A 61059-nucleotide genomic window follows, 5' to 3' on the forward strand; every position below is an offset into this window, starting at 1 on the left:
CACATTATAACATCATATTATTCTAATAAATCAAACTTTTTGTGGGGAAAGTGCGCACACATTCTTTTTGTATGTGATCTCGCCTCTAGACTATTACAGGACATCTTTTGCCTCTCTTATCCCTTTGGTATCTTTAAATCATCACAGACCAGGCAGTTTTCCAAGCACTTAGTTTGTCTCTTGCCGCTGTTTGGAACAGTGTGTATGACAAATGACCTGGTGTAGTTTTATCTCAAACAGTTACTTCTGTCTGGCCGGTGACAAAGGTATCTAGTGAGGGTAGACACACACACAGATAAACAAATTGCTGGTTGTCCTTCAGTTTTTGCTCATTTGCATTTTGGTTTTATTTGAAACAAAAAGATATAAAGGTATCCCCTAAATGAAGGTATCCCTTTAAGGATTAAACAAGGATCACAGTGTCTCTAATCCTCTGTTTCGTTTACTACTAATTTGGAGGAGGATTACAGGGGAGTGATAGAGGATTTTAAGGAAGGAAAGGGATGAGAGAAGTAAGGAAGAACGGATAAATTCAGAGAGGAGAGGAGGGAGATAAAGTGGGGGTGAAATGGTGAGAGGCAAAAGAGGAAGAAATTCTTTGGATGTGAATCTGCAGGAAACAAAAGCGTGGAGAGAAATTGGACTCAAATGGTCACAAATGTGCGTCACATGATCTACAAATGAAATATAAGATTTACCCCCCCCCCCCCCCCCCAAAAAAAATCAGGTTACATGGTTACAGTTTTAAAACTCTTTTCACAGTCTGCAGCTCCACACAGAACCACAAGTGCATGTTGTTTACACATGCTGGTGGGAAAACTGGGACATCTGGGCTTTCGGTGAATTCATGTGTAATTTCAAAGTGGGTGTCGTGCTTAAGTCTGTTCCTCAGTCAAATTGTGTTTGCTCTAGAATAAGAGCTGCAGGCGACAGGCTGCACACCTCCAGCTTCTCAGTGAGGTAACCAGCTCTGGTCACTGTGTCCTGCTGTTCGCAGACTGAAGCCATGTGCAGCAGAAAATCAGATTGGTTGCTCACAGAATGATGGAAGACCAATTATTGCCTGACTTCTCTACTAAAACAATCATAGTTTGTTTTGCTTACCCCAGAATTCTGTGACTTGTAGTATTAAACCACGTCTGCTGTTACCACCAGCAACAACAACACGTTTTGTCAAATCAAGCAGGACTGAAATCATCAAGATTGCCACTTAAACCAAGTATTTATACTAATAGGCTACTGTATAGAGTCTATACATAGTTAATGTATATATTCTAATCAGTGTCAGGGTCCTGGTATTGTTCATGCTGACTGACTGTCAAACTCACGAGCGGCTTATTGGGACACTTGAATAGGACAGAGTCGCCTTCAGTGTAATGGTAACACTTCCACTTTTGCTGCTATGACAAGTGAGAATGCCTGCTGTGAACACACAACACAACAGTGGCACAACAGAAATCCAGGCATCATTAACGTTATTAGTTAAATCTCTGTTTTGCTGCCTTAAACTGATTTTAAGCATCCTACATCGGACCTAAGTTTTGAAATACGATTTGCCTCGGTTCATCCAAAATAACAGAGATAACCTTGTGCTGGGCTGCTGCTGGGACTACTGTCTACTACTGTAGTACAGCTGCTACCATATTACAGATAATATAGATAGTAAATTACTTTCTGTGTGTCATTTGTCCTCTGTTGTTTTCATTTGTTTTGCCCCACCTCCACACTCCCATCTACTAGGAAATATCATCATCTTTTTTTTTTATTGCCTCCTGTCTTTATTGCCTAAACTTGCTCCTGAACCTCTGTTTTTATCATGATGGTGAATAATATCAGTGTTCTGCAGAAACCTTATTTATTTTTACTAAGAGCAATCACTGGTCTTGCATTAGATTTTTATTGAGAAATATTTTGCTTATGGCTGCTTAATGCACAGTTCACATTTTGTCAGCGTTGTCCATCATTATCACATAGTTTGTTCGCTGAATTTCTTGTTATTGCTTTTCACTGAGGAGGCAGCAAAAGCAGGGAAGGAAGCAGAATAAGACTGTAGGCCTGAATTTTCAATAAAGAAAGATTACATTTTAATCTTTTTAAACTGATTTTAATTTGTGGGATATTTTTATAATTAGTAAATAAAAAAACTTAGATATTTATATTCTATATATATCTAATACATAGAGTTTTATATAAAGTTTTCCATCTACCATGTTCTAACAATGAGTACAGCAGAAATTCAATATCCTTAATTGTGCTGTGTACAAAATCACTGATTTCTGTGCTTATTGTCTCGAAACTTATGTTTGTGTTATGATGTAAAGATGGGTTATCTGAGCATTTCTACCTTTATTGTGTATGTCAGTTTCTCTTTATATTACTGTCACACACACACATATACTGTACACGCACACACTACCACACTTTTACCATAGCTTTTAAGTTCTTTGTAGGCAGCTCTGTCTATAATTCATAACTCACTGACTTCAGATCAAATATGCATTATTTTACCAGCAGAAGTGGAATGGCGTGTTTGCTTGTGTGTATGTGTGTATATCAGAGAAAGGGATGTGAAAGGAAAAGGCATCCAGCAGATATGACATATCCCAGGACTGTGCCCACTTCACCCAGAGATTAGCCAAATGTGCCAATAAGATAAAGTATGCAGGATTTTAACCCCAGTCTCAAACTCCCAACTACCACTGTCCGACTTCAAATGCCTTTGAAGTTAAATGCCTATCTCTATTTGTACGATTCATCTCGCTTCTTCCTGTGATGTCAAGAAACATTTTTGCATTCTGTAAGTGACTGTGTGTATGTGTTTGTCTTTATCTCTGTTGCCCATGTGCTTTATTTTAGTTTCTGTTCCTGCCTCTGGTTTGTTGTAGCTGTTGTTTGTTTAGTTATCATGATTACATCTCTTATTGTAAGCACTTGGAATGTCCTCGTTTTTTTGTTTTTATCTGTAATTCTGTAGCTGTGGTAACTAATGCTGCTGAAAGGCTATTGAGCAAACAGTGATATAGATATGTGCTGTGGGAGTGTGCATGTGAGGGAAAGCTAATTGCCGCTTTAGACCTAAGGACGTCTCTGTTAACATTTAGAGGCACTTATGCTTATTGTAATGTGTGTGTGTAGCAGTGGGTGAACAGTCATTGTCCCAAGTGAACAAATTATGACAGATGGAGACATTACTCTCTCTCTCTCTCTCTCTCTCTCTCTCTCTCTCTCTCTCTCTCTCTCTCTCTCTCTCTCTCTCTCTCTCCCTCCCTCTCTCCCTCTCTCACTGTTTGGCTGATGAGACAAATTCAATCCAGTCTCGTCCTCAGACTCTCACTGCCTTTTGCAGTCGGTGCAAAGGCAAACTTGGCTTCAGCTCTACAGCCACGCTAAATCAAATCACAAATTCATTATTTAAATTTCCACCCAGACTCACTATTGTCATACCCTAATCAAGTTATATTGAACTTCCCCCTAATCTTTGCAAGAAAAGAACTATTCCATAAATTTTGGTTAGAGCGTGCTCACCTCTCAAATTCAAATTCTGCTCAAGACGGGACTGAAAAAGGGATTGCTTTCCAGTTTCCACAATCAACGTTTAATCATTAAAATTCAAATCATATACAGGACGACGAAAGTATGGCAGAGAGTTATGACATAAATCACACAGTGCCTCAGTCTCAGCCCTGAGTCATTGTTGGTTATTTGCTTGCCGTCTTGGTTTTAAACACTTTACTCCAGCTGGGTCTAAGGAGCAGCACAGAAGCCCCCCTTGAAGCTTTCAAACCCCTCCTGTTTTAATGTATATAATGGCCCTTCTCAGATCTGGAGCACAAAATGATTAAACATGATTAATGATTGATCTGGACACCTTTGACAAAAATGCCACAGGCCACAAGAAACACAACAGATGTTTCCTTGCATGTGTTGTAGAAAAGAAACTAATTTACTGGCAAATGTTTCTGTAATTTCTTAAACACTTTGTTATTATCTTTTATCATCATGATCTGAAATATTTTACAGAAGATTTCAAATGTTCACTAAACCAAGCCTAATATCCTCCATGTCCACGTCGTGGATGATTTGAAAGCATTGCTCAGATTTTTCAGATTTTTGTGGCACACGCTTCAAAGATTACAGCCACATTCCTGTCCTAAAGCGGTCTGCTGCTTTGACATTTACATGTCAAAAGACACTGGAGTTGATGTCATGTTCCTTCACTTGGTCAACAACAACCTTTAGGTGCACTGTGGTCTTTGAATGATGCTGCAAAACCCAGATTATATAAGTAAAACCACATTACACCATCTCTACCAGCTTGTTGTGTTCACACAAGTCATGGTGGAGTCATGGATTCATGTTATTTATGCCAAATCCTCAACCCACCATCAGCATGTTAGAACAGAAACCAGGATTTACCAGTCAGTGCGGACCTTCAGTCATCTGATTGTGACGATCACGTGTTTTTTGTTGTCTCGTTATCTTATTCTTAGCTGTCAGGCTTGGGCTTCTTCTGTTGTCCATCTGCTTCAACATGAGAAGACTTGTTTGTTCTGAAACGCTCTGCTCCTCCTCTTCACTGTTTCTGCTGAGATGTTGTTTGCAGACTTGCTCCCCACCTGTTGGGTGGATTAATTCTTGCCATTCTCCTCTGACTTTCCACATTATGGAGGCATTTTCGCCCCCATAATGGCAGCTAACTGGATGGTTTGTAATGGCATTGTGGTCAGTGATAACTGAAATCACTGAAAACTGAAATCAGATGTCTCTGAGATGCTTGAACCAATGTATCACACCAACAATTCTGTAAACTTTATTCAGTGTACCATATATTGTACAGACAACCCAGAATTCAGAATGCAGCACAGAAGGGGCCACTGAACGGTTTGATGAGTGTACAAATGATAAGGATCATATACTGTGACCATCAAATTCACCAAATGAACACTAAATTGAACACCTGTGGGAGATTTTGGACCGACATGTTAGACAGCCCTCTCCCCCACCATCATCACCAATGAAAAATGGTGCTTCATCCCTCCAGCAGGGTTTCAAAGTACAGCCAGGAGGCCCAGAAGCTGTTTTAGCAGCATTTTTCTTCATTTGTAACACATCTGGACATACCGTACATTAAACCTCATTCAAAGTTGAATAATTAATTTTTAAGTTCATTCATATATACACATGTGGTGGTTAAAACAAAGTAAAATATAGTGGTGGCAAAAGATAAATAAATGTTTCTATGCTTGTCCATTTCACATACTTCTAAGCACCAGTCAGGTTTTAGCAGCATTTAGATCAGAAACTGATTCTAGTTTAATGCTAGAGTATTAAAATAATTATTTTGAGCCAATTATTTCTAAACACAGACATGTATTTACATTCACATCTGAATTTCACACTTCACAGACAGGAGCTGGTCCGACAAAAATAGACCCCGAGTGCAAAGATAGTGGAGCGGGGAAAATAGCTGGGCTCATGGACCTGGTGGACACAGACACGGTTGGTCGAATGTCTCCGGCAGCTGCAACGGACCCAGAATACAACACAGACGCTTTTTGTGGACATGCCTAATTTGTGGTTGTGGCCAGCCGTCTCCACCAATCCCTGAAGTAAGTATTTGACTCTTAATCTAAATGCCCCACTCTGTTGTCCTGCTCGTTGCTAGTCTTGTCTGTTTACTGTTTGTTACTGGGCAGATAGCGTACAGTTGCAGGAAATGCCACTGATGAGTAGGACTGAACCAAAACAGTAAAGTTACTTTATATCCAAAACAATGAGCTGCAAGACACTAAAAAGCTCTGTACACTTAACTGTGATGTTTGGTGATCATTTTCTGTGGGTTCATTACATCTTCCTTTCGCCTCAGACATAAAGATTTGATATATTGTATTTACAATTCCCTATGTGCAGCCAAGTTGTCCTCTCATTTTAATCATATGAAAGAGCACTTTGTAAAAGCTGTGTGTTTTTATCACCTATTGTGGGGGATAGGTAGAGAGAAAAGGGGAGAAATATCAGGTGAGTCATGGAGAGACATTTACACAAAGGAACATAGAGACAAAAGGATGAAAGACAGAAAGACAAAGAAAAAGGAAGGCAAGACAAATGCAGCCATCGATGGGAAGACGATGGAGAGTAGCAATTAAAGAGAGAGAGAAAGCTGGAGGAGAAGAGAAGCAGCAGGAGGCGGTGTGAGGTGGGGATGGGGGGAGGGAAGGTGGGGTTAGTGCCCCAAGGTCGTTCCCTTCAGCAGCACTAATTTAATTGGCTCGTTAAGAGTAATGTGGGATGCTTCCTCTTGATTGGTTGAGTAGGCAGATGATGCCTACAGAGACAGGGAATACAGGAGAGGGCGTTTAAACTTTTAACATACACACACACACACACTCAGGGAGTCATGCAGATGGACATGCACACACACACACACACGCAGGGAGTCATGCAGATGGACATGCACACACACACAGACGTGCAAATACAGATTCATATTCACATGTGAACTTGTGTGTGTGTGTGTCATTATAGTGTGTTTGTGTTTGTGCCATTATAGTAAGTCCATATACTCAATAGTCACACACAAATGCAGATTTATACAGTCACAAGTACACACAAATAGTTTATTTTTAACTCATTCACACTTCACACACACAGATTAGGTCATTCATGCATGCATTGTAGTTTATTAATGAGGACAGAGACCTAACGTCTTCCCGCAAGGACTATAACATCAGCTGTGAATGTACGTTGTGTGTATTTGCGCTGCACGCCACAGTGTACTGTACTTGTGTAAACTGTGTCGTAAAGAAATGCATACACAGAGGTGTGTGTGTTGTGAAAAAGCTTTTAGTTTGCTGACTCTTAATAGTCAGATAAGTCCCACTTGGAGACCACAAGCACTCACACAAAGCACAAAAAACATACACACACAGCTAGTTGTGTGACCTCTCTGTCAGTCTACCCACGCTCACTCTCTACCAATGGATGCATCCGTCCACAAACCTCCAGAATGTCTTAATTTCCCACGAGTCTCTCTTTCTCTGTGTGTGTCTCTCTGCTGCTTCTGTCCTCCACCTGCCTTTGCCTGCAAACACTTAAACATCTAATCCAATCAAAGGTATCGCTCTGTATCCCTCCTTATCCATTTAAAATTCGTACTCATGTATGCCTGTAATGTCTCAAACTGAACTGAGCTGATCAGGGTTTTCTCACATTAGGTTTGGAGACTCCACAGAAAGTGTGTGTTACGAACAGACCGTGTGGAGGAGATGCATCATGGGAAGTGTAGGGCCTAGCGTTTTTTGGAGTTTTAACCTTACTAGAAACAAGATATCTCAGCCTCTGCTGCACTGATTTTGATCATTCACTTCTAAATTCTGGAGCGCAATACTGTTTCTTCTTGTCCATCCAAGATATCCACATACAAATCATGTTATAGCTGCTGTAAATTAGAGCTTTAATGTGATTAGATGATATTGATGATATCTTTTGCCAGAACGGCGATGCAGCTGCAGATAAACAAAAGGCAGCACTAACATGAGACAGTGCTGCTCTGACCGATTTATCTATTTCCCTCATTTGTACCATTATAAACTCATAAAGGTTCTTTCATTAGCATCTCTCTCCACCGTGTGAGTGCGTGTGAGTGGCACTCACTGAAGAGCGTGTGAATATAGTTCATTTAGGAGCTTTGTTTCGTTTCTACTGCCATATCCTTACAAATAAGAGAGAGAGAGAGAGAACAGAGGAAAAGGAGGATACTAGTAGGAGAGACGGAGAGGATCAGAGATGTACAGTAGGGGAACAAGACAGAAACCAGAAAAAAAATATGGAACAACACACATGGGGGGGAGAGACAAGGGGGCATGCAGTGCAGGGAGAGAGAAAGTAATTGAAAGGCAGAGAGAAAGATAGGAGATGGGATGATGAGGTTGGCGGCTAAACATGGGGGGAAATGAGAAGAAAAAAAGTGGAAACCACAAGAGAGAAAAATAGACAGAGACTGTATTTAGAAAGGAATATCAAGCAGATGCAAAGCCCACTGGTGACTCACCTGGTGCTGGCACTCTGTGTGTGTGTGTGTGTGTGTGTGTGTGTGTGTTGTGTTTAATGAGCATCGCTGCAGAGGCCTTGGGTTTTCTACTAAGCACCATTAGAGAATTTTTAGACATCCCTATATCACTGTCAAATTAATTTGATACTTGGGCATAACTGCTGTAAAAATAAAGACAGATAAACAGTTGGATGCCTCTCTGTCACTGCAGTGGTATCACATGTTTAACTTGACTGACATGCTGATGTTGATTCTTTTCATGACATTTCCTCCAATCTGACATCTGCCATCTCTGAAAACCTTGGCTTGTATGCACAGGAAGAATAGTGTCTTGGTTCAAATTTGGCACCATGAAGAAATCCAACTGATTTCTGATGAAATGAATTTGAAGAAAATACAATGCAGGGGCCTTTGTGCTGCTACACACACACACACACACACACACATGCAGAGCACTCACAACACAGTACCTATCTTGCTCTTAGGTGAGTTTTACACTGTACTGACATTTCAATCATTATTCAGATTCAGAGGGTGATTTCAAAACTAAAAAACAGTAGAACTTGTACAATGAAAGAAAAAGAAAAATCTCAGAATGTTTGAACTCAGAATGCTGAGTTCAAACTGCAGCTTGAGAGACAAGGAGCTCAAATTCTGAGGAGATTAAGTTTTGTCATGATCAATATTCATGAGTATGATAATACAATATGCATCTCTGTTACGTATCTGTCTATACGTATCTGATCTGCCCATGATGCATAAAGTAGCTGCATGTGTGTATGGGCAGTCTTTGTGTCCAAAGTCATCTTGCAAAGAATTCTCCACCATAAATTCCCATATAGAAATGCACATATAAATTATGTCCCGACAATATGGCACATAAAGCAAACACAGTGTAATGAGTCCTTTCTAAGATTTGACACTGAAAACCTTGGGGATGAGGCTGAAAAGGTCAAAGCCAGTTTTAGAACTTGAAAGCTGTGATTCATATAACGGGCTTATTTGCATAATGCTGGTATCACTGATGTTGACTCTGGCATGTTGATCTCTGCTGCACTTCTGCTTCCTCCGTCATGTTACCATAGTGTCTGTGGAGGGAGTCTCCAGGCCTACAGTATATCTGAGTTTATTACTACAAGCTGCACTGCATCCTTACTTACAACTGCAGCTTTTCAGGACAGTTCCCCCAGAGACTGATGGCATTTCAAATCAGCAGTGGAGCAGGTATGGGAACAAGGGGCCTCCTCTTTACTTATATTTAGAACAGAATACATCGTTTAATATATTTATGTTGTATACAATGTCGTTTTTACTCCCTGCCAGCAGAGACTGGACAAATCCAGGTCAAGTGCATCAGATAAATTGTGCTGACATTACCTGATCTGACCGTTATCACTGTGGGACAGCACAGCAGCCAATTGGATAAACTCCAGGGTTACAGCTCTATTTTACTGTTTTGATTTTTTTAGCGTCATTTAATGGCTGGCTGTTAGGGTTCACGTTGTTTTTAAAAGCTCAGGGTTTTTTTTTATGTGTATGTGCGTGTGTGAGCGAGTGAGTTTACTCCTCAGGCAGGGGTCCAGAACACATCTCGGGCTGCTATGGCAACTAGGCTGGCACCCCCACTGCTGCCTCATGGCAAGTGCACAAACACACAGACAGGCACATGAACACACACTCGTACACTGGAACTATCGCCACAAGGCTTTTTTAGTGACACACACTGCAGGGAGACTGGGTTTTCTGCTTAATTACACAGGATTCAGTGCGAAGAGACAGGAGAAGACTGGGAGAGGGGTCAACATGACATAATGACAACATGGCAACGAGGTGATTTTAAAAGCCACGACAGACACCTGTAGTTAGCTGAACCTGTTGCCACATTTGGGAAGGAGGAGGCCTTAGACACTGGAGTTTCCCCTCTAGTCTGTAGCAGTGATTATGGAAACACAGAAAAGCACTTAGAATAAATTCCGCCTCAACATTCAACATCTTAGTTAAGTTACTTTTAAATCAGTAAGACTTACAGTACACTGTTTCAACATTTTGGAAAGTCATTGGATAGCCGGTTTGATGAAATACACATTTACTGTACTTTTCCTTATCAGAAAATGTTAGTAATAGATCATTCACCGCTCAGGAAACCAATATGTTACTGACTGGCTGACTCACTTCCATTATTAATCCAGTGCTGCACATCTCCAACCATGGTGCGTTGTTATTATCCGTGGCAGCTGTGCTAATGCAGTTCGCCCTCCTGGCAGCTATACTCCTCAGCTAATCTGCAATCCATTCAATTTACCCTCCAGATGTGTCGTACTAATTAGTCTGTTTATTAGCTGATTATGTCAGTAAACTGCCCACATCACCGCTGTTGTTACTGGCAAAGAGACGAGGGCGTAATTCACAGCACATACACACATACACGTGCACGCGTGCATATGTGCACACTGCTGTTTCTGTGTTTCGCCAACTACAATACAAACACATGGACAAAATGAAGAAAAATACACAAACACACTAAATGAAAACCTATTATCACCGGTAGAGAAAAAAAGAAGTGAATGGAAAAAATGAATCCTCCCTCTATCTCCTCTCCAGGGATAGCTCACCTGTGCCTCAGGTCTTCAAAGCCATTCTTTTCTATTGATGTGGATATAAATATGTGATTGGGTGGGATTTAGTGATGGACATTTTCATCTGTGGGTCTTTATGCATTTATGCATCCTCGCCTGCACATGTGAACCACAATGATGCTTCTTATGCCTGCCTTTGCTCTCAGTGTTAAAATAATGTCAACACACAACAATGATTTTGGAATATTTTCTTGTCTTTTTGAACTGTGGGCCCTGTCTGTCCAGACTGCAGGCTGACAGGTTTTTTGTAGTGTTGTGCAGTGTGAGTTTTTGTAACTGGCACTCTTTTCTTTGTCTGTGCAGCCTGGTAGTTTTCAGTGCTCAGTGTACTAACCAGTTCTTTTTCTGTTTATTACAAGCTGCTGTTGCTGCTGCAAGAATGTGAAAAGCATCCCTTTCTGTGCACTGTGCTTTGGAAAAACTTGAAACCAGGTTCACAGAACAACAGATGTAACAGCTTTCATGACCATAGTAAAGGGTAAATGGCAAATCTCTGATCTTTTGCTAGTTTAGGATAAGGCTGGTGTTACTATATTAGTTTCTCATGGTCAATAAATTCCATGAAAAAAACAAAACCAACTGTGGAATGTCTTTACCTTGTCTGTGGCCTTCAGCCACATGCCCATTTATTCAAAAGACTGGTCAAAAACATGTACTATTAATTTCAACGTAAGCTATCTCCTTAAACAGCTGGGCACATACACATTTGGTGCTTTTGTGAGTATTTGCCACATCAGGATGGGGTACTGTGTGGGAATGACTCAGAATATACTACAGTACCCATGCTGATGATAATAAAGGAACATGTCACCCAGTGCAACAGTTGGCTCTTTGATGTGTTCTTAATAACTGGTTAACAGTGGAGCTCTATGGCACAGAGGAATATGATAAATCAGGCTCTGGTTACATAGACTTAGTAGGATAAATTCATTGCTGGTTTTGCTCTTTTCATGGGAATAAAAGAACAATAGACAGTGTAATATTGCTTGACTTATCCTTTAACAGATAGATATTATAGCCAGTCAATAAGCTGATCCTTGCTATGTATCGTGATAACTAAAGACACATATAAAAATGTATTGCCAACCTTAGATAATACTTCAAGACTGTGAGTCTCTTCATAACAGACTCCCTGGCCCTCAGCTAGCTCAAGTGCGTGACACAGCCAAGGAGGTGAGAAGGCGCGAGCTGTCGCCCCGTAACACATCAGCTCATGACTTAACAAATGCCGAGATGATGCAGAGCGTATGCTGTGCTCTGTTTGGTCACGGTGTCCCTCAGAAAGTGGAAATTAAGACCTGGATACAGCACCTGTCGAAGCAGCAAGGATTACCGAGAAAAGGCACCTGCATTTAGATGCTCTGGATTCATTTCCATGCACGCAGCGAAACATTTGGAGTATTTGATTCAGTTGCTTTCACTGGTCAGCAGTCCTTCTTCACAGGGCAAGCAAAAAGATTTATTTAGCAACTAAAATGTAATTACAGGAAGTTCTGTATCCTAAGTGCATCTGTGCCCTTGCTTGTTTGATTTTCATAGAACTTTCAGAAAAACAAGTCTTGCTTTTGATCAAAACTCTAAGTGGTGTAAGGGTTACAGTTGTCTTGTCTTGTGAAGGCAGAACTGTTTCACCCTTTAATTTCATATTCACAGTAAAATCATCAACTGATAAGACAAAGAGAGTGAAGGAAGCAGGAAGGGTATAATTTTAGTTTACTTGTTTAATGTTAATTTGATGCGACATCATCCATCTCTGCCGCCCAAATATGTTTCCTGCCTTCAGAGACGGTTAGGATTATCATCTGTTCCCTGGGTAACACAGACAGAGATGAGACAGCATCATCAGCCTTTTGCTTTTGAATTACTTTGTAATTGTGTATATATGTATATATATATGTTTGTGTGTGTGTGTGTGTGTGTTTATGTGTGTGAATATTTATACTTTTGTGTGTCTATATTTTCATTTGAGGGGGAATATGTGTACGTGGTTTCATGTAAGTAAATCTTTGGTACTCGTGTATGTGTATGTGAATGTGCATGTGTGCGTGTGTGTTTTGTTATACCACAGAGCTGCAGAGCATATGATAATTGATGGTGACTCATCCAGACCTTTGCTTATTATTTCTATGCATGAGACAAAGAGAGAAGGAGAAAGAAAAAGAGACCGAGGGAAAGGAATTAGTGATGTATTTGGGAAGTTGTGTTTAGGTGTGGGGTCAGACAGTGTGTGTGTGTGTGTGTGTGGGGGGGGGGGGGGGGGGGGGGGGTATACCCAGGAGATGATGTTGCCTTCCGCTAAATCCTGAGAAAGTCAGTAGAGGAACTTCTATGTTTGAATCCTTGTGTAGGAATCAGCATTGGTCAAATACAGTCATAAGGACAAAACATGTTTCAGTGAAAATACACTTTATTTTGAGAGAAGATAAAATTGGACATTGACCCATAAACTGCTGGGAACCAGTTAACGAAGCTCTCTGCTAAGTTTCCTGTACTCTTAAAAGGGGCTCTGTTTTTTTCAACTTACATTAAGTAAGATTTCAAAATATCAAGATGTGTTTCTCTTCACGTGTTGCATTAAAACTAACAGAGATGTTCTTAACAACATTTACAGATGTGTTAAATTTGACAGCACTTGTAAGGTGACAAACCAAACAGAACCTGAAATAGAGCTATTAAGCAATATGGAGGCGTCATGTTGGCTCGTAAATACAGACATTATTACTGTGTTCCTCAGTAGCTGATTTACTGAAGTCCGTCCTGTGACCTTGGTCGTGTGGCGAATATTGAAAATAAAATATTTAAAAAGCAGCAGATGATTTGTTGTAACAACGAGAACTGTGTCATAGGTCCCTGGATTTATAAAAATACATGTGTACATAATGCTTTTATTGTCAGCTCAAGTGCAATATCAGTACATCACTCACTGTTCTATACTGATTTCTGTCTCAGGGATTGTTTGATAGATTGTGCAGAGCCAAAAAGGTGTTAAAATTAATCAATCAGAATTTGGATAGCTCAATTGTTTTAAGTCATTTATCAACTAGAAATGCCTTAAATGTGAATATTTGCTTTACAAACAGAGTAACTTTGAATTTCATGACTGTTAGTAAGAAATAGTGTGTAATTTTGATTCATCACTTTGAGCTCTGGTAAATGTAGTCACAGGAAAACCTGTGATGAAAATAATCATTACTTACAACCCTGATCATCAGACTTCTGGTCATACTCAAGTCTACAAAGATTCAAATAGTGGGGTTTTCTCCGATAATGAATGGGTTTATGAATAGACAAAAATGACCAGTATATAAATAATAGACTGCAAATCCTGAGTGAAGTCAATCAAGGTCTTTTCTAGTGAGAAATAAACTTAAAATGCCCGTAGCACGTAGAGATCGAGTTTTCAGTAGTGGACATACAAAACTTCTTACTATAGTTCTAGAGAACAGGCAACAATTCTGTGACTGCAGGGCAACACCAGCTCTATTATTGTTTTATTATTTTGCAGCCTAGCAGCTTGATTTGAATCTTACATCTGCGCTGTCGCCTGCTGACACTGAAGTAACTGTCTTTGTCTGACTTTGCTCTTTGTGTGGCTCTGTCTCTACATCTACTACAATCTGAGGATCAGACAAACACAAACATACAGTTACTACCTTGAAAACAAATATCTTACCACTAGTATCTATATCTTTTGGACTTAAGAGCCTTGTAGCTGCAGTCTGCTGTTAAATGTCAACAGTTATCATCTTGTTTCTGGATCAGCTAAGTTGTCATAACTGATCTTGTGTCAAGACTGGTAGATTAGCTGAAAATTAACACTATCAGCCTGTATCGCTAAAATCAATGATATTATTGTTGTCTTAGAGCTTCTTCTGATATTAAACTGGTCTTGCTCATTTCTCAAGTTCAGGCTAGACTGTGTTATAAAAGATTTGCCTTAGTGTCACTGAGAGAACTTGCTCAAAGCATTTCCATCGTGTCCTTGATTTCACCAGCAGCTGCTGGAATGAAACCTTGTCACACTTTGAGAAAAGCACTTTTCAAAGCCAGTTCTAATGAAACAGTATCGATCCTAAAGCCTTTTCTCGGGGTTGAGATTCTGTTAAAACTTTATTAGAACTATTTTTGTATAAAGTAGACTGATAAAGTAACATGATTTATTTTTATTGATCCCTGTTGGGAAATTCTCCTTTCACTTGCCTCCCTCCCGCAGAGGTCACAGGTCAGGGTCAGCTACAGAACAGCACCTCTGGACCTGGTACAGTAGGCAGTGTATCGCAGACACAAGGCCTGAACCCTATACTGGGAAAGATGGTCCATTACTCACTGCTCTCCAGCCTGCTGCGCCAAAAAGTGTTTTTGAATCCAAATTTGAGCTTCCCCTCTTCAGGGTGCAGCTGTTACACTTGTCAGTTTCCCTGACACAAACACTGTACACTCAGACTATCTGGAGAGCAATTTACAGAACAGGACAGGACTGTCTTCAGCCTTTAGTTCAGCACCTTCAGAATCGAGTCTCAGAGCTGCCTCTCTTCAGTGTGTTGCTGTTAAACTCGTCATGCTCAAAGCTCAGATTATTGTGCGACCTCGAGATCATTAGCAGCTTCTCACGCTTACTGTAGTCGCGCCTCACTGTCGCAGACGATGACACATCCAGCAGCCGCTCTCCTTGCTCTTCCCTGTCCTCCAGCCGCATGTAGCCTTTACTGCTGCCCCGGTTGCCACTGTTACTGCGGCTGCTGTTGCTACGGTCAAGGCGGGGCCAGCTGGGGTGCTTCCGCTGCTCCGGGTGCACGCTGAGCATGCTTGGCCCGCGCTCCAGGTCCAGAGATTTGGAGTGGCTGCTGAGCATGTGCAGAGAGGAGTTGGAGCCAAAGTCACTGCGTGCTGCTCCCGGGGAGAGCCAGCAGCCTGAGGTAGAGGAGAGAGCAGGGGAGAGGGAGGAAGAGGAGATGGAGGAGCAGTGGGATGAGGAGGAGGCAGAGTTACTCCGGTGTAAGCTCGGCGGTTTGGAGGCCTTGGCAACAGATGCTACAGGAACAGCCAGAGACTCCATGGAGCTCAGAGGCTGCGACCTCTCCCCGTCTCTTCTCTCTCCTCCTCTGTCCTCCTCAGTAATCACCTCCATCTCTGGCTCATCAATTACGCAGTTGTTGAGTTTTATAACAGGGAGAGTAAATGCGGAGATCGAAGAGGAAACAATAGAGCGAGCATGGTGTCCTCCCTTCTCGCCGTCTCCGTCCACTGACCACTGATGGCTCATCGAATCCGAGTGAGCCAGCCCAAACCCTGGGCTACAGAAGGGACGATCCTTGTAGAGCGGTGCCAGCAGCCCTGCAAAGCTACAATCCAGCCTAGCCTGTTCATGATGTCTGTGAAACTCCTCATCCCCTAATAGCACCTCCTCCTCTGTAGAGCCTCCTCCTGCCCGAGAGGAGAAGGCCCGGAGGGAGTTACTGGCTAGCCGTGCTGCGTTATCTGCTCCAAAGACTCGGAGGTCCCCAGCTTCTCTTGAATAGGTGCTGTTGCGGTGGAGGTGTTGTTTTTGCTCTCTCTGCCTGAGACGATGGATGTCAATGACTGTGGAGTACATGTCTCTCATATGAATTATCTATTGCGGAAAAGAAACATATTATTAGCATTCATCTTTGGATAACCTGGCAATGTGTTTAATATTCTATCACAGCCAATTATTATTCTGCGGTTTTAAATTAGTGTGTATTTATGTTGATGTTGAAGGGTTTTTTTGTTTGTTTCTCATATGGATTACCTGGAAGGGAGGAAGGGTGAGTTAATCGAATCAAGGAGCAGAGGAACAGAGATAAGGGTGGAAGGAAGTTGGAGGAAATCTGATCTGCATGTTAGTTATATAGAGATGATGAATATGGATGACTGCAGTGTGCATGCCCCTCACTTGGTAGAGAGTGCGGGAGGAACAGAAGTGAGAATACGGCAAAGGAAAGGAATATTAACCACAAGTTCTTCAGAACCTTTTCTAAATCCAGTTTCTGCTTGAAAGCAGTGTTATATGATCCACTAAATCCATTAATAATTATAGTATTCTGTACTGGATCCAGATCCAGGTAGCCATAGATACATGTTCAAGTATGTGTGTGTGTATGAATCTGCAGGTTTCAACCCTACCTTTGTTTCTCGGTCTCTGTTTTCATGAAGAATGGCATTAGCACAGATAAAGATAAAAATCCCAATGCCCATGGTGAACGGCCCGAGCATCTTCATCCGCTCAGAATGACGATGCTGCTCCAGGAACCGCGTAAAAGCTCCCCCGGTCTGCTTGGAGGGTGTACCTGCATGCACAGCACAAAGAGGGTTTGAACCATTGAATATTGGTAAAACAAACCTGATTGTAGCTACCCTGATCTTTCCTTACCTTGCACATTATGACTCGTGCTGGAGTTAGTCACATCCCCATCTGTGACGGACATCTCGGCTCCATTTCCTTCACCTGCTGAAGATGTTTTGTCTCCTCCAGCAGTTGCTGTCTTAGATCCTCCCCCAGTCGCCGAGTTGTCCGAGGGCATGGTTTCACTGTGTGGCCAATAACCCAACGTCGCCATGCCGATCCCTATGGCTAAGATGACCAGTCCCAGGAGGAGAAAAAACCCAGAGGCAGAGTAGAGGCGGAGTCTGCCGCGTACCACCACAACATCAGTGCGTCGCTTTCTCTTTCTAAATGGAAGATGTGTAAAGAAAGAATAGTTTTTGGAGACATATAATAAGTTACATATAATGATATAAAGCCATAGAATTTAGGAAAATTTAAATTAAAGCTCTGGTGATCACCTGGGGGCAGCCTCTGGGGTGGGGTTTCCCAGGCCCGGGGATGGTGGTATGGGTCGGTGCTGAGAGCGGGCGGAGTCTTGGCGTTTTAGCTTGGCCAAGCCTGTTAGCACACCTGCTGCTGCGGTCATACTTAACCTGTGGGTACACATGCAGACACACGTTGATAATGAGTTTAATATGTACTGTAAGTACAACATATATTGTGAGCATTTGTTTGTGCCACAGGTCAATGAAGGACCTGCGATGTAGAGCTGATGTTTTATGGTTTTTTAGAAGAACAGATACACATACATTCATATAAAGAAAAAAACATTACCGACAACAGTATTTAAGAACAGGTCTAGGGATGCACATATGTATTTTAGCATAGCCAAAGTCTCACAGATGCTCTGAATATAGGAGGTGTAAAACACTTAATATTCAGAGAGGAGCTTCTCCCACAATCATGCAGATTGAACCTGTTCCAATGATCACAGCTCTGTTTGTCTTATTTTATTATGCAAGTGTGTCACATCACGCACAGCAGTGACTTTTGCGAAGCTGCAGGTGACAGGTTTTTAACACACATTTACAGGCAAAGTGTGCCAGACTTTTCACGTCTTTCCAAGTTCGAGAAATGCTATTTACAGTCTGGCAGTGATACAGACGTAAGCACCCAAAACAGTACACACCCAGTACAACAATCTGCTCTGTTTACTGGAGATGTTTTGTTGTTGACTGTCAGATCTGAAGACAGCATGGACAGGGGTGTGCGTGCGTGCGTGTGTGTGTGTGCGTGTGTTTGTGTGTGTGCATACTGTACACAGTCATACACTATTTTTTGCCGGATGTTTGTTTACTTCATTCTTCCTGTGTGTATGAGTGGCAAACTCTGATACTAAGGAAAGAGGGCAATCAGAGAGACAATAACAGAGACCAGACAGAAAATAGAAACACAAACTCTGTCTTTTTAATTTACATCCTTTATTTTCTGCATTTGCATTTTTATTGTTGCCATTGTTATTGTTATTTACGTCGTCGTTCCCGTGACAAAACTGGTAACACAGAGCTGCAGTTCTGACATAATATTCAAATGAATCATAGCCTCTCTGCTTCACCAGCTGCTCAGATGTCTATGAATAGAAATTAAAAGGAAGAGGGCTTTAAACAAACACAGGCTTATTTCGGAAGCCTTCATTTGGATTTAAATGACTGTTAATCTGGGCTCACATGAACATTAGCATTGTCCTGTTTAGCAACAGGAGGACTGAATAGACTGCATTAGATGTTGAATAATAGGGATTGAGTGATTATTGGCCTGACCCATTATCAGATCCAAAGTGCTCAGAATTGTTATTTTTTAAAATTGATTGCAGGTAAAATAAATAAAAAAATCTAGTCACCACTCTGTGATCTCGAGCAATGTCCCGCCTACAGCACTATGGGATTGGTAACACAGCAGGTGAAGGTCAGCTGTCATAGAATCACTTCAGCTGTGTTCCGCTGTCCTGAATGACCATAGAAAGCTTGAGTAGAACATTTTAAAATGTTATTAAGCATGAGAGTTATTTTTTATGTACAGGACTCGGGGAGGTCACCAGCGAAAAGTTCTAGATTTAACTTCTAGGTTAAAGATGTTTGTTGATGATGATTTTTTTTTAATCACAAAAAATGGTATGGGGCACTAAATAGCAAAATGGTACTACGTTGCTTTTGTTATACTATCTATATGAGAATTCATATTTCAAGACATCATTTATTTGTTTGTTTTACCATCAAAAACTATTAAAACACTTTTCCGTTACATTACTTACTCTCAGTTAAAATGGGACTATAATGTATTATTATCATTTAGAATACAATTGTGGCGCATTATTTGTGACTGTGTTGCAATGGTGATGCACTACATGTATTACAAATGTGACTAATGCATTATCTTCAGTTAGAATGCGACTGTAATGCAGTTTTGAAGCATTGTTTTCACTTACAATTTGACTGTCAGGGAATCGATGATGCAGTATTTGCTGTTCTAATCTTCAGTTTGAGCAATTTTTTTATAACCAAAAGAAATCAAATGTTTTTAGTCACTGGTTTTTCACAGTGTGCCCGTTTGTGTGTATGTTTGTGTGCATAAGAGGATAAAAAAGATTTAGCATGGGAATGAGAACACACCCATGACCTTCGTCCATCTATTTTTTAATTTCTTTCTCCCTCCTTGCTTCCGCATCCCCCTCTATCGCTCTTTTTCCCCTCTCCCTCTCTCTCCCATTCTCACCCTCAGTCTGTCTTGCTAATGCATTCTGGTTGTGACCCTGAATAATTTTTTGCTTCCCTTACTTCCTTTTCCTCTACCCCAGCTTACTTTCTGATCTTATCTCCCTCTGTTTGCCTTTCTCCTCCTCCACCCTCATTCCTCTTGGATCTATTTTTAATCTGTCTCTAATTTTAATTTTCTTCTATTTGGTCACTTTCCTCTCTCTCTCACTCCCTTCCTTCCTTTTCGTCTACACATCTCAAAGCTATAAAGTCTGCTTTAAGATTCAAAGTCAGACCAAGCTTTTAGTATTCAAAGTAACTGTGAATCACACATAAGACCAGACCTTCCCTCCTCCTACCCTCTATTCTCCTTCTCACATTTTAATGTATTTTTCATGTCAATCATCTTACTGGTAATACTGCTGTAGGAAAGTGCTTTACCGCAGATGGTGAATCACACAAGGACAAACACAACCAGCCTCTTTTCTCGGGTTTTTCTGCGCTCCCTCTCACTCTGTCTCTCTCCACTTGATTCTCTCCTTTCGCTCCTTAGTGTGCGTCAAACAGGAACCCACACAGTATATCAAAAGCAGAGTGGAGAAAGGGATGGATGGGAGTAGGGCATGACAACAGAAACTCAGGAACAAGAGAAGAAGAGGGTTAATAAAAAGGGAGAGGGATATAGAACAAAGAGGGATATAGGAGTACATATTTACAACGGCGCATCTACCTGGGTGCAACACTGAGTCATAACCGGAAACTGAAAGGCTGCAAAAAAAACAGTGAACACTAAAAAAGGATGGAGAGCTTGTTCTGCAGAGACAAAGTGGGGGTGATGAGCGAATAGAAAGAGAACAAAACGGCCTAACAACAAAGGAGAGGAAAGTGAAGTGCTTTTCCTGCCCGTGATGACAGGACAGAAAAGGAAAACAAGCCAAGTGCATCTGTAGTTCTAACAAGGCTAGTGTAAGAAACAAGTGGAGCAGAGGCAATGAAACACTGTCCTAACAGACACACCGGCAGCCTGATGAGAAACTATTTAACATAACTCAGGCTGTGACACAACAAGGCTTTCTGCAGTGGACACTGTGCAGTGACCACATGAAGTGACAAGTTAATATTCAGTAACCGTGCTCCACACCTAACACCCAATCGGTGGGTCTGTACTGGATGTTCATACTCATTGTAACCCTTATTTTTGCGTCCAGGATATTCATAAAGAAATTCTTCTGTGTCTTATGCTTTAGTTTTTAGAAGACAGAAAATTTGCTTTGTTTTCTGTGACAACATTGTCTTTTTTTTTATCAAATGGTAATCACACACAGACTAATTGAATATTAATGTTAGTTTTTTTGCCTCCTATCAGATAAAACGTATAAATAATGTGAAATCCACTGCTCCATTTTCCATTTCACTGCTTTAATAAGCAGTTTTCTAAATTAGTGTTAAATGAATAATGAATTAGCCCCCCTGTGATCATCTTAATAATGACTAAATTGCTTCCGCTGTTTATCTGTGCATACTCAAAGTAAGGCAAGAAGACTATAAAAACAATTTAATATGCCTGAATCTTCAGGGAACAGATTTGCTCCGTTACTGCTGACATTTAAACATTTACTCTGAGACACTCTGACATGAGTTACATTTAAAAAAAATATTCCCACCACATCTTGTCTCTCCTAGCAGAGGTTTCACCTTCTGCACCGTGACACTTCCTGTGTGAAATTCTTCCGCATGTGATGTCCTGCATCTTTGTGCGAGGAGATGCCTTTTGTAGCATGATAACGACAAGTTACCAAACCTATAGGAGACGTCACATGATGTATTGTCCCTATAGCAGCTACATCTACTGCTGCTACATGTAGGTGACACGTTTCTATAGCAACTACCAGATGTGTGCACAGGACTGACAGGTATATCATTAAGACTGTGTTCTGTCAACAAAAGGGCATTTCCCATATATCATTTTGAATTCTGTTTTTATTTTTATTTTGATGTGCAGATTTTGGGCAAAAACATGTCACGTCACAGCACATGGTCCTTTCCATCAATTTAAAAGAGGAGCGACTGAGAAGGGGGGGCAGCAAAGGATGCTGCAGTAGCTTTGCGGTAGAATGGGTAGGGACAAAATGGAATTGTAAAGTAGGATGAAATGAGAGGAGAAGATGGTGAAAGGGAAACACCACAGATGAAGACAGAGGGTGAGAGCAACAGAGAGTTTGGCATGAAAGGTGCTTGCAAAAAAAAAAAAATCCTGGCATTGTGTTCAGGGTGTAAATTAACTCTTATGCGATATGTGCTAAAGCACTACATTTTTGCAGTCTCTAAGCCTACACATTAGAGAGGAAACCAGTAAGAGTGTGGAAGGGGGAAGACAACAAGGAAGGTGGTATAGAAAGAGAAGTGGTGGGGAGTGTGTGTGTGTGTGGGGGGGGGGCAGATAAGGACCCAAGAAACCAGGAAGGGAAAGACAGGGTGAAAGAGAATAGAGGAGCTGCTTTGATCTATATGTAACAAACTCCAGGGACTTTTTTTGACTCTAAAAGCACACTGTGAAAAAGTTTGTCTCAAATGACTCACTTCAGTGAGCTGAGTGCCGACACGTCATGGAGAAAGACATCTAATATGGACACAGATGGAGTAAGAAGGAAAGCAGCAAGGAGAGATGTAATGAGAGAAGAATGAGTAGAAAGATAAAAATGGAGTTTGGTTGGGAGAGAAAAATTGGCATCCATTGCAGCATGTCTCCCATTTACAGTGGGTCATGTGTTTTTGTTTCTGTGTCATAAACCACTCTGGCAAGGTTAACTGAGGCCAAATTACTCTAATAAATGCTCTTTTTTTTCTCAGGAATTAATTTTTTTTAATGGAGAGACAGACATAACCCCATTCAGCTGCAGTTAAGATCACCTGCCATCATACCATAGAACATGGAAACATGTATGACTACCCTAAGAATGATGCCAGTGAGTCTGGTTTCAGTCTCTGTAGTGTGTGTTTTTGAAAAAAAAAAAAAGGTTTTTGGCAAATGTTCAGTGCAATTTCAGCGTTCGGCGTTCTTTTCCAAAGCCTGGTGGAAATTATCTACATGAATCAGGGGCAAAAATGCAGTCAACAACACTTGATTTTTGTACAACCTGTTCTTGAACCACTTTCAACTGAAAACACTAAAATAAAGAGACTGTCAAGCGTTCTAATGCCCAGGTCAAACTTAAGTGCTTCGTTTCAGAGTACACCTACGCCACAGTCAAGCACAATATTACACACGCAGTTCAGGTTGGTGGATAAGAAAATGTTCATGGACTGATTTCATTCGATAAGAAAGAACATGGTATAATGTTTGACGTTTATTTTCTTGTTATTCAAGTAAACTCTCAAAATGCACTTCATTTATTCGGTGGGACAGTTGGCATCACTCTTCTTATCTGCCATTCTAAGTTAGGGCAAATAAATTATTGTTAAATGTAGTATAGTATAATATATATTATGGCATAGTGGCTTTTCATCTAGTTTCAATGTTGTAAAACATTAACTCCAAACTGTGTACACTTTATATGACATTAATTAGCAGATAATCACTTTACCAAATGAGGATGCAGAGGAGGAAATGCAGTTACAATCAGAGACGGAAATCCTCTTAGCTGCTGCTGCCGCCCAAAAACCATCAACCTATAATGGAGGAAGTTCACATGATCCTTTTCACAGTGTCCATATTTTTCTTTTTTTTTAATTCCTGGGTTTTATTTTTACTCACAGAATTGCTCACAGATGTGATGCTTTCTGGCAGCTGAGTCTCAAATGTTGGATGTCCATAAAGCTTCCATAAACACACTAACACAGATGAGTATTCAAAACAGCCCCCTGCTGCAATTGCATTTCTCCACAGTGATTGAGTATGAAAGAAAACTGGCCTCACTGTGAGGGATCATCTGGGGATGTGTTATTTTTTCTAAGTTGATTTTCACTGAATAGAGAGTATGGCTGGAAACCAGCAGCAGCCTCGAATGTACAAGGTCAAATTAAAACGCGGGTTGCATGTTTTAGAAAATGGTCAGCAGGAACCTGCAAATACACAGGGATTGTGTTAATGAGCTGAAATATTCTACGTCACAGTTAACACAAACATTTAAAGATGAGGTTTCTGCTTCAGCAGCCAGTATGTGACAGGAAAGGAGGAGCAGAGAGATGTGATGACACATGACACAAAGCTGTGACATGGATTACAACACATGATATGCCCCAGCTGCAGGGAAAGATCTTTCTTACAGCCACATGTTGTACTAATTTACTTTGTTGATCTCTGAAGTGGAATGCTCTGTCTGCTGTTCCAGAAAGGTCAGAGTTCAGAGTTGGCTGCAGAGAAACATCCCCACAGCTGCTTGGTCAAAAAAGGCGATCTGGCATCACCCTCCTGTCCCAAATATTCCTCCTCTACCCTGATGAAATCCAGGTTTTGTTGCTTTTCCTTCTTTTTTTTTACATCTTGTGCGTGGCATATTTGTCTTTCTCCCTGGTTTGACAGGGCCAAATTCTCTCTTTTTTTTCCTACATTCCTTGTCTATTGTGATACTACTGTTGGCCTGAAGAAGAGCGAGGGCAGTTACAGCCAACTCCAATGTTAGATGGTTAGTTTATTAATTTATTTTTATTATTTTATTGTGTTTGGCAAAATAGAGATAGGTTTGATGAAGGAAAGACGTGGCTCTCCCTGGCTTCTTGTCAAATGAAATACCATGGTAACCAGAGAAAACTAAAGCAGATGTTTTCCCGAAAGATAAAGACTTGCACCGTACAATCTGTGTGCTTTTCTCTCTTTAATAGTTAAAGCAGATATCTTGGACACTACACTTTTTAAATTTGTCAGTTTGCCAAACAGAAAATGTTACACAAGCATATGTGCTGTGCTCTTTTGAGCCAGACATCACTAAACTGTAAATTGAATCTTAATATGCACTAACATTATGCTGCATTCACATCATCTGGGACAGACAATAGAGATGGGAAAGATAAACAGCTTTATGATGTCAGGTCATTGGACAACAGTGATATATCAGAGCTTCCAACCTTCCCTGTCATAATTACAAGTCGAATATTGACTGGAACACGATTTACAAATTACAAACCGGTAATTACAGCAGCTTTGATATGACATGAACGCGACCTTATCTCTCCTCTCAGGCCGAAGATGCATGAGCGACACTGGAAATTACATGAGGTCACCAAACAAACTCCATATAGTAGAAAGAATGATAAAGGTGTCAGTTTCCAACCCAAACAAGTGTAGCAGAGCTAACAGGAAAGTGAAGAGGATGTCAATTAAGCTCAGTCTGTACACACCCACACAGTCCTGGGCAGCAGTTATCACATCTTCCAGTGCTGAGTCGGTTCACAATGTTCAACGTCCTGTTTTCTGCCACGATAATAACTGAGTCAGAGGATCAGCTAAAAGGAAATATGATACCTGTACGTTTGTGTCTGGCTGATTGTGGCTCCTGAATAATCAGAATGCCATGTAAAAGATCTTTGACATCAATTTTTTTTTTTTTTTTTTTTTGGGATTGCAAGTTCCTCTGGAAATTGGCCATGATTAGAGAACGCACGAGGGATGAAAAGAGCACAGAAAAAAAGGTAGAGCAGATAGTGGAGGAGGAATTTGTATCAGAGGAAAGGAGAAGGATAAGCAAAAGATAGCGATCGTGTGTTTGTGCATTGCTTTACTCCTACAGACTCATGGTCAAGGGTGAGTCATCTGTCTGGAGAATATGTCACTTTGTGTTTTCCCGCTGACCTTTCGGCAGCACATTTTCTGATGCAAGCACTCGAGTGTCAAATCCAGCACCCTCTTCACCATCTTGTTTGTTTTTTTTTCCCTCATTATTTTGATGATACATGCTGCTGTTTTTTTTTTTTAAGTCTCGCATTCTTCACGCTGAATCAGTGTCATTGCGTCCCGTGATAAATTCAGCTCTACTGAATTAAACTGAGTTTTGAATTGAATCATCAGATGCTGCAGCCAAACACGTGCGTGTGTGTTTGTTTGTGTGTGTGTGTTGATGTACTGTAGTAAGCCCCCAGTTGATTTCAACAAAATGACTCATTCTGTCTTCCTCAAACTACCGATAGTCACGAGCACGAGGTGCCCAAACTGGAGAGCTGGGACCCTTATGGGGTCCATGTAGGGATTCTAAAGTCCTGATCTCAGCAGCTGAGTAAATAATTTAATTCCACAAATGTTTCCAAGAAGATAACAGTTCTTATTTAATTTGGATGTTAAAACATTCTCAGGGCAAATAGAAATTATGTCTTAAATTCGGCAAACTGGAATTTTTCCCTCAGATGAGGGTCTCCGGGAAGAAATCTGGGCTTGCACATGTCTCTGTGGAGGTCTTTGGAGTGACAAAGTGAAGCAACTCCTGACCTACCAGAGAGTTTAAATGCCAGAGGGGTAGTTAAACATGATTATCCAAAATGTGAGGATTAGTCGATATGACGCCTGACTTCTTAATGATTCTCAAATTAAACTCAGAGGCATTTCTGTTTAAAATGTTTGGCAGGAGAAAGATAACTCACTATGAGCCATTTGGCTCCACGAGTTACCCTAGTTTTTCAAACAGCTCTCAAGGTGAGAGTTTCTCCTTAATTCGCCAGCATCAGCTCAGTCACACTAAACACAATAAAACCAGTGACAGAGCAGCTGCTATTAAAGTCCCCCTTCACTGACAAAAATGTGTTTTTGCTTATTATGGCTTTCCTTGAATGTGTGACCTTCACTGTGCAGAATGATTTCATTTATGAGCAGAGTTTTAATACTAGAAGGATGTTTCCACATTCATCAGGTTACTCTGTGCTCACCTGAGTTTTACACGTGTACGTACAAGCAGGATTTTGTGACATCACAACAGGAAGCCAATCATGGCTTAGTTATGCAACCTACATATGTGTGATATGGAAATTTGTAGAGTCCAGGGCAAATACAATGAAACATGCCTTTTTTCAATGTTTCTGTCATTTTGCGTCCAGTAGTTAAACTTTTTAACCAAGAAAATATTTGCATAATTATATATTCAGCATATTTTAATGAGGAAGATGGAGCAGATGATTATTTTGATTATTATATATATATTTCTTTTCTGTTATGAGGGTTATTCAAAGCTGTGTACTTTTGGATGTACTAAATAATGACTGTATGGAAGGGTTATGATTAAAAGCACAGTGAAAATGACCTTTGACCCTTTAATGATGACCTTTGACCTATCTATGAAGGAGCAAATATTGACATCATGTCTTCTTAGAGTAATTATAGTAAAAAAAGATAGCAGGCTGGCTCAGAGGAGTGATCACAATGAAGGAATCATAGGATTCCCCTCTAAACCAATCAGTCAGTAAATAAAACATGCACAGTCAATGTGCCATATGATGGACTGTCATGGACAATACTAAAGATTATCCTGTCCAATAGTTGCAATAGAAAGATGAAAAATAGATGTAGCCACTAATAGACTGTCTGTCTGTCTGTCTGTCAGAAGCTGATGGCTGATGTTAAACTGCCCTGTTCATCAAAAATTAAATAAAAGCCAATTAAATATGGATGGAAACGAAAAGATGGACTGTAGAGCTGTCACCTTGAATTGTTTCATGGCGAGTGTTGAGATTTGGAGAGGTCAGACACAGCTCGGGTCTTACCTTCACAAAAGCCGCGTTATCAGTGTCACTGTGCCATTAGGCAGGGAGGGAGATCAGGCTGGAACCTGGGGGGAAGTAAAAAGCCATCTTCCCGCTTTTAGAGCTACTTCCAGTGAAATGCCATGCCGGAGAAAATTGAAGATGACAGGAGACAGTTCGGCCCCCATGCAGGGCTGGGAAACAGCAGCACAGATCCTTACTACATCCAAGGTCTTTAATTGAAACGCTGCATTGACATTTCTACAGTTTGTTGGGGTCAGAGTGGAACTGTGAGGCTTCACGGTGTGTCTATTGATGACTTTTATTCAGCGCGGAAACACGTTTTACTCCATATGGAGAGAGTGTGTGCGCTCAGGACAATGAGGGCGGTGAAACGCGCTCCTAATTACGACTGAGGGAAAATCCTTTAACACATCCCGCCTATTTAAAGTCATAAATGCTCAGCTTGTAATTCCCCAGCGGAAAAATATCCCTCGTTTAGTTGGAAAAATGACCGCAGAAGCCGCTCGTGTGATGTCCCTCCCGGTTGCCTCAATGCGTAAAACTCCCGCTTACCCCGGGTTTCGCGTCCAAAAACTTGGTTTCACGTCAAGACAAAAAGAAAGGAGGAAAAAAGGATTGAAAATCTCAGTAACAAGCTGTTGCGTTTTGAGAAAAATGGTGAGCTCTGTATACCAGCGTGTTTTTATTCCTCTGAGCCGGAGAGAGACGCGACAGCTTCATCCAATTCCTCCAAAGCGCTTCTACGCTTGTGGGAATGTGAGAGGCTTTCTCAGATGTGTGTGTGTGTGTGTGTATGAGAGAGAGAGAGAGAGAGAGAGAGAGAGAGAGAGAGAGAGAGAGAGAGAGAGAGAGAGAGAGAGAGAGAGCGAGAGAGGGAGAGAAAGATGGGGGTGAATTGTTTATATGCGCACTGGGAAGGTTGTAGTTGTGTATGCATGCATGCGTGTGCGTGCGTGTGAGTGAGTGGAGTGTGTGCGTGTTTATGGAGGGAAACAAGGCACAGTGCCATGCTTATCTAGCATGTGTAGGACGCAGATGATGAGGGGACGGCTGTTTTTTTTTTTTTTTCTTGAAACAGGCAGAGGTCTTCATGATGCACAGGAAGGCGAAACATGGATCAGCTTGTGATGTTAACTGTATTTCCTCGGGAGCAAGAAGCGGCAGGGTTCTGAATTCAGTATAAGCATACAAAGCTGAAGAAATGCAACATTCCTGCAGCAACAAAAGCAAGATACAAAAGTGTGTTTAAGTGTCTTACAGCTGGAATATTGGCCTGAGTTACTCCTTGTGTGCTCAAGATTGTGTGAGATATACATGAAATTCCCAGAGGTTAGGAGTTACCAACTGCCGTTTTTGTCCAACTTTTCTGTCTCCCCCTCACACACACACACACACACACACTCATACACAGAAAGAAAGGGCAGCAAAAACGTTGCAGATGTTGGCATGCGTGTCATTTCCTGTATTTACATGCTGGAAGTGATTCAAGGAAAATACACAAAGCTGGGGGCGAGGTGAAGAGAATGTAAGACAGACATTTGAGCAGATATTTTGAGCAATAAACTATAAGTGTGTGTACGTGTGTGCGAGCGAGACAGAGAGGCCATTATTTGTTCAGATGGCTGAAATTAAGTTGGAGAGAAATGAAACGCCCCGAAGGCAGAGTCATACAGTGCACACAGAGCGCACGCTTGAACACAATCATTAGGACATTCTGTTGGTCATTAGGACATTCTGGACATGACAACGACACGCCTGACCTTAACCCCAACCTTAACTCTGGTTGTAGCACCCTGTCTGTGCACACACTAAAAACAACCCTGAGGAGTCCACAAGCATCATCACTTAGCAGCTTTTTGTGGCTTTGTGGAGAAATAGAAAAGTATCAGCAGCTAGTTGAGATTCATGTTGAAGTCACATCGGTGGTGCAGCGGTCAGTCGGTTGCTGTATTTACATTCCATAAAGGATTGAAATGAAAACATGCCGTAGAGGCAGAGAGAAACAGAACAGGAGGGAGACGGCGAGAACCGAGATATGGAGAGAGTGTGGGAGAACAAGGAGAGGAAAAACAAAGCCTTACATTGTTGACTCTTGCATTTCTTGTTTACAAGCCCACTTGGGATTATGAGATTTACAAAATGTGTTGGCTTTTTGTGTTAAACTTATTGTAAACAGCTGTGGTCAGAAGTCTACAGCTAAATAATTAAAGGGAAGCCGTAATTGAGAGGATAAGAGATCTGGAAAGAGAGGGGGGAGAGAAGATGGGGGAGATGGAGGACGGGGGGAAGAGGGACGACTTGGTGAAGAAGCATAGTGGAGGAGGTCAGAAAGAAGAGAGGTGTGAGGGGAAAAAGGTGGGGGAAGAAGAATTTGTCATGTTGAGCTTCTGTGGTCATTTTAAATGAGAATATCTCAATGGACCAAAAGATGAAGGATGAGAAAGGAATATGTAGACAAATGGTTTAGGGCAGCAACTAGTGATTATTTTTCATCCTTTATTATTTAATTATTTTTTAATTATTTGTTCTCTAAAATGTCAAAAGGTAGCGGGAGATATCCATCGTGGTATGCCAGAAACCAAAGGTGAGGTCTTCAAATATTCAACGTGCAGTTCAAAACCAGTGACCAAAATTTTCTTTCTTTCTTTCTCTCTTAGTGACTGTTGTTGCCTATTTTTGGATATCATGAATGAATTATGACGTAAAAATCAGTACCACACACACACAGGCTGAATGGAAATTACAGCCTCTCTGCTCCTACAACACGTCACGCTGACATGTAGGTCAATGGGCCTCAGCGTTCTCATGAGTGCCTCTCCCCCTCTCTCTGTGTGTTGAATTTATTTTCAAAGACTTTAAAAACAGATCAGGAGAATAGCGCAGACACAATGTGTTCATTTCTCTGCCTCTATGGATACAGAGCAGATTGTTTAAACTCACTCGTGTGGTGTAAACATCCTCTCTAGATACAGGAGCACTCTGTTGAATTGTCTCTATCAGTCCCATTCTTCATTCTCAGATTAGGCTTGGAACCAGTAGCATGCTTCAGAGGGCTAGCTTAATGTACTGCAACTGTTTCATTTGTTTTAACTTGATTAAAAAAAATAAAAACTACCAGGCTACCAGTATTATGATTTGCTTTCATTTCACTGTGCTCCTTGCAAAAAAAAAGAAAAAAGCTTGTTTTATATTTGAGGTTTAGCATGGGCTAAATAATTCACAAGTGTCCTGAAATGCATCTGAAATTCTTTCAAGCTTCAAAGGTTTCACTGTTTTTCCACTGCTCTTGTTATTTCACCACTGCTTTGGCTGTGAGGTGCTGAGACAAGGGTTTAGAGTCACCTTGGCAATCATTTTCAATTTGTCCTATTTATCAGCTAGTCTGATTCTCTTCAAGGGTAACAGAGTCTACATATGAGATCCTCTAAAGCTCACTAAATAAGACATAATATCTCATTTTTAAAATAAATACAAAACCAGGGGGTTTTACCAAGAAAGCGAATGAGAGTCTTTACCAAAATGCTGAACTGTTCTTTTAATCCCAGTTGTTGAATGTGTGCCATCCTATATGTGACTGTTAGTCCTCAGTACTGCAGGTACACAGAGGCAGGAGAGACACTGTCATGCTGAAAGGTGACAAACACTGTAGGATAATCAAAAGAATTTAACATCAAAACAAAAATGAATCATTCATGCAATTTCTCTCAATCCTGTTTTTGAGTCTTCCAGAAACATCCAGAGCTATAAAAAGACAGATATGTATGATTAGTTTCCTGTGAGCTTTGCAGTAATAAAATGTACCAGAACACAAACAAACACACACACACACACACAAACACACACACACACACACACACACACACTCATGCACACACATACAGGGGGATGAATAGTTATGACGCCTGTCTTGCTCTGCATGCTCCTCGTCCTCCCACCCCCCCACCCCAACCCGAAAACTCCCCAGCTCTCCATCACTATGGTTACAGTGATGCAGGTTACGTGGCACCCCACACTCACATACAAAGGCGCACGTGCATGTGCTTTACCACACACAGACATGCGCAGGCTGTGACGCTGAAGAGTTGAATATAGAGTTTCTTTAGTTATTTCAGGAGGGGGAGACAGGAACGTTCAGCTGTCGTCATTTCTGCATTTACTTTGTCTCCGTCGCTCTCTCCATCAATACATCGTTCTCGTTTCACCCCCGTAATCTTTTTTTTCGTGAACAGATGATGGATGATCAGTGGCTGACAGGTCTCTGTCTCCCCTGTTTTGCTTTCATGCACAATCTCTGAGTTAAAAATAAACATGGTGGAAAATGATTTATGACACACATATCAGAAATCTATACATTTCAATGGCGCATCTTATCTGTTGCTGCCAGTCCTCCGCATGAGGCTCTTATCTCTTGCTCTTGTGTTGGTTGCCATTGGTCGATCTGTTCTCTCTGTGGTTGTGAGGCTATGCTACCACCTTGTGTTCATATTTAGAGCTGCTAGACAAAACTGTCACATCTTTCTTGATGTTTTAATTACATTACAAGCAAGACTCACCCAATTACACCTTCAAAATACATGTGAAGGTCATGTTCAGTTGTCGTCTGTTGGTATCAGGAGCTCAGTCATTTGATAACATTGTGGAAAATCTTCATACAAGGGTTGCAACTTAGTTATTTTCATTAACGATCAAGTTTGCAACTACTTTCTTAATTACTGATGATTTTTTTTCTATAAAATGTTGTAAAATTTGTGAAGAGGCCAAGGTGATATATCCACATTGTTTATTTTCATCGCTATCGACTATCAAAAGGAAAGGGAAAAAAGAATGAGTTAAAGGAAGTAATGGAGAGATGAAAAAGAAGGGATGAGAACAAAGAGAAAATGGAGAGAAAGAAAGGTAAATGGAAAGAAAGAAAGAAAGAAAGAAAGAAAGAAAGAAAGAAAGAAAGAAAGAAAGAGTACTGTGTGTGGCTCCACTATAAGTCCAAACATAAATATGTGTCTGTAGCACATCCTGAAGTATTAAGCCTCAAAACCAGTTTCCTTCTTGTGGGTAATGTGTATCCCTTCATCCCTTTTGGGATTTACTCAGTACTTACTTAGTAGTAATCCCATTTCTTCTAATCCATCCCCGGAAACGCCTAACATGCTCTCACACATACAAATACACACATGTAGCCTACATACTCTCATTTAGACCAGCGGCCATTCATGTTGTTGGACTACTGCTGTCGTTGTTGTGGATTCACACTCATAAAACGCCATGGACCCTTCGCCCTCAAGACTACACCCAGTGATACCTGGGTAAGGAGAATCTGTATGATGTTTCGAAATGTGCTAGAGAGTTAAGGTCTGTTGCTGACGTCTGTAAGGCTCATCTCAATATGTATAAGTGGTACTTATAATCAAGTGTACTGTCTGTTTTCATCGATTTTTAATATTAGTAAGATAATCCACTACATTATTAGAAGACTATGTAATATTAACTAACTACCTGCATTACTTTATCTGCTCCATGCAGTTTTATGGAGTACAACAGGCAATTTATTCCAATTTATTGACTGTCATTTGAATTCTGTCATCCTCATTATAGTCACAATCTGCATTTGACTGGGTTGTTAATGAGGTTTATGTCCTAATGTCACAATTAGACTGTTGTTTTATCTTTCCGGGCGTGCTTTTCCTTAATGATGCAAAACTCAACAGGGCTCACAATTGAATTTAAAGTCTCAAAGAGGGTTTCTGTTTTTTTAAAACCACAGTGTAGTTTGAGGAAGACAAAAACACACACCAGAGAGTTAGCTAAGGTGTTTAGCTGTCTCTGAGGGTATTAGCATGAGCTCAGCTACTTTCCTGCTTTCAGACACACCCACATCCTCATGGCTGCCTCAACGGGGCCAAAATAGACTCCAAGTGGTTGCCAGCAGAAATGGCCACAACAAAATGTGCCACAATTATATTAGTTTAAAAACAAATCATTATTTATAATCACTGCTCCAGGATACATAAATTCCCAGGCTGCTTCACTGTTCACTTCCATTTTCCAGTAACCTGGAGGAGAGGAAGAGGCAATTAAGAAGTACAGGAGGATGAAACTAAAGCAATTAACGCACCTCAGCATAATAAGTGAGATGTCCACTAATGACAGTGTCATGTCAACAGATATCCTCTAAATTAAACGGTACAGATTGATTGATGATCGATGATTTTTTTTTTTTTTTTTAGTCATTTATCAAACAAGACCAAGAATCTACAACCATGCTAGTGGCTTTTGTGAGGGTGTAATTAGGCACAATGATGGTTCAAGTGGAATGTGACTCAATCTGCAGGTTAATGTGTACAGGAACAGTGCTAACATGCTGATATTTGGCCGCTACAATGTTTATCACATTCAGGCAGGGGCAGGGAGAGCACCGGTGTAACTAATGGTGACTCCATTCTATTAAGTTATGCCAGTAAGCCATTATGAGCTGCACACCTGACTGGAATGCAGCCCATTATTAATGTAATTAGTTGCAAGACATTAAATAACTATGATGTCTTTCCAGTAAATAGCTCTAAATGTAGAGTTTTCAAGTCAAATTAAAATCAGTGACATAGGGAATTATGGTTCTTTTGGTATTTACAGTCTTGTTTTTTTTTTTGTTTCTTTGCTATTGCTTTGCTTACTTGAAGCAAACATTGCCAGATTGGTTGATTCAAGATGTAACAAAAGCCAGAAGGCAGAAAATGTCATCCTTTCATTGAAGAACAGTTCTCATATGTGATCGATTTTGGTATTTTGTCATCATAAGGACTTTAATTCAGCTTTTTTTCAAGAGTTACATGAAGGGAAAATCAAATATCAAATAACAATGGCCAAGGAGTAAGATACAATATAAATAAAGTATTATACAATATCAGTGACAGAATTCGTAGAAAGAAAGAAACAGCCTGTTCCACAGTCTGCTGAATTCCTGATGGGTCATTATCTGTCAGCAGGTATCGTATAATGTCTCGTTTTCTGTCCTCTCCTCTCCTCAGGTTGTCCTGCAGAATCTGTTGATGTGCATGGTGTGCTTCTACTCTCTCTACTACATCGTAGTCAGTCTCTGCATCGGACTGCTCAGGTACACGCACAGAAATACACACATTTATGAAACCTTTTGCTCCTCTTGATTGTTTGTGTACGTCCTGTTGTGTCTCTAGGGTTCATGAGATCAACAGCTTGTTGGCTCCATTCGACTACACAACACAACCATCATGGCAGAACCCCAAATACCTTGGTGAGTATCAGTGGTAGAGTATAACCTAGTATATTCACTCAGGTGTTCATTATTTCACTTCATACTTCTACTCCACCAAATTTCACAAGCAAATATTGCCACCGCATTGATTTGACATCTATAGTTCTTTGGTAAATTTAGGTTGTGACCAGTTTATAAAATATGAAACATTCCTCTATATTAAAGTGCCCAACAGTATCCTCTCCTCCACCATCCACAACATGAAAATGCTGCTTACGCATTAATCCATCAGTAATAATAATAATCTAGTTATATAATTGGATTGTTATATAATGCCAAGAGAGGCCACGAGATACTGAATGCAGTATTTTTATTTATAAGAAAGCATTGTCATATTGTGGTATCGCTTTGTTTATTTAGTTAAAAAAAATATGAATCTCTCTGTCACCACCCATGTTTGACTGACTGATCTGTCTTTAATGTAAGGGGGATTTTAGGGTGACTTTGACTAGTTGAAGACACTGTGGGAATCTGGACAAGTCAAAATCTAATCCTGCATAGTCAGGTGTGTAATGACAGAGCAGAGATGACTAGGATCTGTAAAAGTCAGTCATTAAATATGCAAGTGTCAAGTCCTCTTACAGTAGGATTTTAAGCATCTTTTAACCTTAATAGAGATATTCTGTCATACCACTCCTTTGTACCACTCTTCCACCTTTCCTGTGATAGCAAGAAAAACACAAGTGTAACTGATCATATAAATTAATGATGACTGCACTCCACTGAAGCATTTCAGCTCCAGAGCCCTGACACAATGCTGACATGACTTACCGGGGTACTTACACCTGTGCTTTTCCTTCTATGAAAAGTCAAAAATGTCTGCTGTCGAAAAACGTCTGTATCTACTGTAACACTAGTTTTAAAACGCAACAACTGCACTTAACCCGAATCAGCTGCTTTAAAAATGGTATGGTAATATACACGTAAGTAATGACATTTATTTAATAGAAGATAAGGAAATGAAAAGTGATCAGTGGTGATTTTTGTGTTTCGATTCTTATAAGGACCAGATGTTAGGAACAACATTCCAGTTGTTCAAACGTTTCCCGATACCAGGAGCACTGATAAATAAAATGTCATTTTATTGTATCTGATATGTATTTGTTCTTTAATGTTTTGTTTCCCTCTCTTTCCAGTTGGTGTCATTTCCACAGAAGTGACCTATGTTTTAGGAGGGCTAGTATTCGCCTGGATCGTAGAGGAGTGGGTCTGGGATTACGCCATAACTGTCACATTGCTGCATGTCGCAATGACTGTAGCAGGTAAACACACAGAGACACACACATACACAAAGTGGATCAATAGAGTGGAACAGCTGATAGGATTGGAGGCCTGGTTATGTAAGTGGATGTAGTTGCTGTAGTTCAAAGTTGACAGACAACACACACAGGCACTAGACATTTATATGTCCATCACCAAATTCAATTAAAATAGCACAAACATTATAATAATTTTCCAAAATTAAAATTAAACAAACCCAAACATCCTAAACCTGCATCCTTTTTTTGTACATTGTTTCACTCTTGACTAAAGTGCTTGTGTGGATCTGTACCATGAATTTTATAGAAAGTACAGTTTTTGTGTTGTATATTTGCAGTGATGTCAGACTTCCCTTCAGCTGAGCACTGGTGGATAGCTCTGGGTAAGCTTTGGATTTCTTCTTGTTCATCTTTGTGTCATACATCCATCTGCAGAACATGAAAACTCCACTCTGCTCTCACGTTTTCTCATTTATTTGATCCCTCTCTCCTCAGGTTCAGGCCTGGTGATGATGATATTCGGGGGACAGCTCCTGGCCTATAAACTCTTCAGAAGCAACTTTGTCTATCCAGCTGAACTGCAGAACTTTTAATGAACACAATGAGGAAAGCTTTTAACTGGCTTACCGGTTAATCTCAGGTCCGGATTCACCCCAATGGGTTCACTTTGCAAAGATTGCACTGCTAGGGACACATTAACACTGGTATGAACAACTAAAGTGTGTCTATCAAGACACACTTTGACTACCAGATAACTTTGTTCATTACTGTCAGATCCTTCATTGTACAAATAGCACATATCCCAAGTATTTTTTGTAAAATATTCTGTACATTTTAATATTGTTTTGTATTTTTTCTTTACAAACTTCATACTGTAAACAAAATATGTTGGTATAAATGACACCTGTAGCAGTCTGTAAAAGACTTTACAGAAAATAGGTACTACCAGCAAATCTACAGACTGATATTTATGGTGGTGAGTTAAGTGTATTTCCAGTTGTAATATCAGTATAATATTTAGAATGTGATCCATACCAGTTTTGTAAAGTCTGTAGTGTAGTAGTCTGATAAAGAAAATAACTTCAGAAAATGATGAGATGAGAAATTCATGTTTGCAGGAACAAACCCAAACCCATTGTAACCTGATCTTCACATGCCTATCTAAATATGAGCAGATTCTGTTGGTTTCATGTTTAGGTGCAATGAAAACTTCACATCTACACCACAAATAATGATTTTAATGTTGGTTGTATATATTAGTTGTATATAGTAGTGTTGAATTTACATTAAATACATCATGCAAAAAGGTTGTTTTTGTGTGTATCCATGCATTCATGTGTGCTGACTCCTCCGTTCAGTATATAAGGATCCACCAGATCGTGGAGCTCATGTTTTTGCAGAACTGTGGAACAACACAACTCAAAGGAACATTTCATTTTAGATCACTCATTTGGACATCTCCCAAAAAAAGGAGAGTAAAAGCCCAAAGTTTCAGCTGTATGAAGAAATGAATTTGTTGGTGTGTAGCCTACAAAATGTTATTTTAAAAGTTTGATCTGTGTATTGTGTTACTAAAGAGAACATAACAGGTTGGGAGAAATCCTGCATCTTAGCTGATAATGATTGCAGCACCAGTAGTCCTGCCCACAGCTGAGTCTCATTTGTTATCAAGGTCTCCAGACTCTCAATTAAGCGACCCTAACCTGAGCGCCTAAACAAAGTGAAGTTTGAGCGTGAATTATCCGCGATTTATTAAATATTCCTACCGGCGACAGTAAATTATCCACCGGTGAAATGTCACGAAACGGGTTTATATTCGGTACCCAGAGGCTGGTAGACGTTGGAGATCGACTGAGGACGAGCAACGTTGTAAGCTAACGTGCTAAAGCGGCTCTGCGTGGCTAGCTGGTGAAATGCTAATGCTAACGTTCATGCTGGTGTTAAAAGGACTGGGAACCAACTTTCACTCTGTGGCAGAGCCAGCCAGTAAATAGAAATACGAAATTACTCATAAACTTGATCAGCATCTTAGTGACAGTTAGAAAATTAGCCTTGGTATCAGTGTGAAATGTGTTAGTGTTTACTGTTTCAGTCAACACTGTTATTTAAGCATGGAAAGCTCAGTTTGGAGTAAGCCATTATATTTCAGCTCAGTCAAATATCCCATTCATTGTTGTAACAATGAACATTATCTCAAGGGACTTGAATGTTAAAGTCATTGGTAGCTGAGATCATTGATATGTTGATAATTAAAACCATTAAATGACTGTATGAAGTTCCTGTGAAGCTGCTTAGGTGTAAAATATTATACTTACAGTGTATGTACCAAGTAAGTTTTGGAAAGTTAAATTCTGTTGTACACATAATTGACATGCCAAATCACCAACAAAAGCAAAATGCTGTTGAGCCTTCCCTCTTGGTTTTTTTTTTTCCCAGCCCAGTTTTTGAGGTGATAGTATTTTAGCAGTTTTCACATCACTTCCTTCTAACTACATGCTGTTTTTGAATGTGAATCTGTTTCCTTAGGACATGTACTTGCATCCATATTTTTACATAATAACTAATGTAGTGGTTAATGCTTACAAGTTGACTTGATTGTGAATATGGTGTGTAGACATTTCACAGCTCTTTTTCCTCCCCCCGTTGTAGAGTCCGTTTGAACAGCTACGCCAGCAGATGTATGACATCTTGGGAGATGGAGGGATCCTGAAAGAGGTGGTCCAGGCTGGAGAGGGTCCACCTATACCCCAAAATGCTTCAGTATTGAGTATTTACAAGTGCAATTTTGTCCTAAAAACTGTTCTTATTTCCCAAATGTGTTTTTGTTGTGCCCTTACCTCTCCCCATTCTTTTTCTTACGCAGTGCATTACTCTGGTTTCCTGGAATATTCAGACAAACCTTTTGAAACAACCGCAAACTTTAAATACCCCCAGATGATGAAGTTAGGGAGAGGTCAGAGATTCTTAGTCCAGGTTCAAATTAAGTTGCCTGTTAAAATTGCTGCCTAAAGGAGAACGTTTCCCCTTGATTGGAAAATCAAGTTTTTAAATTTATTGTTCAAACAGATGTAACTCTGGCTGGGCTGGAGCTGGGTGTGCTGACCATGCAGAAAGGAGAGTTCTCTCGTTTCCTTTTCCAGCCCCAGTATGCATACGGGGACATGGGTTGTCCTCCGTTCATTCCCGCTTCTGCCGTGGTTCTGTATGAGGTTCAGATCGTTGATTTTCTCAACTCAGGACAAGTGGACGACTTTATCGCGCTGAGTCCGGTAAAGAGGCTCCAGATCCCTTGTTTTTGTTGTTGTTGTTAAAGTCTGTTGTTGTAAAGCACTAGTATTTAGTTTTTCCCACTAGTAAAATCACACTAAAGTCAGGCTACCAATTCAAGCTTTATTTATATTTTCATCCACAAGCCACAGCCCATTAATCTGATGATGCACCTTGAACTTTGTCTGTTTTTTTAACATGCTTAATGGCCTATAATCTATTACTTTTTTATAATGCAGTTTTTTCAATAGCTAAAATAAGGTCGACCACAAATCAAACCACCTTTATCGTATTTCTGTTTATGTTGTTGGTTACTTCACAGTGCTCTGTGTCTTTTCTGTCTTCAGGAGGAGCAGAACACTGCTCCTCTGTCCACGCTTCTGGAAGTTGTCAACACACTACGCAGCTTTGGCAACCGCTGCTTCAACCAGAGCCGCTATGGCAATGCCAAAGATCGCTATAAACAGGTAAATCTTGAAGTGTGTCAAAGATAAAGAAACCATGCTCCATTCTTAGGTATATATTACTTTTATCTTTCATTACATTTAGTTTGATTAGCTAATGAGGTGCCATGCTTCAGTTTGACTGTGTACTTTAGAAGTAAAGAGTATTTTGTGTTGGACTCTCTGCTTGACAAACAGGCAATGATGCTGCTGGAGAACAGGGAAACACAGTGCGATGCAGAGAAGGAGAGGATCAAGATGGCTCTGCTTCCTCTCTATCTCAACCTTTCTCTAACTGAGCTCCGTCTGGACAGCCCACACAAAGCCCTGAAATACGGCAACAAAGCCTTGGAGATAGACTCGGCCAACACAAAAGCTCTTTTCCGCTGCGGACAGGTTGTTCGAGGCTTTTCTTTGTTTTCCAAACCATCAGATAAAAATCCCCACAGCCTCTGAAGTGCACAAGATTTTAACGTTTTGTTTGATTCAGGCAAAAGTACACACGATAGATGCTCAGTGCTTTGAGCATTTTGCAAGTTTATGATCAATGAAAAATTTCCTATGAAAACAACGCATTTTTCTTCACACAGTGATTACACACTGATCTTCCAAGGACTGAAATGTCATATTCTGATGAGAGTTGACTGTAAACTAAATGAGCCCAGATTATCTACTGATCACAGTAAATTCATATTAATGCTTCCTCCTATCCTCGCTTTCATTTTAATTAACTAACACCGGTTTGGCTTTATATTTATTTGTATTTCGAGGACAGCCTTTTCCTCCAGGGTCTTTATATTCAATGCTCATACTGTAAATAATAAAATGTTATTCAGACTGATGTCACATCCGTCAGGCGTACCTGGAGCTGCATGAGTACGCGAGCGCCAAGGATTGCCTCATAACTGCTCAAGTGAAGAAGCCCTTTGACAGTGACATTAACAACCTCCTGAAGAAAGTGGCAATGTAAGTCCAGCTTCTGTTGACACATTCAGTACATTTACAATAAATTGTCAGGACAGTCTGGTTCTTTGGTTTTACAGACAAATATTTAAGTTCTCATATTAGTAAATTTTATTTTGAAAGCACACATGGCTGCAAATGGCATTATTAATAAGTAAACAGTGTTACAGTAAAATAACACACAGACCCATATTTTCATTTATAGCTTTTGGTTTAATGTACTGCACATTACTTATTCTCAGTGTCTGGTGTATATGATGATTTTATTTAAAATGGCAACGCTAGCCTTAGAGCTAACAAAGGTGTATGTAAATCATTGGAATTTTCTAGATGCTACAAAGACAGCTTGGACAGACAGAAAGACTTTTATTCAAAGATGTTTAGAGGCTTGCGGGGCCCAGTGAAGATGTAAATATGAAGACAAAAAGGTAAAAAATCCTGCTCACTAACCAGATAAATCCTGGTACCATATATCATCTATTTAAAAAAAAAAAAAAGAATTAATAAAATCATCGTTTGTTGCAGGTGGCTGAGTAAAGAGCAAGCTTCCAAGTTCAACAGCACATTTTCTGTCCAGCACTGATAATTCTGAAGGTTACATGTTTTGTGTTTTTGTAAATGATACAAAGGTAATAATGTTGACCAGATTATCAGTACATTATCAGTTTCCTTTAAAAGAATTAGTTATCAACTATTCTTCACGTTTATTAATAATGTGACTCCACAGTTTGGAGATATGCTTTGAAGAATTTTGGCTGGAAGAGCATTTGTATGAACAGTTTCAGGAAGTCTTGAGTGTGTTCTCTATAAAACTGCCACCTCTCCTTAAAGTCTCTTTCTCAGTACTGTTTGTGCTGGAGTGTTAAAAATTCTCTTTGGATCTGATCACTCTTGAGGTGATGATAATAAAAATTAAAACCTTTTTCACATCTAAGATGTCTTTGTTGTAGATTAACTGCAAACCAGATGTGTTTTTTAATAAAATATTTCATTTGAATTGAGTTCCAGGATCAAACATGTGGTGCTGCCTGTTCTCTTTAAGTTTGACATGATGGATCACTGCTGTTACATAATGTGCATTGAACTACTATAGTTTTTTATTTGTGTTGCGTTGGTGGGAGATAGATTATCTCAGTTGCACAAATTTACAAAATTCATTTTTTTTTTAATAATACAAGTAAAGGTTAAAGGTTTAACCTGGGAAGGAGGCTGTGTAAGATGTGTGTAACGTAATGGTAGAAGGGCTGATTGGCTGTTTGTTGTTGTTCAGAGCAGCACAGACAGCAGTCATTTAATCTGATTAACAGCAGATGGAGTGGGTGGGCTGAGACGAATGTGCAGTACAGTAATTCAGTTTCAGGCTGAGAAGGAGCAACGTAGCCACAGTGTGGCTAAGAGATGTAGCTGGAAGATCATTTGCAAGGGGAACTAGTTGTTGTGTGTGGCAAGACAGACACTAGGGGGCATATGTAACCAATCTATCTCCTCCATTGAAGATAAGACTTGTAGAACATGGCTGTAACATAAAAAGTCTAAGTGAATTAAATATTAGATATTGCACAACTGAAATAAATGTGGTGTTAAAATATGAAAATTTAGAACCATTTTCCATTTTGCTTTCTGATATTCTCTGTTAATTTTGGCAGAGCTCTCTATTTATTTTGATTTTTGCAGATCTACCATTAAATATCCCACAACTTTCTTGCTCCCTATGCAATATCTCAGGCAACTGCTCTGCTGTCTGTTACCTACTTTTAGCACTTACATGCTGCCATATTGTGTGACCTCTGCTGCAAGGCATACAGTTTTCTGCAGTGTTAAGGTGGTGAGAGGGAAGAGACCATGTTGCAAAACACACAGCAAAACAGAATGCGGCAAGGAAGTGAGTGTTGAAGAGAGAGAGTGGAGAAGATGGGATGACAGGATCAGAAGTGGGGAGGGGGCAGATGGAGGAGCAGAAAACTGATTGACCTCTGTGGTTAATCCACTTGTCACAGTGTGTGAGTGTTTTACCATCATCTGCCAGCACAAGGCCAGAGGGCCATGCTCTGTGAAAGACGGTTTGACTGGGCGCAGACACACACTGATACAATGGTCTCCAGGCTTGTATACTACCTTCAGCTCAGGTAAGGGATATGTGCATAAAGCTTTTTTTCATGTGGTTTTAACTCCCCTCCTTGTTGATGTTTAAGTGTGTGTGACCAGATTTTTGGGATTACAGAGACATGGCATTTGCTTCACTGACCTGTTATTAGAACATCGTCAGAGGACTTTTTATCTAAAATAATTTTTCAAGTTATAAAAGTTATAAAAACATAAATGTGCAAATGTTTTGATTGTGTTCATGACTGTAACAATTCCTGCAGTATTTTTTTTGTGAATATTTGCATGATTAAGCAGATTCTTACTATCAATGCGTTTATACTTTAAATACAGAAATGTCGAAATTCTAATGCAGTATTTCTATACTGCAATGTAAGGCCTCTGCTTAGACTAAAATATTCTTTATAACTTTTATCCCCACGCTGTAATTATCGCGTCATTCCCTCGACAAGTTTATGTGTAAAAGGACAATTACTGTACATACATAGATTACTGATCCTGGTGGGAAAAGATGATCGTATTAAACAGTAAATTCGAGACTGAATATAAACTAAATCATCTGAAGAAATAGAAGCTGCTTTTAAACATGCAGCCAACAGTTGAGGGAGGGATGCTCTTACAAGTACAAGATAACAGTGTAAGATGAGAGTGTAGGAACACTCAATTTTAGGGAGATAAAATGGATTCTAAGAATAAAAAAAAAAAACAAGTAATAATGTCCTGTTTGTTATTTGATTCCAAAACCTTTGTATTCACTGACTGACGCCTTTGACCCATAGACCATTAAAACTGCAGCCAAAATCAGCTCTCTCTTGTCTTGGAGGCTTTTTGCCTCGTTTGGTCTTCAGCCAGAGAAATGCACCATCATCTGGACAGTCAAGGACTCCAGTGGAATCCACTGTTTGGCCTTAGAAACCTTCAGTGTTTGTTTTGGCTGTATAATGAGGAAGATAACCCAAAATCTGGGAGAGTGTTTTTAAACAGGACACAGATTCCGACATGTTTGACCTAATATGGATGTGAGCATCTTCAAACATCCTCAAGTGCACATCCACACTTTTTCAAATCCATTAAATTGATTTGAAATCCACAAACTGATGAAGTGGGTGTGAACTTCATAAAGAAATTCATTTTATTATCTGCTGGTAATTTATGAGAAACTCCTTCCAGTGCTCCTCCCAGTGTCATCAGTCTGTCAACAGCTGCTCAGCTCACTCCAACACACTTCGAGCAGCAGGGGGCGCTGTCACCTGCTAAACTTTTCCCTGCGGTTTCAGCCAATCCCTGCGCTGTGTTGGTTCTATGATCCCGCCCCTTCCCGGCCCCTCAGAAACATTGTCTCACAAGTTGTAGAGAAAGAGGAGAAGAAGAGGGAGACGGAGAGGGAGGAAGGAGGAGGAGAGTCTGATGTCAGAATGAGTCGGCAACACAGCAGCCCAGCGATGGACAGCACAGACATATAGGCAGAGCTACAGGTAGACAGAGGACAGCACCTGTCTGCTGGTGTTTGGATGTCAGCTGTGTGTGTGTGTGTGAAGCAGAAGAAGAAAGAAGAGACAGAGGAGAAACATGAGTCGCCAGCAGCAGCAGCAGACCCAGGGAGTGGTTTTAACGGGTTACCACAGCAACGCGGAACTGTTGCCGAAAACTGACCCGTGTGCTCCCAGCTGTCCGTCAGCCCGGGACCACGAGTCCGCCGTGTCCAGGTGGGGGACATATAAGTGTGTACAGGCGGTAATGACTTTCTAATGCACAGCTTTATATCGAGGGCAGTGGCGAGTAAAGGTGACGGTGTATGTGTGTGTGTGTGTGTGTGTGTGTGAGAGAGAGAGAGAGAGAGAGAGAGAGGAGCAAATGAGCAAAGGTCACAGTAATTGTGCTATCTTCTTCATTTTGAATTTAAGAGCAATGGAGAATTGATGTCGACTGTGCTGAAGACTTATACAAAACTCAGCAACCACCCTAACCCAGCAGTGACCTGGGTAGTTGCTCCCTTGCGAAAAAAAAAACATATCCCAAGGCCAGAGGCTAACCCCGCCCCTGGCCTTGGGATATGTTTTTTCCTTTGGCTCAGTCCTAATCAGCAGATCAGCAGGTTCACCTTGACTTGATTTTGCAAGGCTGCTGGTCTAACTCAGAACTCTTAGATACCACTGTAGGTCTAAAGATAATACCTCCCCAACACCGTGCAAAAGAAAGACCTCTCAATCAGCAATCAGTGTTTGCATTAGAAAACAGCCCGATAGTTTATGTAGTGCTACAGTTATTTGTTGATTATTTAACTACTCCAACAGAAATTCCCTCATTTGGTGTTTTTATGATGAGGGTGCAGAGCGTGGTCTCACCCACCATCTAGGCTTGTTATTGCTGCTTTTGTTTATAACTTGTTCATCTTCATGGTGTGATAATGTCCTTGTCGCCTTCTTGCAATGACGAAAAGACTCATTATAGTCTGTAGCTAGAGTTCGAAAAGTGTAGTCAAGGAGGAAATGCTGCATAGGAACTAACCTCATATGGAAACAACTGTACAGTTACAATCTTTTATTTATAACTGAGCAGACTTGTTTATTCATCCAGGCCGACCTGGCTGTGTGTGTCCAGCGTGTGTTTAGGTCAGCAAACAAGTGCTGTCAACAACTATGGTGTGGTAAAAGTAAACAACCTAGTCCAGCTGGTATTCAGATGGACACACCTGTCCCTGTGTCTATGCAAGTGTGTGTGTGTGTGTTCCAGATGGCTTCTCTAGCTAGCTGGAAAAAAACACAGCATCACATTACAGCCTTTGTCTCACCTCCCACAGCAGAGTGTGTATATGTGTGTCCTGTCTAGGTTGACTTGAAGGCTTAGTTTTGTGGTCATTGTTTCCCCTAGTCAGGGAATGGGAGACAGAGTCAGACAGACAGACAGACAGAAAGCTCCTGGCCTTTTACCCGCAGTGGACATCTGACCTAAGGAGCCTTAGGTTACGTGTCTGCTGGGAGTCTTGCACATCTTTTGTTTTTGGAATTTCAAAAAAGGAGGTTTAGCTGCTCTGAGAAGTCCAGCTTTTAGCTGAACAGCATTGTGCTCCTGTTGTGTTTACCACTGCTGTGTGGGAGAAAGCACTTCTCAAAGTGTTTGTGTAAAAAGTGGCCAGTGGACACACATGGTTCAAATAAATTGTCTGCGTGACGCAACGCACAACCAGCAGTAATACAATGCTGCACAGGAAATGGCATCTGTAGAAAGGAAGACAAGCTGTGAGGGGTTACAGGACACCAGGCAAGCAAGGACTGCAAGAAAAAACATCTGTCTTATCTGTGCTCTGTAGCCAGCAGTCACTCAGATTAAATCTGGTGTCTCTCAGGATGAACAGAAGTCATAGCTGACTACTGTAGTGAACAACAGAATACACAGATGTACATAAAGACGACATAATCTAGAGAAACAGATGTCAAAAGAGACAGACTCAGAAAGGGCTGAAAAATAGGAACAGACAGGGACAGAGAAAGAAAGAAAGATTGACAAAGACAAAGACAAACTGACAGCTGAGTCAGACCTCCAGCATAAAGCCTGTAGATTCATCACAACCAGAGTTAGATGGTTTATTTAGCCAGTGGGTCATTAATGAGACCAGTAACTGTGTGCATGAGGGAACAGAGGCAGCCTCTGTCTTCACAGAGGGCAGCTGGCACCTGTTGATGTGAATGGGAATACCACACACACACACACACACACACACACACACACACACACACACACACACACACACACGCTTCTCATCCTCTTCCCTGCCCATGCCAAAGCATAAAAATAAATCTAATCTTTTACCTCATCCATTTCCGGTGTTGGAAAAACTACTCAGATCCCTTTAAAGGATCAATTCAACATCCCATTCATTGAGTTAAATAAAAGTATTATCAACAACATGTATTTGTACTGGAGTACAGTACTTCCCCCACTGTCCATCTCTCTATAATTACATCTTTTATTATTTTTTTAAAAATGTAAATCTAAAGGATCATTAAAAAAAATGTGCCAGCTGAGTTTTGGGAGCTCTGCAGTGATACTCACACTCAGGTCATGTGGACTCAAATATTCGGCTGAGTTCACTTCCTCACATCTTGACTCATATTTAAGTCAACGGTGCACAGCTCACTCATTGCTGGCTGACTTTTGTTTCTTTCTGTTCCTTGTTGTAACTCACAGTACACACACACACACTATCCCATACTCTTCACCTTTGTCAGCAGCTCTAACAAGCTGATAAAAAGTGTGTGGATAAAGGTACAAAGAGTAGAACAATCACAGCTGCGGGCAGGGTTTTTCTTTAAAGGTCATTTGTGCACGTATGGATGAAAGTGTGCCAGAGTGAGAATGTGTTTGATTTATTCACAAGGGCAGCCCACCTGACCTTTAAGAGTGTGTGTGTGTATGATATGGAGAAAAGTCATTTGTTATTATTGTATGTAAAATGTTCTTTGCGTTATTCTGGTTTGTGTGTGTTGTGGTTTTATCTTTTACACTGAGAGAACTGGGATAGCCCCACTTGAAAAACACAAAAAAGGCATTGTGACCTCAGTTCACTCAGATGAAGCACGCCTGCTCTCTTGCTCTCTTGTCACAGATTTGCAAATCACCCACAGTGGTCAACAAATGCTTATTCCATGGAAGCTGCGGAGCTTAATTTTTAACTAGCTTGTAAATATATTTTCTTGCACCACAGCATTGTATTTATATGGAAATTGAGGTACGAGTGTCTTAGCCAATCAGATTATTCTTATATCTAGTCAATAGCAACAGCTTTATCTTGTTGGCTTTGGATGTTTGTTGGGCAACTGAGCAAGTGGTGGCATGAATAATTTAGAGATCACTTACGTTTTTGCAGTTCATCCTGTGGAGAAATAATGAACTAATGTGTGTTTGCTACTGTCTGATTTATGGTTTAAAGTTAGATAGCTCATACGATAGCTCTGGATGAAGGAAAATCAAAGTAAACACATCTTCTCAAGTATATCAGAAAAGAGGGACATTTCTGCTGTTCTTCACAAAGGAAAATATTTCGCTTGGTGAGGCGTTCAAGGCAATCAACGTGCCAGGAGAATGACCTGCTAGGTCTGCTGTTATCAAAACAAAGAGGAGCTGAGACAAGTCAGACAGGCATGTTGCTGCATGTGCTCTCACTGAGCTTAGATACATCTGACTGGGAGAAGGTCAGAGAGAAGGGGGTGAATTGGAACATGCGGAAAAAATGCAGGAAAACAGGGAAGAAAGCAGGGGAGGGAATACAAAGTGCCAAACAGAAAGGAAAAGGAGACGACACAAGTCCCAGCCGAGGTGTAGGAGGGAAGGAAGGGAGAGGAGGAAGTGAGAGATGAGTTGGAAAGAAAGGACAAAAGGAGGGAGAGGAGATCAGATGTTGGTACAATACCTGATGTTCTTTGTTCTTTGTTAAAGCCAGATCAAAGTGTGTGTGTCTATATTTACCACAGTTTTTTTTTAAATCGCTTAAGAGTATGTGCACAATGTGTGTGTGTGTGTGTGTGTGTGTGTGTGTGTGTGTGTGTGTGTGTGTGTGTGTGTGTGTGTGGCAGGAAGTTTGCTCTGGTATGTGGCTTTGCCTCAGCTTGAGACCTCAAGGTAATACTCCGCTGATAATACCAAATTAATTAATATAGCACATCAGCTCCTTGCTGTTCACTCTGTTTATATCATAAGTTAATTAGTTCCTTTACTGCATTTCATTGCTCTTAGATGTTTTTAGTGACTAAATATTGGAAACTTCATTATTTTTTATTTATTATTTTATTTGAGGTTTAATAAAAACTGCACCAATTATTATGATATTTTACTTAGTATCTTGATCTGGAACATGCTGGTGTTTTTCCTGTTTTGGCTTATTTACTTTATGTCACGTAAACTTGTCATCGTTCCTCACAGTATTATTGACAGTTATCTTATTTTCCCACTGTTTGTTCCTCTTTACAGGTAGAGGCTGCTTTATTTTCAGTATGATAAAACCATATAAACATGGAGAGCCTTTAATCTTTGCCATCAACACTGACACATCCGGTTCCAGTCTCTCTGTCAGTACCTGTCAGGGCTCATGTATTTAACGGCCCCGCTGACAGATATACAGATATATGTTTTTTATGACAGCGTGTTTAGAAATGTGAGATTATTCTGATGATTGATGAATGACAGCCTTTCAGCTTGATTGGGATGGGACACAGAAATCGTACACCTGCTGAAGGCAAGCCAGACCGTCAGTCATCTGGACCAGAACTGGAGCAGCTCAGTCCGTAATAACTATAGCTTGAAGCGGAAAAGAAAGAATGAGAGACAGGGAGAGAAAGAATGTACTGTGTAACTTCCTGTCACAACAAAGGGGACATTCAGCTGGGCATCAGCAAAACCAAAGAAATGAGACCCAACATCAAATACACACTAGCTGGGTTTCCAAATGAATGTTTAATGCATATTTTCAGTGTGCACAAAATCAGTGTGGAAATGCCAGAATTAAAAAAAAAACCCAAAATATTTCAAAAACATTTTTACCCTTTCTGGAGGTGAAAAAGCAAAATGTGACAATGTGCCATGGAAATACATTTGGCCTATCATGACGTACATGAAGCATGTGAACTAAACAAGAGTACTTTTATCATGCTTTATCATTCTTGATAAAATTACACTGAGTAGGTGTAAACTTCACCCTCTGCCCATTTGCATTTAATTCAGTTTGCTTTGATGAGATAATTCAGTAGCACTTTGTCCATTTTCTTTGTAGTCATTCTTTCAGATGTTTGTAATTATAAAATACAGTACACAGTAGTAGCAGTAATGTAGCCCTGCCTGTGAACACTGTGACCCTGTGTTTGTGAGTGTGCATGTGCATTATGTAGTTGTGCACTGATTGCTGTACGGGTGGCTGCTTCACATCCTCGAGTGTCTGTGTGTGTGTCAAATATATGACAACACATAGTGACAGTCATTATAATTAGACAGCCTGTATGAGCTCATCCTAACCATAATTAGCACTAATGGTTCACTCTGTCTTAGCTAGGCTAGGCTAAACAGCACTGGTGTGCTGAATGCTGAGAGGAGCTGACTGGGTTGGGTCAGCAAAGGGAAATCCAAGCGGTGTGAGAGCCGCTGCTCTTAGGCCCAGCTGATGTTGCCCTCATTAGTTGACTGGCTGGGAATTCAACATGCAGCTGGCTCGTCTTTAGTTAGAGTCTTTGGCCGACTTCTGTCTGTCTGACTCACTGACCGCCTTGTGTCATAAGATATCTCTCACTTGTGCAGCCGTTAAAGGGATACTAACATCCACTGCAGGCACAGAGCTGACATATGGAGCTAAATGAAAGCAAAAACAGAACCTGCTTTTTGAAACGTCACTGCCTTCACACCTTTTTATAAAGCACAACAAACACAGTCAGTTCTCAGACACTACAACATTTTATTATCTGGGAATATTTTTATGGTAGATGTTGTTATGAGATCTCTACCATACGTAATTGGTAAAGTAAGTGCAAAGTGCACGGATACAAGTGGAACAGTTATGCCTTGGAGGAAGTTTTGCTGTGACTTGTGGGTGTCAGATTATTTATTTATTCTTTATCAAGATGAGAAATTTGGCCGGGACACGTAGGCCAGGTTTTGGCATGTGTTAGCAAGGATCATGCCAAATAGCAAAATTTGTCTTTCTAACTGCCTGACTTTCCTGTCTCTGTCACCACCTTGTCTTTGTCTGTCTCTCTTGTAGCCGCAGAACAGGCCACTACACCATTCAGCAGAACCAAAATGCACAGCATGAAGACAGATATGGGCCTGCTGCTACCACCAGTATTTCCAAAGCCAGCAGCATCGACCCGTCGTCACTCTCCAATCCAAACTCTGCTGCTTCCCTCAGGTCTCAGCTCTCCTCCAGCCCCAAGCCTGACTCCAGCCCCAGGCACAGTCCCAATTCCAGGTCTAGACCGCAACCCGCATGTCAGCGCTGTAACTCCCAGGTAGGCTGTAAAAGATATAATGGTAGTGCCCCACTTGTGAGCTGATTTTCTAAACTTCTTCTTCTGTTTATTCCTATAAGCTGCTTTTGTGTATATTTTAAAATGACAAGATTCTTACATTTTCTGTACCTGTGCGTGTATGGGAAATACAAGAGACCTGTGGCAACCTAAAATACAATTAACTGATCATCAGGACAGTTTTCCCTTTCTTTTGTTTCCTACTTTCACTCTGCTGCTGTGCGCTGCTATTCATAAACTGAACAGCAGAAATTAAATGGACAGGTTGGATGTTATTCTTAGTGGTAATAAAACTGATGTCTGTAGATCCTGTGAATAAAGAATTTCCATCCATGTTTTCAAGGTGTATTTCTTCAGTTATGATTATAAAACCATTTAAAACCTTTAAATTGTAGCGCTTGTAATAAGAGTAATAATAAGAGTCATCAGCAATACATTGTTACCTCTTTACCTTGATGGGATTCACAAACAAAAACCTTTTCTGCCGTTGTACTGACTCTGGATAAGAATGTCTGCTATAAACGTCTAAATCGTAACTGTTAAAATTTTACAGGGGCGTTTGGTTGGCAAGCGTACAATGGTTGTCCCTCATTGCTCATGTTAAGTAATCTGTAGTTAGATGTGTATTGGGTCTCTGTGGTGATTTTTCCTGAGAATGTGTGTACAATCAATGTGGAGATTAATTTCAAGTTAAGTGCTGTTTTTGGAAAAGCAGAGTGAGCTGGAGACACATGCGCCAAGGTCTGTTTAAATTTTAGGCATTTTTTAATGTGAAATATGTGTGTGTGCTTGGTGCGTGTGTGTATCTGAGAACAATTGCACAGCCGGTTATAGCCTATGTATATCTCGTGCCGTTATTTTTTATCTTCTTTATATCGTATCTGGTACATAAGATCATTTCTTTTTAATTGTTATTGTTAATTTAATGAATCCACAAAATCCACTGTTTAAGACGGAAACAAGATATGAAACAGGAATGTGAATTTGACTTTGTAAATGATGAAATCCCCATCTTATCTTTGTGTGTCTGCACTTCTTGCAGGACTCTCTGGAGGAGCTGGAGATGGACGACTACTGGAAGGAAGTGGAGAATATCACTCACTCAGGAGGAGGAGCAGGGAGGGGAGAAGGTGGAGGAGAGGGGGAAGTTCAAGAGGAGCAGCAGAAAATTCCTGAGGGTAGGATGCACCGTGTCCATGGACAGGGAGATAAGCTTCACTCTTTTCGCCTGCGCACAGACAGTCATCTTTATTCTTGATTTAGATGATTCTGCTTAGAGGAAAGATAATGCACTGCCAGAGTTTGATCACAGGATAGTCTGGTCTGGGCATGTGTGCGGTTCCAGACTCAGATAGACTGTAAGATAATGGGCCCCTGAGCACAGACATGTTAAAGTGACTCCATCCTTCCTACACCAAAGAAAGACCCAGACTGAAAGTCGTAATGCTTCTTTGTGACACAGTTTTGTGTCTTTTTGTAGACATTTTGTACTTGTTTGCATTTCTTTATAGTTGCATTGTGTCTCTTTGTAGTAGTTTGGCATCTTTTTGTGGTCTGATTGTGTCTCTTTGTAGTCATTCTGCATCTCTGTGGCCATTTTGCATCTCTGTGTTGTTGTTTTGTGTCTCCTTCAGTAACATTTTGAAGGTGTACCAGAACTCTGAGACTCAAAAACGACTCAGAGGTGTCGTTTGTTGTCATTTTTTGGTCCCTTTGTGATCGTTTTGTGTCTCTTTGGGGTCATGTAATCTTCAAGTTTTGAAGTAGACTGGTCTGAAGTGACTGGTGAAATGCAAATGCCAGCCCAGGCCTGTTCAGACTGGCTCTGTGTTGCTCTGCACATGACGAATGCAATTCTTGTGTGTATGATTGTGAGTCTTATTTAACTTGTTTATGAAGACTATTGTTCTCTGGAGCAAACATGCTCTTCCTGTATAATATGTGTGTTCAGTCCTGTCTGTGGTTACTCCTTTCCCTTTCCTGAACCTGTAGAATTGTCTAAGTGTCTTCCGTGGGGACAAGTAGAGGCTTTTTTTTAGATTGATCTCCCCCCTTTCCCTCATTTTAAGTCACAAAATGATGCTAGTGAACTTTCATCTCAGGAACCAAAGTGAAATATATCCCTCACCTTTTTTCCTTCTCATTTTCTGTTTCAGAGGGAGAACAGGAGGAGGCATGGCTTACCGAAGCAGGACTAGCACGACTGTTTGATGGTTCATTGGCAACAGACCAGGATCAGGTGTTTATCTTCTATTCCTGATTTAGTTAGTCAGACCTGAGTCCCGGTTGAGTCATAGTTTATCTGTTTCATATTTACTGTTCAGATCTTTGAATGAGTTTGCCAAGGTTTGAAACCTGTTACATCAGTAAACATGTATGTGACAAAAATGGCTGGTAAATTTATTAAATATATGTACAGCTGGATAAAAGGTGCACCATCTGACTCATGTCTGATTGACTGATTGATTGACAGGAAGAGGACAGCGCAGTGTTCCTGTCCACTCTGACCAGGACTCAGGCGGCGGCTGTAGAACGTCGTGTGACATCACTACAGCAGACGTTACGGCGACGCAACCGACAACACGTTCCTGATGTTAGGGATATATTCAGACCACCTGAAAAGGTTTAAAGATGCACACACTCACACACACACACATTTATCATTTATAACAAACTGTTTTATTGAACTGTTCTGTCTGTGTATGCCACAATTTATGATCTCATTTAAGAACTAGTCATTTACATTTTGGAAAGTGCACTTATTTGCTCTCTTCCCAACAGATGGTATGAAAATTGATACTCCTCATGTCCATATGCTAAATATGAGGCTAATGATAGCAGCTGGTTAACTTAGCTCTAAAGCCCAATTAATACACTACATTATGTTTGTTTAATCTGCATAAAAAGCCAGGTGTCAAAAATTCTGGCTAAGTAGTATCCGGTTGAATCAATAAGTGCATTTCCCAAAATGTTGAACTATTCCTTTAAAGCTTTTGATAATTATTATGATTGAGGTAAGAGAATCTCAGTGAGCAGTGATTATGAGGGACATGAAATCTTGGATAAGTGACAAAAAAAAGATGCTGCATTGATACAGTTTTACCTCTGTGATTTCTTCTCTTTGACTGCATGAATTAAACATCCCCACACAAAACACAAATTTGACATTTCCTTTTTTTTTTTTTTGTTTTTTTTAGGAAAGGAAGTGGTCACAACCTTGCTAACTTTGCTTTTGTTGTTACTTCTCCAAGTGCGCAAACAGTACCCAGCTAGCAAGATGTCATAACCAAGAAATCACATTTTATTTCTGCCAAAACAAGTGCCTCTAATACCCTTTACTGGGCTGAATGGATTTATATTCAGTAAATGGAAAATATAAGAATTAGGTTGTATTATTTGAGCAGAATTAAGTGCACTACTGCTACTACTCTACGTCAGCAGAATAAGTTGTTTTCAACTAAGTGTCTCACATTTTCTTTCACTTAGTTTTCTTTCACACAGTTTGTTAATTAACAGACAAGATAATATGTAACACGAAAAAAATGTACTGGGGAGGGGGGCTGCTGTGTGAATTTGTAACTTGTTGAACATTACACTGTGTTCTGTACACTTATGTGTCTCTGTGTTGTGCTGTGTGCTGCAGGTAGAGGAGCACAGCAAACTCAAAGGGGGAAGTGAGAATGGACAAAAGGACGTCACTTCAGCTGGTATGTGCAACATATTCCTGCAGACACACAGACACATGCAGTGTGAGTCAGCTTGGAGAATGACAAACTGAGGCACAAGTAAACTTTAGCCTAGCAACGCTTAAACATATATAGAGTAGAAAAGATTATTTACAGAAGAAAAGATTAAAACACAATACAGTATGATAAAAATAATTCAATGTAGCTCGCAAATGTTCAGCAGATATTTAGTGGAAGTTCTGCTTTCAGCTGCTATAAAAGAGAATAAAAAGTGAGTGGAAATAAATGCTACAAGAATAATACTTTTATTTCAGATCTACACAACATTACAATGAACATCACTGTAAAATGGGTGCAAATGTCAGGTGAAGCCTAACTATCTGGCTTCATTCACCAGTTGTTTATTTAAAGCTATAGAAAAGGCAGTGGGCCTCTCTTTCCGCCATAGTGAGTAAAACTGTTAGATTAAATAAATGAAAACACACTAAAGTGTCTGTCTTTGTGTGTATACAGCTGGACTTTACCTGCACAAACACAATTTAAATGGGCGACGTGTGGTCCTGTGTTTCATGTATTTCTGTGTGTGTGTGTGTGTGTGTGTGTGTGTGTGTGTGTGTGTGTGTGTGTGTGTGTGTGTGTGTGTGTGTGTGTGTGTGTGCGCATGTGCGTGTGTCTCAACAGAAGCAGAGACAGAACTGAATGTTGAAGTGGCATTTTCAGAGCAGGCGCTCACTTACAGGGAAAACCACCAAAGATCAAAGGTCACCACCAGCCCCAACTCACCTGACGACAAACTACCAGTGAGCCACGCACCTGTACACACACGTACACAAAGCCTATATGCGCATTCACTTCCTGAGAATTGTGTTTCTTTTACTGATGCAGAGCCAGTGTTACAGCTGCAGTGAACAAACAGGATGCTCTCTTTTATTCATTATGTAAACATATGCAAAACCACTTTGAATTTCTCTCTTGCTGTAATCATTCTTTAGTGTTAGGTGATATTAGAGATTGCATTGACAACTTATTAATTGTTGTGGGTCAATGATTGCCAGAGATAACAGATACAGTGACAACAGAAATGTAGGAACCTCACTGCACAGGAATGATCATTAACTGCATCAGGGACGAAATGTTTCTTTGTGGCACATGAATTAATTATAATCAGATTAATTATGAAAAGACAGTATGGCGTACAGATTGTGTAGCATATAAGCAGAAAGCACATTTGTGTGTGTGTAAACAGTTTGAGAGCTGGTCTGTAGTGACATCTGGTGGTTGAAAATGGTATAACAGATTATTTCTACTGTTAGGTGTTCAAAAGAGGTCTGCAGTCACTTCTCATACAGTTCAGTCAATGCATGATTACGCTGTAATACATTCAGCATTCAGTATTAAAGTAAATACAGACAAATACTCATTTGGCACAGTGTTTTCTCCGACAGTCATGGACACCCCTCTGTCTCCTGCTCTCTTTGTTTTTCTTCTCTAGAACTTTAAGCTGCTCCGAGATAAAACAGGTCAGACCAGAATAGGAGATCTGTCTCCGCTGGATATGAAAAAAGTCAGTAAAGTTAATGTGTTGGGAAATAATATTATTGTCTGTGGATGCATGCGTGTGCATGTCTGTTTATTTTATGATGAGCCCACGCAAGACAAACCTTCCTGTAAGAAGTGAGTTAATCCTGTTGTTTCCAAATGCAGTTATTATAAAATCCCGATTCCTATCCCTGTTTTTGTTTGCTTTTAATGTACCAGGTGCATAGACTGGTTCTTGTGGAGATGACTGCTCTGTTTGACACTGCTGGGATAGACCTTAAGGCGCACAAAGCTGTCAAAGTTAAGACTAAAGGTAAACACGAACACACACATTATTAACACTGAAATACACTGCTGGGAAGGCCCTGAAGGCTAAACAAGTGTTCTGATTATATACACAGAAAAAATCAAGCTGAGACCAGCATAGTGACACAAAACAGACACAAAAAGTTAAAAGCGACAAAATACAAGCGTTTACACACATAAGGTATATGTAGGTATATGTGCAAACACTGATACACATACACACAAACTCATTTTAACACTGCTAAAATTAGAACAAAATAACATTTTTTTTCTGGATTAACATTTATGTTTAATGTTAATGTATTTGTGTATATCTGTGTGTGTGCAGAAAGTGGATTGTTTGGTGTTCCCCTTGCCACTTTACTGGATCAGGACCAGAGGCGGGCTCCTGGGACCAAAGTGCCATTCATACTTCAGAGGGTGAGCACACCAGCCAGTCACATTGTCAGTCTGAGAGATGGACAGCAGTGATGATAGTAATCGATCAAACAGCAGTAATATATCAGGGCGTCTCACTGTATTTCCCATTTTTGGATCTCACAATTTACATTACACACAGTACAACCTGAATCTAATGTAAGTGGGACTGGGACTGGCACTGTGCTGTGGTCATTACTATCAGTATGTCCAACTTTATGCTTTCTTTTTTGTGATATTTGACCTAAACATAATCTCCCTCTTATCTCTAGCTTATCAGTCATATTGAGGAGGACGGATTAGACACAGAGGGGCTGCTACGGATCCCTGGAGCGGCCACTAGAGTCAAGGTTGGTTAAAGTATTTGACTGCCACCCCCACAGAGGCACTGTGACATGGTAAAGATTGTTAGGTTTGTGAAAAGAAAAGGTGAGGCCTAAGTTATTTCACTGCCAGTCTGTCATCACAGTTGTTAGCGTTAATGACCTGACATACATTCCTGCTATTTCTATCCCGTATCCAGTCACTGTGCCAGGAGCTCGAGTCCTCCTTCTATGATGGCATGTTTCCATGGCAACAGTTGAAGCAGCACGATGCTGCTAGCCTTCTGAAGATGTTCATCAGGGAGTTACCCCATCCATTACTGACTGTGGAGTACCTCAGCGCCTTTATTTCTGTCAACAGTATGTACACTATCTGTACATGAAGTATTCTGCTTAATCACAAGAGCCTTATGTTGTGAGACAGTTACCTGAAAAACATGCGTGTGTGTATGTTAACAGAGCTCCCCACTAAGAAGCAACAGCTGCAAGCTTTGAACCTGCTGGTCCTTTTGTTACCCGAACCCAATCGGGACACTTTGAAGGTAGATGCACACAGTTTCAATCATGCTTCATGTGATATTTTCAGTTCAGTGGGAAACTCTTGACTGTTTCTTATTTTTTCATTTTTTTTCACGTTTTAAATTTCTTTTCTTTTTTCTTCCCCAGGCATTAGTGGAGTTCTTCCAGCGTGTGATTGACCATCAGGCCAAGAATAAAATGACACTCAACAATGTCTCTGTTGTCATGGCACCCAACATCTTCATGTTCAAAGGCTTCCGTTCCAAGGTTACAGAACAACAGGAGTTCTCCATGGCAACCACCACAGCCAACATCGTCCGTCTGCTGATTAGATACCAGAATCTTCTATGGACTGTAAGGATCAAAAAAAGCTCTTTGCCTTGATATATTCTACTATTCAAAACTCCATAATAGATGAACTGTAAATCTGTGTTAGTGTCAGCGTTTGTGTAATTTAAATCAGTGGATTTCTCAGTGCATTCTGGTTAGGCATAGTGACTCACAGAAATCTCATTTTTATATGTGCATCTTATTTCCAGATCCCCAAGTTCATTTTGACCCAGGTCAGACAACAAAACATGGAAAGTCAGCGGAAACAAAATAAAGAGAGAGCTGTAAAAAAGCTGCTAAAGAAGATTACCACTGACAAACTGTCAGACAAAGCTGTCCCTGAGGTAGGAGCCTTGAATTTCCAGGTGGTCAGTGGCATATGTTGAGAGATCACTGTTAATAATCCTGCTAAGAAACGTGCTAATGAGAGAGTGTAATTTTAATTTCACTGTAGATTTAGTATTATTAAACAACACCTACTAGAAATTTTGTTTACACTACTGTCTTAACAAAATGTATTGTCAAGCCTTGTATATAAAATAATACACTTTATGGATCTGATAATAATATGTAATGATTGAAATGTGTAATGATTGATAATGTTGTGTAATAGGGACATCTAGTGGTCATCATCATCAGGTTTGTCTCCTCTCAGTGCCAACACTGACAAGAGTCTGATTTCAAGAGTCTGATTTCAAGAATCTATGCATTTTCTACTTTAAGGTCCCTCTTCACTATTAGTTAGTATTTTTCTCTCAGGTATCAATGTTTGACTCACTCTCACCTGACCCAAACTAACCCAACTTAATTAAACAAACAAGCTACTGTGTTAGAATGTGCCTCTTCTTTGTGGCAGTATAGTGGTGAATGAGAAACTGGAACTAGAGCTGACCCTGCATGCACCAGACAGTGTTTGGAGTTTATTAAACAAAACAGGCGCAATTTATCCCAAGTCCACATTCTTTAGCCCTCTTAAGTCCCCGTCTCATATGAGTGTTTGTGTGTTGATGAGGACAGTGTTTTGGATGACGACCCGATTTATCATAAAATGTTTATGGCTGTGTGATTGACTGTATGTTTCTCTTTCTCTCGGTCTCTCTCTCTGTGTTTCTGTCTGTCTGTGTTTACACCCAGGAGAGTTCACAGGGGTTTATTCGAGTCCAAGCGCCTCAGTTCAGTAAAGTTTCCATGGCAGTTCAGCTCACTGCAGAGCTGCAGGCTGCTGATGTATTAACACGCTTCCTCAGCCAAGACAGGTAATGAGTGTACATACAGCACTTCATACACTGTCACACAAATAAACATGCAGTATTTGCCTTGCTTGTGTAAGGCCTATCCTCTCTTTGTTGTCATCTTAACTCTCTCACACTGTCTCTCTTTCTTTGTCCTCCCAGTTCAGTGGCAGTGAAACGAGAAGAGCTGTGTCTCTATGAGATTGGTGGAAACATCAGTAAGTCCTGCTCCACAGACAGTTAAAGTAATCCACTGTGTAGAAACTGTGAATTTCCCCTAGGAGATGAATAAAGTATCATCTGTCTATCTATTTATCTATCTATCTATCTATAAACAACAGTACACTGAATATTTCTCTATGCCTGTCTGTCTATCGCCTCCTGTAAGAGGAGAGATGTCTAGATGGGGAAACGTACATGAAAGACCTCATCCAGCTGAACCCTACAGCAGAGTGGGTGATCAGAGCTGTGCAGCGATAAAGATATCATACCACTCTGGATGCTCAACTGTTCCCCGTTCTCACCACAACGTCCTGCTGTCAAGAAACGTCACTTGGTTCTCTGTGTTTTTTTGCTGGTTCTTGACATACTCGGACCATTCATTTGTAGCATACAGAGTTTTTAACTTAGGTGGTGTAACATGGTTTTACACATTTGGTTGGCCCTGAAATTTACCCCCAAAAAATGCTGATATTCCAATGGTTGTTGGAGAACTGATGAAAACCCGTTTGGTGAAATGTGTGGTAATACATTTCTTTGCCAGCCCTTTGCATAACTAGAATTCCCCCAGGAAAGAATAAAGGAAAATTACAGCGTGTTATCAAAAATACTCTTAGATTACAAACCTTTTAATTTTTTCACACGCTACCTTATGTACCTTTGTACCTCAGGGACCACCAGCCTGAAGTACAATACAGTTGTGCGGTTAAGAGAAAACGTCCTGTATGAGAATGCCTTGTCATCTCTATACTCCTGACTGACCACTGTTGAACGGTGGTGGAAATAAATTATTTCCTCTAGTTTGTCTCAGCACTTGAGTCACAGTATTGTGATTCTTAATAATGTGTGATACTGTAAGTATTTCACTTGTATACTGTGATTTATTACCACTAATCACTTTATTGTGCCTGCAATAATAAGCTGATATACTATAATTTGGGGAAATTAAATACAAAAATTCTGTTAAATCATAGATATCCATTTTCTGTTTACTAATCTTGAGAATAATGGCTTTTATTTATCTATATTTTTTTATTAAAAGCCCTAAAAAGTAAAGAAATTGTGATAATATTGAATGTCATTGTATGGAAGCACTTCACTATAACCGGGAAAGAATGAACATTGGACTGAATGGGTGTGCCGTAGAGGTGCAGAGCTGGACTGCTGTGAATTATACGAGTGAGGGGCCCCTTATGTGGCACACCTCAACAGTAGCATAAACCAGCACAAACTGGTCAAAATGTCTCCACTTATGGGTTTTTATGATAATACTAGTACTGTCAGGCAACCAGAGCACGCAATGACAACATCACTGTTTCTATGGTACATTAATATTACTGTACATTACAACTTTATGGATGTTTGAGTGTGTTAAAGTGTGAATCCATCATCAAAAACAGCACAACATCAGTGTACAAATGTGAAGAAACCCATTTCCACTATTTTATATGTACAGTAGCCTATCTGCAAGCTCACATGGAATAAATTGAGTCAGTTGCCTTAAAAGTTTTGTACCAAAGACATGATCATTTTAAACATATGGTGGGCTCTTTTGATTTTTAGCTCTGTACTCCTCTCAGTCTGGATATCAGTTAATGTTGTACATTGGCAGAAGCTGAATTTAGCCAGGAATAGAAAATCTCCATTTAATATTTTTGGCACATATCTGTGCTGTTCTTGGCTTGTACAGTACATGTCTAATCTGATTCTGTGTGTTTTCTCACAGTTTCACTAGTAGATAGTATCTA

The 61059-nt window shown here is 40.4% G+C and overlaps 4 protein-coding genes across 5 annotated transcripts; 3 read left to right on the forward strand and 1 right to left on the reverse strand.

Moving 5' to 3' along the window:
• Positions 1-13075: 13075 nt before the first annotated feature.
• tmem200a (transmembrane protein 200A) lies at positions 13076-28178 on the reverse strand. Of its 2 annotated transcripts, none has more exons than XM_041064996.1 (5): positions 27964-28178; positions 17491-17625; positions 17078-17376; positions 16831-16994; positions 13076-16297 (listed from the first exon to the last, which is right to left on the reverse strand). In XM_041064996.1, exons 2-5 carry the CDS (start codon positions 17616-17618, stop codon positions 15191-15193), a joined length of 1698 nt encoding a protein of 565 aa, XP_040920930.1. In that variant the 5' UTR covers positions 17619-17625; positions 27964-28178; the 3' UTR covers positions 13076-15190. The 2 variants fall into 2 exon arrangements, with proteins under 2 accessions (XP_040920930.1, XP_040920929.1); XM_041064995.1 differs by having other exon boundaries at positions 27409-28178.
• A 4440-nt stretch (positions 28179-32618) lies between these two features.
• Positions 32619-37196, forward strand: tmem244 (transmembrane protein 244). The gene is made up of 6 exons (XM_041064998.1): positions 32619-32714; positions 34434-34519; positions 34599-34675; positions 35833-35958; positions 36294-36338; positions 36451-37196. The coding sequence occupies exons 1-6, from the start codon at positions 32622-32624 to the stop codon at positions 36546-36548; spliced, it is 525 nt and encodes a 174-aa protein (XP_040920932.1). The 5' UTR covers positions 32619-32621; the 3' UTR covers positions 36549-37196.
• Positions 37197-37694: 498 nt separating this feature from the next.
• Positions 37695-41293, forward strand: fkbp6 (FKBP prolyl isomerase 6). The gene is made up of 9 exons (XM_041064637.1): positions 37695-37824; positions 38605-38722; positions 38819-38908; positions 39022-39224; positions 39570-39689; positions 39864-40061; positions 40522-40631; positions 40959-41056; positions 41154-41293. Exons 1-8 carry the CDS (start codon positions 37750-37752, stop codon positions 41038-41040), a joined length of 996 nt encoding a protein of 331 aa, XP_040920571.1. The 5' UTR covers positions 37695-37749; the 3' UTR covers positions 41041-41056; positions 41154-41293.
• A 2798-nt stretch (positions 41294-44091) lies between these two features.
• Positions 44092-59856, forward strand: arhgap18 (Rho GTPase activating protein 18). Its single transcript, XM_041064636.1, has 18 exons — positions 44092-44437; positions 50476-50722; positions 51783-51918; positions 52897-52979; positions 53214-53363; positions 54384-54447; positions 55108-55226; positions 55919-55990; positions 56185-56278; positions 56600-56691; positions 56961-57038; positions 57212-57371; positions 57471-57553; positions 57678-57884; positions 58070-58204; positions 58995-59116; positions 59255-59310; positions 59481-59856. Exons 1-18 carry the CDS (start codon positions 44301-44303, stop codon positions 59570-59572), a joined length of 2127 nt encoding a protein of 708 aa, XP_040920570.1. The 5' UTR covers positions 44092-44300; the 3' UTR covers positions 59573-59856.
• The last annotated feature ends 1203 nt before the right edge of the window (positions 59857-61059 follow it).

Source organism: Toxotes jaculatrix, chromosome 19, assembly GCF_017976425.1.
Source record: "Toxotes jaculatrix isolate fToxJac2 chromosome 19, fToxJac2.pri, whole genome shotgun sequence".
In the NCBI taxonomy this organism is placed as follows: domain Eukaryota; kingdom Metazoa; phylum Chordata; class Actinopteri; family Toxotidae; genus Toxotes; species Toxotes jaculatrix.

Bases quoted from the DNA above. Each gene is read 5' to 3' on its own strand.
- tmem200a (XM_041064996.1), bottom strand. From the start codon at position 17,618: ATGACCGCAGCAGCAGGTGTGCTAACAGGCTTGGCCAAGCTAAAACGC. The intron at 16,995-17,077 runs GTAAGGAAAGAT...CTGTGCATGCAG, and splicing joins CACGAGTCATAATGTGCAAG to GTACACCCTCCAAGCAGACC. The intron at 16,298-16,830 runs GTAGGGTTGAAA...TTTCCGCAATAG, and splicing joins ACAGAGACCGAGAAACAAAG to ATAATTCATATGAGAGACAT.
- fkbp6 (XM_041064637.1), top strand. From the start codon at position 37,750: ATGTCACGAAACGGGTTTATATTCGGTACCCAGAGGCTGGTAGACGTT. The intron at 38,909-39,021 runs GTCAGAGATTCT...TTGTTCAAACAG, and splicing joins GATGATGAAGTTAGGGAGAG to ATGTAACTCTGGCTGGGCTG. The intron at 40,062-40,521 runs GTTGTTCGAGGC...CACATCCGTCAG, and splicing joins CTCTTTTCCGCTGCGGACAG to GCGTACCTGGAGCTGCATGA.
- arhgap18 (XM_041064636.1), top strand. From the start codon at position 44,301: ATGAGTCGCCAGCAGCAGCAGCAGACCCAGGGAGTGGTTTTAACGGGT. The intron at 56,279-56,599 runs GTAAACACGAAC...GTGTGTGTGCAG, and splicing joins TGTCAAAGTTAAGACTAAAG to AAAGTGGATTGTTTGGTGTT. The intron at 59,117-59,254 runs GTAATGAGTGTA...TTGTCCTCCCAG, and splicing joins CGCTTCCTCAGCCAAGACAG to TTCAGTGGCAGTGAAACGAG.
- tmem244 (XM_041064998.1), top strand. From the start codon at position 32,622: ATGTTGTTGGACTACTGCTGTCGTTGTTGTGGATTCACACTCATAAAA. The intron at 32,715-34,433 runs GTAAGGAGAATC...TCCTCTCCTCAG, and splicing joins CTACACCCAGTGATACCTGG to GTTGTCCTGCAGAATCTGTT. The intron at 34,676-35,832 runs GTGAGTATCAGT...CTCTCTTTCCAG, and splicing joins GCAGAACCCCAAATACCTTG to TTGGTGTCATTTCCACAGAA.